At 45.5% G+C, this 70,649-nt stretch overlaps 3 protein-coding genes across 3 annotated transcripts; 2 read left to right on the top strand and 1 right to left on the bottom strand.

The window, feature by feature from the left end:
• The first annotated feature begins 16,033 nt into the window (after positions 1–16,033).
• On the top strand, positions 16,034–37,379 carry KEL (Kell metallo-endopeptidase (Kell blood group)). The gene is made up of 19 exons (XM_003270850.4): positions 16,034–16,256; positions 16,587–16,664; positions 16,971–17,112; positions 17,368–17,544; positions 20,042–20,166; positions 20,488–20,634; positions 23,953–24,015; positions 24,108–24,296; positions 24,524–24,672; positions 25,842–25,971; positions 32,167–32,277; positions 33,760–33,858; positions 34,100–34,177; positions 34,611–34,711; positions 34,898–35,008; positions 35,152–35,219; positions 35,451–35,620; positions 35,965–36,060; positions 37,080–37,379. The coding sequence occupies exons 1-19, from the start codon at positions 16,254–16,256 to the stop codon at positions 37,239–37,241; spliced, it is 2,199 nt and encodes a 732-aa protein (XP_003270898.2). The 5' UTR covers positions 16,034–16,253; the 3' UTR covers positions 37,242–37,379.
• Positions 37,380–37,627: 248 nt separating this feature from the next.
• LLCFC1 (LLLL and CFNLAS motif containing 1) lies at positions 37,628–38,927 on the bottom strand. The gene is made up of 2 exons (XM_003270849.3): positions 38,684–38,927; positions 37,628–38,141 (listed from the first exon to the last, which is right to left on the bottom strand). Exons 1-2 carry the CDS (start codon positions 38,889–38,891, stop codon positions 37,906–37,908), a joined length of 444 nt encoding a protein of 147 aa, XP_003270897.2. The 5' UTR covers positions 38,892–38,927; the 3' UTR covers positions 37,628–37,905.
• A 6,652-nt stretch (positions 38,928–45,579) lies between these two features.
• TRPV5 (transient receptor potential cation channel subfamily V member 5) lies at positions 45,580–70,238 on the top strand. Its single transcript, XM_003270847.3, has 15 exons — positions 45,580–45,709; positions 48,551–48,648; positions 48,817–48,939; positions 49,432–49,569; positions 49,877–49,975; positions 50,131–50,306; positions 50,765–50,911; positions 53,239–53,451; positions 63,180–63,266; positions 63,365–63,441; positions 63,702–63,867; positions 64,040–64,106; positions 65,976–66,244; positions 69,123–69,229; positions 69,912–70,238. Exons 1-15 carry the CDS (start codon positions 45,582–45,584, stop codon positions 70,204–70,206), a joined length of 2,190 nt encoding a protein of 729 aa, XP_003270895.1. The 5' UTR covers positions 45,580–45,581; the 3' UTR covers positions 70,207–70,238.
• Positions 70,239–70,649: the final 411 nt, after the last annotated feature.

Here is a 70,649-nt window from a genome sequence, read left to right as displayed (position 1 = left end):
AGTGAACAGAGAACCCACAGAATGGGAGAAAGTTTTTGCAAACTATGCATCTGACAAAGGTTTAATATCTAGCATTATCTACAGGAACTTGTAAACAAATTTACAAAAAAAAAAAAACCCATAAAAAAGTGGGCAAAGGACATGAACAGGCATTTTTCAAAAGAAGACATACATGCGGCCAAGAATCAAATGACAAAAAGCTTAATATCACTGATCATTAGAGAAATGCAAATTAAAACCACAGTGAGATACCATCTCCCATCAGTCAGAATGGCTACTAGTAAAAAGTGAAAAAATAGCAGGCTGGCAAGGTTGCAGAGAAAAAGGAATGCTTATACATTGTTGGTGGGAGTTTAAATTAGTTCATCCATTGTGGAAGACAGTAATTGGTAATTCCTTAAAGACCTAAGAACAGAAATGCCATTCACCCGGCAATCCCTTTCCTGATTATATACCCAAAGGAATATAAATCATTCTATTTTAAAGACACATGAACACAAATGTTCATTGCAACACTATGCACAATAGCAAAGTCATGGAATCAAACTAAATGCCAATCAATGATAAACTGGATAAAGAAAATGTGGTACATATACACCATGGAATACTATGCAGCCATGAAAAAGAATGATATCATGTCCTTTGCAGGAACATGTATGCACCTGGTGGCTATTATCCTTAGCAAGTTAATGCAGGAACAGAAAACCAAATAATGCACATTCTCACTTATAAGTGGTAGCTAAGTGATGAGAACACATGGACACATAGAGAGAACAACACACACTGGGGCCTATCAGAGGGTAGAGGGTGGGAGAAAGGAGAGGATTTGGAAAAATAATGAATGGGTACTAGGTTTAATACTTCAGTGATGAAATAATCTGTAGAACACACCTTCATGACACAAGTTTACCTATAGAACAAACCTGCGCATATACTCCTGAACTTAAAATAAAAGTTTAAAAAAAGTTTACTCCTTTTTACTGCTGAGTAATATTCCATGGTAAAAATTACTACAGTTTGTTTAACCATTCACTCACTGAAGGACATCAGAATGTGACTAGATTGTTTATTATGAATAAATTTACCATAAACATTTGCATACAGATTTTATGTGAATGAATATAACATTTTATGTCTCTACAAAACTATACCATTTTACTTACAGTTTCACCACCAATGTATGAGTGATCCAGTTTCTCCACATACTCTCTAGTATTTGCTTGTCATAATTTATTTTAGCCATTCTAATAGATATGCAGTGATATCTCACTGCCATTTAGAGTGCATTTTCCTAATGGTTAATAATTTTAAACATTTTTCAGTGTGCTTACTTGTCATATTTATATTATCTTTGATGAAATATCTCTTCATGTCTACTGCCCATTTCAAATTGAATTTTTTGTTTTTTTAATGTTGAGTTGTGGAACGTTTTTATATATTCTAGACGCCAGTCTTTTGTCAGATTCATGATTGCAAATATTTTCCCCCAGTCTGTAGCCTATCTTTTAATCCTCTTATCATGGTTGATTGCAGAGCAAAATTGCTAATTTTGATGAAGTCTTACTTATTCTTCTTTTTGTGGATTGTGCTTTTGGTGTCAAGTCTCAGAAATCTTTGTCTAGCCCTATGTTGCAAAGATTTTCTCCTGTGCTTTTTCCTGTCAATTTTATATTTTTATGTTTTACACTTAAGTCCATGATCTATTTGGGGTTATTTTCCGTATAAGATGGGAGACTGAGGTCAAGGCTCATTTATTTGCCGATGAATGTCCAGTTGTTTTAGCAACGTTTGTTGAAAAGGATTTCTTCCAATGAATTGCTTTTGCACTTCATCAAAAATCAGCTTGATATGTTCATGTGGGCCTATTTATGGGTTCTGTCTTCTGTTCTATTTCACTGATCTCTATGTCCCTCCAGCACTACCATTGTTAATTACTGTAACTATGTAATCACTCCTGATATCAGGTAAATGGATTTCTCCTACTTCCTTCTTACTTTTCAAAATTGTTTTATATGTTCTTTTTCCTTTTCATTTTCGTATAAATTATAGAATAACTGTATATACCAACAAAAAATCTTACATACATGTACAGTCATGCACCATACAATGACGTTTTGGTCAATGACAGATCACATATATAACAGTGTTCTCATAAGATTATAATGGAGCTGAAAAAATCCTTTTCCATGTTTAGATACATATATACTTACCATTGTGTTACAATTGCCTACACCATTCAGTACAGTAACATGCTGTACAGGTTTATAGCCGAGGAGCAATACGCCATACCACACAGCCTACGTGTATAGTAGGCTATAATATCTAGGTTTGTGTAAATGCATTCTATGATGTTTGCACGATGAGATTGCATAGTCATATTTCTCAGCATATCCCCATTGTTAGGCAATGCATGACTATATATATACACATCCTATTGGGTCTACTTCTTTGAAGAACCTTAACTATTACACACTTTGTTGGCTAAGTATTTTTTGAGTGACTGTAAACATCATTATATTTTTAATTTGAATATCTACGTGTTCATGGCTAGCAAATAAAACCACAACTGTTTTTTGTATGTTTATCTTGTATCCTGTGACCTTAATTAACTCACATTTGAGTTCTAAAATTTTTTTGTATATTCCTTGGAATTTTCTATGTAGGCAATCATGTTATCTTCAAATAGAAACCATTTTAATTCCTTTTTTTCTTATCTGTATTCCCTCTATTTCTTTTTCTTACTTTGTTGTAGTTATTACAGCTTCTAGCACTACATTTAATAAGAGTGATTGGAGCGGATTAGGCATGCTTACCTTGTTCCTGATCTTATGGGGAAACATTCAGTCCCTTATCACATATCGTGTTAGTTATGGGATTTTTTTTTTTTTTTTTTAGGGGGAGCCCAGGCTAGAGTGCAGTGGTGCAATCTTGGCTCACTGCAATCTCCACCTCCTGGGTTCAATCAATTCTCCTGTCTCAGCCTCTTGAGTAGCCGGGGCTACAGGCACATGCCACCATGCCAGGCTCATTTTTGTATTTTTAGTAGAGACAGAGTTTCACCATATTGGTCAGGCTGGTCTCAAACTCCTGACCTCAGGTGATCCACCTGCCTCAGCCTCCCAAAGTGCTGGGATTACATGCATGAGCCACTGTGCCTAGCCAGCTATGGGATTTTTGTAGATGCACTGTGTCAAATCTATTCCTATTTTTCTGAGAGTTGTTATCATGGATAGGTGTTGAATTTTGTCTAATGATTTTTTTCTGAATTAACTGATACGATTATATGATTTTTCTTCTTTACCCCATCAATATGGTGGATTACATTGATTGATTTTCAAATGTTAAACCTATGTTGCATCCCTAGAATAAATCCTACTTGGCCATGGAGAATAATATTTACATATTACTGAATTCTATTTGATAATATTTTATTACGAAATTTTCATCTATATGGTGATTATTGGTCTGCAGGGTTTTGTGTGTGATTTTTTGGTCTGGTTTTGGCATTAGGGTGAAAGTGGCTTCATAAAATGAATTGGAAAGTATTTCTTCCTCTCATATTTTCTGGAAGAGATTGTATATAGAATTGGTGTTAATTCTTCTGTAAATGTTTATTAGTTTTTCCCATAAAATCACTAGGGGCTGGCAATATCTCATTTGGGATCTCTTAAATTACAAGTTAAATTTCCTTTTAAGGCTATTCAAATTATCTACTTTATCTTAAATGCATTGTAAGAGTTTGTATTTTTTTAATAAATCATTTGATTTTTATCTAGGTTGTCAAATTATGCACGTAGAATTTTATGTTTGCAGGGACTATAGTGTTATCCCGTTTCATTTCTGATATTGATGATGTGGTAATTTGTGTCTTCTCTTTCTCACTCTCTCATTTTGTCAGTCTTGACAGAGATTTGTCAGTTTTAATCATTATCTTTTTAAAGATCCAGCTCTTTTTCATTAGTTTTCTGTTTTTTAATTGTATTGATTTCTATTCTTTATATTTATTATTTTATTATTTTCTTCTTTCTGATTGTTTTGGGTTTATTTCATTCCTTTCTGGCTGGGTTCAGTTCTTTTTTTTTTTTTTTTTTCTTTGAGACAGAGTCTCGCTCTGCGGCCCAGGCTGGAGCACAGTGGCATGATCTTGGCTCACGGGAACCTCCAACTCCTGGTTTCAAGTGATTCTCCTGCCTCAGCCTCCCAAGTCGCTAGGACTACAGGCATGTGCCACCTCACGCAACTAATTTTTCTATATTTTGTAGAGACAAGGTTTCGGCATCTTGGCCAGGCTGGTCTCAAACGCCTGACCTCAAGTGATCTGCCTACGTCAGCCCCATAAAGTACTGGGATTACAGGCGTGATCACTGCACCCAGCCTCTGACTCGGTTCTGAAAGTGGGAACTTACATTGTTGATCTGAGACTATTCTTCTTTTCTAATGTGTGCATTTGGCACTATAAGTTTCCCTCTCAATCCTTCTGTGTGGCACAAATTTTGATTGTTGTGTTTTCATTTTCGTTCAATTCACTGTATTGAAAAAAATCCCTTGAGACTTCCTTTTTGACCCACAGATTATTAAGAGGTCTGTTGCTTAGTTTACAAGTGTTCAGAAACTTTCCTGTTATCTTTCTGCTCTTTGATTTCCACAGACTGGAGAACACACTCTGTATGATTTCAATTCTCTTAAAATTTTTGAGTTTTAAAAAAAGATATCGTCTACTTTGGTACATGTTTTGTGGGCATGAAGAGAATGTCTATTCTGCTGTTAGGTGAAGTGTGCTATACGCGTTAATTAGAACATTGAGTTCTTTTATATCCTTGAGGATTTTTTGTCTACATAGTTTATAATTTCTTGAGAAGGGGTGTTAAAATCTCCAACTGTAAGTGTGACTTTATCTATTTCTCCTCCCATTCTATCAGTTTTTGTTTCACATATTTTTCGGTTCCGTTGTTTTGTGCACACAATTTTAGGATTGCTATGTCTTTTTGGTGGATTAATCTTATATAATATCTCTGTCTCTGATGATTTTCTTTGCTGTGAGGTCTATTACATATGGTATTAATAAAACTACTCCTTTCTTTCTTTCTTTTTTGAGACGGAGTCTTGCACTGTCACCCAGGCTGTGGTGCAGTGGCATGATCTCGGCTCACTGCAAGCTCTGCCTCCCAGGTTCACTCCATTCTCCTGCCTCAGCCTCCCGAGTAGCTGGGACTACAGGCGCCCACCACCACGCCCGGCTAATTTTTATTGTATTTTTAGTAGAGATGGGGTTTCACCCTGTTAGCCAGGATGGTCTCGATCTCCTGACCTCGTGATCTGCCTGCCTCAGCCTCCCAAAGTTCTGGGATTACAGGCATGAGCCACCGTGCCGGGTCCCCTCCTTTCTTTTGATTAATGTTTGCATGATGTACCATTTTCCAATACTTTACTTTTAAGCTGTCTATATCATTATATTTTAAGTGAATTTTTTGTAGAGAGCATATAAGCGGGGGATATAACCTACTCTGCCAGTCTCTGTCTTTAACTTGGTTTATCAGACTACTTACATTTAATGTAATTATTGGTGCATTAAAGTGTAACATTTATTTAATTTTTTGTTTTATGTTTATTCTTTCTTTTATTTCTGTATTTTTTCATGGCTTTCTGTGGGCTACTTGAACATTTTTCAAACTATTTTGATTTATTTATAGTCTTTTTGGGTGTATTTCTTGCATATATATGTATACACACATGCATATATACATATATACACACACACGTGCATATATACATGTATATATACACACACATGCATATATACATATATATACACACACACATGCATATATACATATATATATATAAAATATATATATATATATATATAAAATATATATATATATATATATATATTTTTTTTTTTGACACAGAGTCTTGCTGTGTCTCCCAGGCTGGAGTGTAGTGGCGTGATCTCAGCTCACTGCAACCTCTGCCTCCCGGGTTCATGCGATTCTCCTGCCTCAGCCTCCCAAGCAGCTGGAATTACAGGCACACACCACCACGCCTGGCTAATTTTGTATTTTTAGTAGAGACGGGGTTTCACCATGTTGGCCAGTATGGTCTCAAACTCTTGACCTCAAGTAATCCACCCTCCTTGGCCTCTCAAAGTGCTGGGATTACAGGTGTGAGCCCCATGCCTGGCCCTTGCTCTAATAAATTTAGTGGTTGCTTTAGTATTATGTTACATGTACATAATTAATCATAGTCATCTTATTTTCTCCCATATTTATAATGTAATGGTCTTTCTCTACATTTATATCAGATATAATATCATTTTTGCTTCAATCATCAAACATAATTTCAAAGTCTTCACAAAAAGGAAGGTCTATTGTATTTACCTATATACTGGCTTACTATGTTTTTTTCTGATGTTCCAAGTTTCCTTTTTTTTTTTTTTTTTTTTTGTCTTTTTTCCTTAAGACAGAGTTTCGCTCTTTTTGCCCAGACTGGGGTACAATGACACAATCTCAGCTCACTGCAATCTCTGCCTCCCGGGTTCAAGCGATTCTCCTGCCTCAGCCTCCCAAGTAGCTGGGATTTCAGGCGTGCAACACCACACCTGGCTAATTTTTGTATTTTTAGTAGAGATGGAGTTTCACCATGTTGGCCAGGGTGGTCTTGAACTCCTGACCTCAGGTCATCTGCCCATCCCAGCCTCTCAGAGTGCTGGGATTACAGGCGTGAGCCACTGTGCCCAGCCCCAAGTTTCCTTCTTTCTTTTGTAATTTCCTTCCTGTTTAGAGAAGTTTCTTCAGTCATTCATTTAGGGTGGTTCTGCTAATGGTAACTTCTCTTAGTTTTCCTTCATCTGAGATGTCTTGACTTCCTCTTCATTCCTGAAGTATATTTTTTCTAAGTATAGGATTCTGGGCTGCAGTCGTCTTTTCTCAGCACTTGGAAAATATTATGTCACTTCATTTTGGCCTCCATGGTTTCTGATGAGAAATCCACTGTCCCTTGAATTGTTTTTCCGATATAGACTTTATTTTTTTCTTGATGCTTTTAATATCTTTCTGTGTGTCTAGTTTTCAGAAGTTTAACTATGATGCGTCTCAGTGTGGATTTTTTTGGGTTGATCTTGTTTGGGATTTGCTCAGCTTCTTGAATCTGTAGGTGTTTGTGTCTTGCCAAATTTGGGAAGTTTTCAGTTATCATTTATTTGAGTACATTTTTAGCCCTGCTTTTTCTGATGAAATGTACGTTAGATCTTTATTTATCTATATATATTTTTTGAGACGGAGCCTCACTCTGTGGCCAGGATGGAGTGCAGTGGCCCAATCTTGGCTCACTGCAACCTCTGCTTCCCGGGTTCAAGCGATTCCCCCACCTCAGCCTCCCAAGTAGCTGGGACTACAAGTGTGTGCCACCACATCCGGCTAATTTTTTTTTTTATTTTAGTAGAGACGGGGGTTTCACCATGTTGACCAGGATGGTCTCGATCTCCTGACCTTGTGATCCACCCACCTCGGCCTCCCAAAGTGCTGGGATTACAGGTGCGAGCCACCATGCCCAGTCTAGATCTTTTATTATAGTCTCACAGATCTCTGAGGCTCTGTTCAAATTTTTCCCAGTCCATTTTCTCTCTGTTATTCAGACTGGGTAATTTATGTTGTTTTAGCTTCTAGTACATTGCTTTTTTTCCCCATCTGTTGCCTGTGGAGTCCATTCCCTGTTGAGTCCATCCACTGAGTTTTAAATTTGGGCTATTTATTTATTTTGGGGTTCTAATTTTGCATTTTTGAGTTCCAAAATTTGTTTGTCTCTTCTTTACATCCTCTATTTCTTTGCTGAAACTCCTTTTCTTTTATTTGTTTCAGCTTATTTAACCAATTGTATTATGATTGCTTTGAAATCATTATCAGATAATTCTAACATTTCTATCATCTCTATGCTAATATATATATATATATATATTTTTTTTTTTTTTTTGAGATGGAGTTTCTCTCTTGTTGCCCAGGCTGGAGTGCAATGGTGTGATCTCTGCTCACTGCAACCTCTACCTCCCAGGTTCAAGGGATTCTCCTGCCTCTACCTCCCGAGTAGCTGGGATTACAGGTGCACACCACCAAGACCGGCTAATTTTTATATTTTTAGTAGAGATGAGGTTTCACCATGTCGGCCAGGCTGGTCTCAAACTCCTGACCTCAGCTTATTCACCCACCTTGGCCTCCCAAAGTGCTGGGGTTACAGGCGTGAGCCACTGTGCTTGGCCTCTATGCTAATATCTATTGATTATCTTTTTCTTTTTCTTTCAGTTTCACATCTCCAGGGTTGTTGGTATAATGAGTGATTTTCATAGAAACCTGGGCATCTTTGTACTATGTTATGAGGACCTAGATCTTATTTAAATCTTCTATTTTAGCTGGCTTTTTCAGGCACTTCTCCAGCAGAGTGGTGGCAGTAGGGAGCACCATTCTGGTGAGAGTAGAAATTCGGTTTCCTCAATTGACCTCTGTTGACAACCCAGTTTAAGACTCCTCATTATTGTTGGGCAAGGTTAGGATTTCAAGCCCTCATTTGGTGTCTATTGATACCTTTCTGTGTGAAGGGGTAGGACTTTCTGTCTGGAGGGATAGGAGTGACTCCCCACACGGCCTCCAATGACACTATGGCTGGGGGGTGATTTGCTCTTCTTACTACTGACTGATGATGAAAGTCGTGACTCTCCCTCCACCAGCACCTCTGACAGGAGGGGATGGGGGCCTCTTTATTGTCCAGTGAGGATGTAATTTCTGGCTCCCTACTTGGCCTTCTCTGATAGCACGTTGTGTGTGTGTGTGCACGCGCGCATGTGTGTGTGCGTGTGTGTGTGTGTGGTGGGAGGTTGTTTGCATGCCTCACTATGCCTTTCAAAGGTGGAAATCTAGGCTTTCCTGTCAGCCTTTGCTGGCATGGATGGGAAAGGGGCCACCATTTTTTCTGTGGTAATTGGCTTGAATAGAGTGACTATTATAAGTTTTCTGTCTTGTTAGGCTGCCCTTTTCCTGCTTCTTTTGCTGGAGAGAGCAGGCTTTCCTTGGGGCTCTTATTGTCTGCATCCATTTCATTTCTGGGTTTCTGAATTATTCAACTCCATGACTGGGATATATGTGGCTAAATGAAAACCTAGGGGAAGTCATCTCATTCTGCAAGTCACAAAGTCACTGCTGTCATAGCTCACTGCAGCCTTGAACTCTTGTGCTCAAGTTATCCTCCCACCTCAGCCTCAGCCTTTTGAGTAGCTAGGACTAATTTTTTAAGTTTTTCATAGAGATGAGATCTCGTTATGTTGCCCAGGCTATAAAAATGACATTTTACAAAGAAAAGCCATAGACCAAGCTTGCTTATTAATACAGACTACACTCTTGAAGTAAATATTCATAGAATTCAAATGATGCCTGATCCATTCATCTGGGGATACACATGATGTCATATGAACATCAGCAACTCATATATCCTGTTCTTGCCTCTCCCAAAAAGTTCACTTCAAGTGTTTTTGGAATTCCCTGAGGGGTAGGTTTTCACAGGAAATAAATCATCCAGTCAGCTGTGGTTACTATGCAGCATCCACTGTGTTATTTTTCTTTTGCTCTTATTTCTCTGAGTTAATGTCTGTTATCTACAGAGGTATTTGAAGAAGGCTTACCTTTATTACTGCTGCTGCAGACCATCATAAGAATAGCAATGTCTATTTCAAGGATGCTGTTTCCAGATAATAAAAACATCTAATTTTCAAGATACGGAGGAGTTCTGCATAAAAGAAGCATTTTCTGCTCAGCTTTGAGCCACCCATGGTAACTTGGGCTATGAAGCAGTACTGCGTGTTCCCAGTGCCTTTACGCACAAATCAAATACTCCTACAAATACTCTGTGCCAGTCATTTGCCTGTTTGCAGGTCAGTTTCCTGGCTTCCTCTGTCCTGCTCTGTATCACAAGGAACTATGTTTCCCAAGGATCTTTTCTTTCTGACTTCTGCAAAGATTCAGCCAAGGGAAAGAGGGTGGAAGTAGAGATGAAACCAGGATGTTTCTCCTTTTCTCTCTCTGCTTCAGGGGGCACCTCCAAGGGCAGGCATATGTCCACAGTGGCTCCATCTCCCACCAAATAGTTCTTTCTTCTAAGATCCCAGCTTGCTGAGAAGGTCCAGAGTGGTCCATCTTCTGCAGGTGGTAAAACTCCCAGACTCTGGTAACACCCCTTCTCCTCTTTGTTCCTCTAAACTAAAGATTTGTGGTAGTTTTCTTCTGTTGATAATTTTAGGACTGCCTCATTTTCCCTCCCCCACCCATTTAACTTCTCAATTCTTCTATTACCTATGTATCTAGTTAGATGTATTAAGTTTTCTCTGAAATACCTAGAGCTGTTTCTATTTTCTTGGGAGGATTCCAACTGTTACAGACTTCTAAAAGCGGCCAGGTTCAGGGGCTTATACCTGTAATCTCAGCACTTTGCGAAGCCGAGGTAGGTGGATCACTTAAGCCAAGGGGTTCAAGATCAGCCTGGGCAACATAGTGAGACCTCATCTCTACAAAGTAAACAAAAATTTAGCTGGGTGTGGTGTTGTGTACCTGTAGTCTCAGCTGCTTGGTGGGGCTGAGATGGAAGGATTGCTTGAACCCGGGAGAGGATGCAGTGAGCTGTGATCATGCCACTGCACTGCAGCCTGAGTGACGGGGTGAGACCCCATCTCAAAAAGAGGTGTACAATTCAAGGTCACACAGCTGGGATGTTGAGGCTGCTGTGAGTCAAGATTGCACCACTGCACTCCACCCTGGGTGACAGAGCGAGACCCTGTGTATAAAAGAAAGAAAAAAGAAAAAACACAAGTTGAACAATGTGAGCAAGAATATTGAGGTCCCTGAGTGAACCAACAAGAAGTATAGGAACAACACATTAGTATGAGATCAACTTCCTCTTTCCACATCACACTAGTTGTTAGGTACAAGGTTGTTGTGTGGCTCAACCCTACAGAAAACCACGCACATTTTAGTTCATGTAATTGTCAATCCTTAAAATTGTGCAGTTCACGACATGGTCGTCTGTATCTAACAACACTGAATAAGTAGACATTGTCAAACCTGATTTATCTTAGGTATTAATATTTATCTATTAGTAGGATTAAAGTTAGTCTTAAGTAATAGAAAGAAACTACGGTAGCCTAAAGAAAATAGTAATTTTCTCACATGTAAAAGTTTGTAGAGATGCAGTCTAGAGCCGATATGGCCACTTTTCTCCACAACGTCCACAGCACCCAGATGCTGGGTTCCTTCTAGCTCAAGAGCTTAACAGTTCCCCCAAGTGTGAACCTCAGTCCTGTCATCCTTATCTTCCTAGAAGGAAACATCTTCCTTCTAGGCAGCAGAATGGAAGAAGGGACAAACAAAACAAAACAACAACAACAACAAATCATGCCAAGGCAATGGAAGAATACCAAGTATCTCCTAAGGAATAGTCCCAATAGCTGCTATATGACCCTCTGCTTAATCTCCTTGGCCAGCACTTTCAGGACTGGGTTAGTGGGTTTAGATAGCTCCTTCTTTCATCTATGGTAATCTTTAAGGGGGAGAGAATCAGTTACCATACATTGATCTAATGCTTTGACCTTAAACTTAAGAGACTTTAGAAGACTTGGGACCTTAAAGCCCCCTCAAAAGAAATAGAGACCAGACTAGAAACCTAGAAACATAGGTTTTCAGTGCTAGATTTTATTGAGGTGAAAAAAAGTAGGTAAAAATTACCCAGCTACTTTAAAACTGATGTAGGACTGAAAACCAAGTTTTCCAACTCCCTGGTTCAGTGATCTCTTCATGATAGGTTGCTTCACAGGAAAACTGTCTTCCTCCTGTGGCATATTAAACATGACTGCAAATTATTTGCAAATCCTCCCCTCAAGTGGTGGAGTTTATTTTAATCTCAGCTGGCCTTGAGACTTGAATTGACAAATAGAATATGGCAGAAGTGATATTGTATAACTTCCAAGCCTAGGTCTCCAGAGCCTTGCAGCATTTACTCTTGCTCTCTTAGAATCTAGTTGCCATGGGAACTAGCCCAAGCTAGCCTGCTAGAGGGGCCTCATGGAGGAGATCTGAGGCACCTTGACCAACATCCCCAGCCAACCAAGAACTATGTGCGTGAGACCATCCCGGACTAGGTAGCCCTGACATGGCCTGCTATGTGAAACCAAAGTTGCAAATGAGCACAGAGGATACTTCAGCTGTTCCTAATTTGCCAATCCATAGAATGGAGAGCGAATTATTTTTTTTAAGGCACCAAATAAGGGGTTGTTTATTATGGAGTAATAAGTAACTGGTACATTTGCTAAGAGGGAGACCACACAGCTTGTCCCATTCTTTTGTTTCTCATTGTTCCAAGTGAGACATTTAACCATAAGAATAAATGCTTGCCGGGCGCGGTGGCTCACGCCTGTAATCCCAGCACTTTGGGAGGCCGAGGCGGGCAGATCACCTGAGGTCAGGAGTTCGAGACCAGCCTGACCAACATGGAGAAACCCCGTCTCTACTAAAAGTACAAAATTAGCCGGATGTGGTGACACATGGCTGTAATCCCAGCTACTCGGGAGGCTGAGGCAGGAGAACCGCTTGAACCCGGGAGGCGGAGGTTGCAGTGAGCCGAGATCATGCCACTGCACTCCAGCCTGCCGACAGGGCGAGACTCAGTCTCAAAAACATATATATATAATATGTATATATATACATATTATATATACACACACACACACACACACACACACATATTGAAAGAGGTCCATCTACTTATCACTTAAATTATTTCAAAAGCCACTTTGTGGTATACTGAACTTATAAGCTACTCTTTCCCAAAGGAGCTCCCCAATTCTCAAGTATTGCTCCCTTTGAAAGAGCAATCAGAACACCCCAAAACCTGCCCCCTATGATCTGTTTCTCCATCATCTTCTGGGCAAAGTCCGCAACATTGCTTGTGACATCAAAGCTTACTTCAGTTCACTCAGAACTGGGTTTATTATTCTTTAGGGGGTAGCTTCTTAGTTGCTATCACTGCAATCAAGTGATCTTAGAAGCAAATTGCCAGTCATGTGCACACTTGAGAGTGTCACAATAGATAGATTAATGTCCTGTCCTTGATTTTGATACCATATCCACTGTAGATGGCAGCTGATTATGGATAGAATATTGTGGCAAAGGCCATGATCTTCAGAAGATGAAACTGGATGTTAGAGAGTTTGAGAATACCAGCCCCCAAAACTGTCACCTCACAAGGCCAAGCAGTGAAACATAGTTTAGATGAAGGAAGATGTTTACTATGAAGACACTTCCAAAAAACAGAAACTTAGTGACTGAGAGGCTCAATGGTTAAGGCTTTGGTTCAGTTCTCAGTTCTGCTAATTATTAATTTTGTAACTTTGAGTAAGTTCACTGTACTTTCATATCTCTCTGACCACTCATCTATAAAATGGGGAAAATAAAAGCTGTTATTTCCCTCACAAAGTTGCTGTGAAGACTGAAGGAAAACATACAAGCAAAACATTTAGCACATTCCTAGCACAAAGAAGGTGTTCCATAAAAGCTGGTTATTTTTATTATTACCAATATTTTATTTTGATACTATTATGGCATGAAACAAAAGCTCCTGGAATTAAAATAAACAGACAGGACAATTAAGGCAAGCAGAAGGCAGCGTCGGAAAAGACAAATGTCGTCCATATGCCACAGCTGTTAACGCACCTCTTCTCGGGGCTTAGATCTGAGTGAAGGCTGCTGCACACTCATGACTGGGTATGGCTGTGCTGGTGATGACTCACCATGGAGTAGGACATGGGTGATAAGAGGAAGTCCTGCTCCTGAGACAGCTCCCAGGACGGAGGTTGCTTGGCCTTCAGGAGGCAGCTGAATAGGAATGGTGGACCCGGCAGCTGTGCTGCCCTATCCCTGTGGCTGGCTCAGCTTCTCTGACAGGGAGAGAACCTAAGTCCAGGCTGCGGTGGCTGTCCATAGGGGAATGTCACAGAGCACACTCCTTCTTCAGCTTTCTCTTATCTAATCTAATTGGTCTCCATTATCATTTTCCTAGGGAAACATCAGCTCAGGGGCTTTGACTGATAGAAAAGGAGTGAGGAAGGGAATATGTGTGAAGGAAGCTAAAAGCCCATGGGGAGAGTATTGGACTTTCTGTGGAAGGGAAGTTTGAAGAGGAGGCACCATCAGGATGTACCCACACAGACCAAACACCTCTAGAATCCTGAGTCAGCTTTTTCCCCTCACTCTGATTCCTACTCCCACCCTTAACCAAAATTCCATTGTTCACTGGCATCACTGTTCCCTAGTCATGCAGAAATGCAACTTGGAGCTCCTCTGTGGCTCTATGATAAACCCCTCCTCCATTCAATCCATTACCATGACTTTATTCCATACAATTTTTCTTTCTACACACTTCCCTCCCCTCTGCCATCCCCCTGGACCAGGCCCTCCCTTCATCACTCCTGCAACACCAAACTAACCACTCTGTTTCTTGTCTTTTATCCAAACAGTCCAGATCCCCAATACCACACTGGCGTTTCTTAGATATTATTGTATCTTGCCACACCTTTCCTCAAAAGCCTTATTTTCCCCAATGCTTTCTTTTCTAATGTATGAAGTTCTGACTTTTCTTTATGACTTTCATGGTACCCCACCAGCTGGCCCCAGGGGGCACAATGGCTTTACTCCACTTCTCCACACCCACCCTCATCCTGGCAAGTGCACCATGGCCCTAGCACAGTGCTGATGGAATCTGGAAATATCGCCAGGGAATCATTTGCAAGACTAACCTAATAAATTACATTTTTTTTCCTGGGATGTGGAAACAAGGGACAGAGTTGAAATACCTTCCCCCAGAAGTGTGCTTGCCTCACTCAGACCACAGCTAAGGGCTTAATATGATGTGAGAAAGAGGATTTCTGGCTTGGAATGCAATTCATTTCTATTAACATTTAGAAAGCATCTTGGGTGGGCAGGAATGAAAACCAGACACTGTACCTGCTATGACATAGTTGTCAATCAATAAGGAGATGAAGAGGCAAGCTATCAGTGCAACAGAAAGCAGAATGAAAGAAAGACGGGCTCAGTAAAGCCTGATTCTTTTGTAGAAGGCATGAGATCCTATGCGGTAGGCATAGGCAAGTATTACCCTCATTTTCCAGATGACAAAACTTGCTTACCTGCCTCAGAGTTTAAGTGGCTTGTTTATTGTCACAGAGCTAATAATTAGCAGATTAGGGTCTCCTAGCTGGGTGATCTTTTGAATGCATGACTTTGCCAGCAGCCAGCAGAGCTATGAATCACCGAGAGAAACAATTAAGCATGCTTGGGAACAGTGTGAATGGGCATGGAGCTGGGAGGCCTCCTGGGAAAGGTGGCATTTGACCTGGGAATTGATGAATCCCAGAAAAGCCAATCAGAGAGGTATGAAAACAAAATTAAAATGGAGACTGGGCCTGAAAAATTCCCAGGCAAACAAAGCCAAAGACCTTAAAAATAGCCATATTCTTGCTAAAACTACAAACAGAAGTGAAACTTAATTTGGGTCAATTTCTGATAAATGCTTATGACAGAAATAAAACTTAACCCTAGCCAATGATAGGCAGCCAACTAACGTATGATTATGTGACTAGGGACTTTCCAAAAAGTTACCTAAAAAAGGCAATTATATAACTGCAAACTAAGCAAATAATGTTTTATTTTGCTTCTATAACTTCCCAATAAATGCTTGCCTCTGACATTTTGTCATCGCAACACTAAACCTTTGTCGGTCTGATGCTCCCCAATTCATGAATTGCTTCTTACTTAAATAAACTCTTTAAAATTTTACTGTGCCTCATATTTTTTTATACCGAAGAAAGGAGAGAAGGAAGAATATTTTAGAAATAAAGGAACTTCATGGGCAGAGTCACAGTGCAAGACCAGAGGAGCAGACCAAGGGCAAGATTGCTTGGGGAGTGAAGACTCCCTCCCTCTTCTCCCCTGAGAAGCTGAGATAAAGGGGGAGGAGAAGCCTGGGTGCCCCCCACTGATAAGCAGGCTCCACCCAGAGGCCAATCCTGTGTGTCTGGGGACAAGGGGGAAGAGCAGCAGAAGTGTCCCTTCTCCAGGATCAAGGAACTGGGGCGGGTCAGAAGGGGGACCATTTCCTGGACCCCAGTCCTCCGAATCAGCTCCTAGAGTGGAACCAGGAAGGATTCTGGAGCCACAGAGGGTAGACAGATGGCAAGTCCACTTTTGGAGTCAGAGGCCCAGGGTCGGGGGTGAGGGTGGCTGTGTGCAAATGTCCTGCCCCCACTGGAGGGGAGGGAATGTGAGGCTTACAGAGTAGAAAGCGGGGGAGAGAGGGAGGTAATGGGAGAGGGATTGAGAAATGTCACATTCAGGGGACGGGTTCATTCTGAAGCCCATCTGGGAACACTGCTCCGAGATAAAAATGTGTGTGTGGGGGCAGGGCAGGCAGCGAGGGTATCAAAATGGCCTGATAAAACTCTCTTCAATGCACCATTTCCTGAACCAGCTTCTCTCTCCTCCTTCTCCCTCCACTCACTTCAGGAAGATGGGGACCAAAGTGAGGAAGAGCCGAGGGAACGCAGCCAGGCAGGTGGAATGGGAACTCTCTGGAGCCAAGAGGTAAGTGACCTCCTCTCCCGGGGCTGGAATACACTGATGTTGTCACTCTGGGCTCTAAAATCCCACAAACGCTCATCTGCTAACTGTCTGCTTTGTCCTCACTCAAAACAGTTGACATTCCTTGTTTTCTCATCTCCCAGGAGTTAAAGTAGGGCTGGGTTTAGGAAGAATTGGGATAATTATTTCTGTATAAAGGGACTGTAGCACTAACAGATTTATTCTCTCTCTCCTCTCCTCCTCTTCTTCCCATCCCTGTCTCTCAACCCCCTCCACCTTGTATCTTTCACCTCTTGGTTCCTCCCACAGAGCACTCCAGAAGAGGGGCTGCCCGTGGAAGGGAGCAGGCCATGGGCAGTGGCCAGGCGGGTGCTGACAGCTATCCTGATTTTGAGCCTGCTCCTTTGTTTTTCTGTGCCTTTGTTCTACATCTTCCAGAACTGTGGCCCTCGTAAGCAACATCTCAGACCCCCTAACCTAGTCAGCCCTCCCCCTGCCCTGGGGCCCAGGCCCAATCCCTGCTCCTGGGGCTTCTGCCCACCCTGACCCTTGGGGTCCCAATGGGTCTTCTTCCTCCCTGCATCCTAATCATTTCTTTTTCATCAGCTCCCCACTTAGTTACTCACCTGATGTTCTTTGCCTAGCCCCTTGGGGGAGCCCTGGTCTTTTTGCCTCTTCTTTCCCAGCTCTGAGCTTTTTCCCACAGGCCCCTGTGAGACATCTGTGTGTTTGGATCTCCGGGATCATTACCTGGCCTCTGGGAACACAAGTGTGGCCCCCTGCACCGACTTCTTCGGCTTTGCCTGTGGAAGGGCCAAAGAAACCAATAATTCTTTTCAGGAGCTTGCCACAAAGAACAAAAACCGACTTCGGAGAATACTGGGTGAGGAAAGCAGGGTGGAAGATGCTCTGTGCAAGTGGGTGACTCTGTGCCTAGAACAACCATGACTGCTCCAAACCCTGTGTAGTTGTGGAACAACTGGTTTGTGCCATCCCAGGTGGGATTATACGGATGGATGATTGGAGATGATGGGGGAGTAAAAGAGGCAGGATGGCGGGAGCTGCCTGGGTTTGCTCCTCTCTCACTGTTTCCTGTTGCCTTGCCTTGGGTACCCTTCTTCCATTTCTCTTGGTCCCTTTCTGGATTTTTTTCTTTATCTAATTTCCATCTTATTTGCTTCTCCATGTATCCATAATTACTCCATTCTCTCCAACTTGTCCCTTTTAGCAAGCTCCATCTTTGTTGCTTCCTCCAAATGTTCAGTTTCTATCCTATGCATGGTGTCTTCTTCCACGAGCATCTCCTCAGCACCTCCTACGTTTCAATTCTTTTGTCTGTCACTCTCATTCTCTAACCTCCAAAACCTCTAGTCTCCCAATGCCTCCTTGTCAACATTACCGTCTCCCTCTCACCATGCCGGAGCTCCCCTCTCTCACAATGATCTCTTGCTTCTTGCTTCTCCATTGAAACCTTGGACCATGGCAAGCAAGTTGACCTGGAACAAGTGGGATGTTAGAGATGGATGATTGGAGATGATGGATGATGGTGGAATGAAAGGGGTAGGATGGTGGGGTGAGAAATGAGAGAGGGCTTCATCACTATGCATAAGAGAAAAAGTGGGTAAGTACAAAGGATATGCTGGAAGAAGAGGAGAGCTGAGTTAATTGGCAGTGGAAGTAAAGTTCCTGCAGATGGAGGCTGGAGAGGAAAACTGCCAGGACTGAGAGGAAAACCAGAAGGATGAACTGAAACTGAGGAGGAGGTTGGAAGTGCGTCCCAGGAAGTTGGTGGATGGTGGTGAGGATTTGGGAATAAGAACATATAAGATAGACATGCATTTCCAGTGCAAGGGAACCTAAAGAATGTGTTGACACTATCAATTAGAATCTGGGAAAAATAAATGCACCCCTCTGCCCTCCTTTTTTGATGGGGAAAGAGTGGGAAGGGGACTCTCTTTGGGTAAATGGATACTTTCAGGGAAGGCACAGATATAAAAAAAAATATGCTCAGGATAAATTCTGTTGCCTACAATGGGATGAATAGATATCAGGGCGACTGAAGGTGAAAAGAGTGTTAGATATTAGAGGGTGGATGATTCAGAGAGACTTGCATTTGATTATTGTAGTGTGTTTGTTTCTTGGGATCAATGGATGAGGAGTCTGGACTAGGAGAGGCCTCCCCTGTTTCTTCTCTTTGCTAAACCTTTCCTTATGAGTTTTCTTCTCTCCAAATCCTTAAAGTTCTCTTGTTCCCTGAGTTTGTCTAACTTCTTCAATCATTTCTTTTGTCTTTCGTTTCTCTCTTTTCTCCTTTGCCCATATCCCACTTATTGCTATCTTTCTCCTTTCTTCCCTGTCGTTTCCTTCTTGGTTTCTTCCCCACATTTCTTTTATTTTCCATATTGTCTTCTTCTCCTCATTCTCTTTCCCTGCTTTCATCATTTCATCAAGTTGATCCATTCCAAATTGGGCAATCCTCTCATCTTTCTTATTTTCCTTGTCTCTATTCCTCCCCCTCCTTCCATATTCTGTGGGAGTCTTTCTTTCCTGTAAGCTCCCTGTCTCCCACCCTCGCTCTTTGCCTCTATACCAGTTGCCACTCTTTTAATTCTCCTCCCGACAAAAAGAGTCAAACTCTGTAAAATATTTGAAAAGATTCATTTTGGGCCAAATATGAGTGACCATGGCCCGTGATACAGCCCACAGGAGATCCTGAGAGCATGTGCCCAAGGTGGCTGGGGCGCAGCTTGGTTTTATACATTTTAGAGAGTCATGAGACATCAATCAAATACATTTAAGAAATACATTGGTTTGGTCCAGAAAGGTGGAACAACTCAAAGGCGCGGGGGTGGCTTCCAGGCTACAGGTGAATTTAAACATTTCTGGGTTGACAGTTGGATGAGTTTGTCTAAAGATCTGGGATAGATAGAAAGGGAATGTTCAGGGTAAGATAAAGATTGTGGCGACCGGAAGTTCTTTTGAAGTCTTATAGTGGCTGCCCTTAGAGACAATAGGTGACAAATATTTCCTATTCAGATCTTAGTCAATCAAAAGATCTAGCTATGTTAATAGAGATATGTTAATAGCTAATAGAGATTCTTTACAGATGCAAATTTTCCTACACAAAGAACAGCTTTGTAGGGCCATTTCAAAATATGGCAAAGAAACATGTTTTGGGGTAAAATATTTTTGTTTTCTTCTTTGTCTCGTAATGTTATGCCAGAATCAGGTTAGAAAGTAAATCATGTTACATGGGTTAAATAAAACCATCTGGTGAGAACTTATGATATAGGGCATTACTCTCCAGACCCCTTTGATAGGAATTTGGGGCAAGATAAAAAAATCAGAGTTTAGTCCTCACTCCCATGCTTCCTTTCTAGAGGCCCAGAATTCCTGGCACCCAGGCTCTGGGGAGGAGAAAGCCTTCCAGTTCTACAACTCCTGCATGGATACACGTGCCATTGAAGCTGCAGGGACTGGTCCCCTCAGACAAGTTATTGAGGAGGTGAGAAAAGTTGGGATATTAACTTTTCTGGATACATAATATATGGGACCAATGCATGCTTAGGGCTGCCTTTTTTTTTCTAAAGGGTGGGTCTTCTTCCTAGGGCCCCCCAAGTTCTAGGAGGGAGATGGAGATGGAAATGGTTATGCCCTGTGAAAGTATCAGGACCTTGGGAGAAGGTCTTGATAGATGTGGCTCCCTAGGCGAATCAAAGGGCCCAGGGCAGAGGTCAGGCAGTAGCAGCTGTGTAAGAGCCGATCCAGACAATGGGGGATGGGCTCCACAGATCCTTATGTTCAGCCCCCTCTCTCTCCTTTAAAGCTTGGAGGCTGGCGCATCTCTGGTAAATGGACTTCCTTAAATTTTAACCGAACGCTGAGACTTCTGATGAGTCAGTATGGCCATTTCCCTTTCTTCAGAGCCTACCTAGGACCTCATCCTGCCTCTCCACACACACCAGTCATCCAGGTGAGGGATGCACTGGCGAAGACACAGTTGGACCTGGCCTGCCTCCATCTCTAGCCAATCATCCCTTAGAGGAAGGTTGCAGGTTGGGAAGAGAGGACACCTGTGTGATATAGGAAACAGCCCTACCTTAAGGGAAAATTATTGATGTGAAAGTCAGGGACATTAGCTGGGGGTGGGAAATGGAGCAGCAGAGCCAGTGCTGGGAAGACAGAAGTAGGCCTGGTCTTTCTTACTGTTAATCTAGATTAGTCTCAGAGCCCCTTAACCAGTCCTCCTATCTCTAGGATTGCCCTCATTTTATTTACTCTTTATTTTTACTAGAGGGAACTTTTCTAAACCAAAGGCTAACTAACTATGCTACTGTCTGTATTTAAATGCTTGTCAGTGACTCAGTGGCTTGCCAGGTCATCAGAATCTAGTCCCTAATCTTTAGTAAATCTTTGCAAGCACCTTGTGATCTGACCCCTACACACTTCTCCAGCCTTATCTCCTGTACATTCCTTCTCTCCCTTACCCCCAAGCCATGGTGACTCACTGCTGCTTCCAGGAATATTCCTCAGTTCTTTGCCTATGCTGCTCCCTATGCCTGCAACCATCCCCCACACTGAACCTGGAAAACTTACATGTTTTTCAAATGTTGGCTTTATTATCTCTTCCAGGAATTCTTCACTGACACCCTAGTTAGGAGTTAGGTGAAGCCCTTCTCTCCCTCCTTTCATTTCCTCATGCTCTTAGCATTTATCGCTCTGTGTTGAAGATTGTGAGCCTCCTTAGAACAGGACCATGCTTTATTCACCTTTGTTTCTCAGGACCTATCACAGGGCCAGGCAGCTAGAGGCTTTTGCCAGGTATTTGTTGAGTGAGTAACTAAATAAAAACACTGGAGCTATCACTATTGTGGTTAAACAATGTAATGCTATCTGCATATTTGGACCCTACTGTCAAAAGAGCCACAAAATTACCAGAGGGTAAGTACAAAAGAAGAATTGATTATCATAATGAGGTGTTCTAAAATTTAGTTCTAAACAGTCTGCTCAGGAGTTTAACTGATGTGGCCTTTGGGGGCCAGTTAAGATCTGGTTAAGGAGAGGCTTAGAGAGGAGAGCATCAGAGAAGTTGAGCTAAGCCAGCCTTGAAACATGGTTAATTCACACAAGTGGAGGTGAAGCTATGGGACGTTGGAAATTCTGAGCCAGGGGGAGGACCTGGAATGGTGTGATTCCTCCCTGGAGTCAGTGAGGAGGCTGATCTATTTAATTGAGGATTTGGGAGGCAAGGTGGGGTGCAGTGGGAGGTAAAAGTGAGACTGAAGACATAAAGTTGAGCTTGATTATTTCTACGAAGCCAGGCAGAGGTGAAACATTTGACATAATAGAAAAAAAAAAGAGCTACTGAGGCCATCCAACTGTTACGACAATTGTGCATAGAACAAATATTTTGATGGTTGTGCATGGAGTCAGCAGTTTTGAAGGTCAGTCTGGGGGTGTTGAGGAAACTAAATGAGCATTTTTGAGGCCCTGAGATAGAGGTAGAAATGGAAAGGAAGAGCCAGGCACAAGGATTTAGACAACTTCACTCTAGTGATGATAGTCCATGCTGTTTCTAGAGGATTTGGTGACTGATTGGATATAGAGAGTGGGGGATTACACAGTGATCCCATTGTTTTGATTTAGTGTGAATGGGAGGAGGGTGATTATCATCAGTGTGAGCCTGGATAGTCTCTTGGGTTAAAAGCAGATAGGAAGAATGGACTGCAGAAGGAGAAGTCCAAAGACTGAGAGCAGAAGGGAGCCAGGGAAGAGTGAGTACTGTTGGAGAGATGGGAGCTAGACCAGTATGGTGGGCCACAAAGGAAAGAAAAGAAGCTTCAGGAAGGAGGGGTCAGCTCAGAGAACAAGGAATGAGAAGACACCCTTGGATACCTAGAGATACCTTCCAAACAGTTATGGCAGTGGACACAGATTGTACGGAGCTTAGGAGGAAGATAAGAAAGTGGAAACAATGGGCATAGATGCTTTTTTGTTCTTTGAACTGCGGACATACAATGTAGCAAAAGGGTCAAGTGAAAGTTTTTTTTGAGACAGAAGGAAAAGTATATGGCTCAAGATAGGAGTGGGATATTGAAATTGGAGAAGAAAAGGGAAAGAGTAGAAGCAAAGATCTTCAGAATAGAATCAAGGGTTCATCAGGGCCAGACTAAGGTGAAATATACACGGTGCTTACCTGGGGTGCTAATTTAAGAAGGTCCCCAAAACTCAGTATCACGATAAATAGTATTTTAATAAATATTCCTAAAAAATCAAAATCAGTGCAACAATACATGATGAAACAAAATATCAAACTTTTCTTCATTATGAATTTTTTTGAAAAAAGATTATGCTTTTTTTCCCCAAAAATGAGACAAAATTCTATGTGAATCTTTTTGAAAGTACTAATGACTTTTTTTTCAAAAGGAATCAAAAATACATTGAGGACTTTTCTTGAACACATCATGATTCTTTTCAAAATTGACTAAAAGTATGTTTTTTGGGGGAAAAAAGTCCATGATAAGCAAAGTTTTGAGATTTTATTTATCATACATTTTTGGTAGTAATTTTGATTTTTTAAAATGTTATTTATCTTGATTACTGAGTTTTTTTTTTTTTTGAGACAGAGTCTCACTCTGTCACCTTAAAGAAGAGTTTATTTGAGCAAAGACTGATTTATGAATTGGGCAGCATCCTGAAGCAGTAGAGATTCAGAGAGCTCCACCCTACAATGTAGGCAGGCAGTATTTACAGAAAGAGGAAGTGACGCCCAGAAACATCTTGGTTGGTTACAGCTTAGCAATTGTCTTTAATGGGCATGGTCTGATCACTTGACAGCCTGTGGTTGCCTGAAGATCAGCTGGTATGGCTGGCTGAGATGGAGCTATCTGTTGCAAGAATATACTCCTAAGTTAGGTTGCAGTTTGATTACTGAGTTTTTGGCACCTCTTACATTTTGTACCTGGGACAGGTTCCTCACCTCACTCACCCTGGCCCTGTTCCTGAGACAAGGAATAGCTCCTTTTAGGATGCTGATTATTATGCTTCTGCCTTGCTGGGCACACCCACACTGGTTGTAATACTCACCATCTTCCCATTTTCACATCTGGACTCTTCTTCTCATGCCCCTCAACCCTTAATCCCTCCCTTTCTTTGTACTCTTGCTTCTCTTCTGTCCAATCTTTATGTCCATCTCCCAAGGCCATCTCCCATGGTATATTCCCCACCTCCCCACACCTGCCCTCTCCATCTGCCATGCTCCCTGCTTCTCTCCAGTCTCTCTTGTGTCCAGATAGACCAGCCAGAGTTTGATGTTCCCCTCAAGCAAGATCAAGAACAGAAGATCTATGCCCAGGTAAGATGGCATATGGACAAAGGCCCTGCCCTCTGAGGCCAGGAGAAAGGCAGGGACCTCTGACACCTGTGACTGACATTTCCTTCCTCCAGATCTTTCGGGAATACCTGACTTACCTGAATCAGCTGGGAACGTTGCTGGGAGGAGACCCAAGCAAGGTGCAAGAACACGCTTCCTTGTCAATCTCCATCACTTCAAGGCTGTTCCAGTTTCTGAGGCCCCTGGATCAGCGGCGGGCACAGGGCAAGCTCTTCCAGATGGTCACTATCAACCAGCTCAAGGTGCCTGGAACTGGGGGCCAGAAGACTGTGGGCATGGGGGCCTTCCTCCCAAACATTACCTCCTTTCCTTCTTCCTCCTAGTGCCCTTAATTCCTTTTCATTCTGTCTCTGGCTCCATCCCCTCCCCCAGTTAGCCTCTTCTCTTCTTTTTCTCACACCCAAAGGGAAGCCCTTTCCCCTTCCTTCTCTTTTCATTTTCCCCCTCAGCTTTGTGTCCCTCCTCTAAGGAAATGGCCCCTGCCATCGACTGGTTGTCCTGCTTGCAAGAGACATTCACACCGATGTCCCTGAGCCCCTCTCAGTCCCTCCTGGTCCATGATGTGGAATATTTGAAAAACATGTCACAACTGGTGGAGGAGATGCTGCTAAAGCAGAGGTTTGTCCCAGGTGGGATTGGGGAGATCATGGAAATGGAGGAGAGCCTGAGCACCATAGATCTTGGGGGCAAAGGAAACCTTGGGGAAGGCAGGCTGGTAAGGGCCTCCCAGGAGGATAAGAAGAACTTGCCACCTGTGGGGGCAGAGAAGCGTGGGTTGGGTGGCACAGAGAGGTTGGAGGGATCAAGAAGGATGTGTCTTGGGAGCACGAGTAAGGGAGGATACACACGACATGAAGAACGCAGGGTCAGCCAAGACACGGGGTCTCCTGAGAGTAGAACACCAGCTAGTCAAGAGCCTCTGAGCTGTAGAAGATGCTGGAAGACCCAGACACAGAGGACAGTTGAGTGCATGTATGTCTTTTTAGCAGCTGAGGACTGTGGGCAGGAGGAGGAGGCACATGAGATGAGGAGATGAAGATGGTGAAGGCTGGGGATGCTTAGGGGAAGAAAGGAAGAGGAGGGGCCATTCCTCAGATGCGGTGTGAAGATTCTGGAGCTCTTACGGGAAACAATGTCTAAGAGCATTTCTGCTGGTATCAGGAAATCAAGGGGGTGTTGTGGTTGGGGACATGAAAGAGTGGCTCTTTGTAGGGCTCTCTGCCTCCCCTGATCCCTGGGTGGCTACCACCTGAAAGCAGTGGCTTTCTTCCAGGGGCTTGGACCTAAGGGTCTTCTTCATGGTGGCAGCAGCATCCAGAAATCCTTTTTGAGGGAGGTAGCTGCCCGTTCCCATGGGAGTGAGCAGGCTTGCATAAGGGTGCGATGCAGCCCTGGCAGGAGCATTGCCAGTGGAGCAGAGAGCAGTCACAGAGACCAGCTTACTTATGCTTATGAGATGCATCTGAGGATAACCTGAGATATCTTGACTGTGGAAGCAGAATCTGTTTCATGACATGAGTCCAGGCTCCATCTAACCCAGAACTTTCTTTCCCTGTGACTTTGAAGGCTGCCTCTTCATCTAGTTTCTTTTACTAAGGAGCTAGATCCCACCCCAACCTACATCATGAAAAGCTCTTTTTGACTTGGGTGCATGTTAAAACAGTTATTAATACAGAGGAGAAGGGGCGGCCTTCAGGAGTATCAAGGTGACTTACACAAGGAGAGGCTCTTCTTGAAGCATCCCAAGATTCCTGGGGTATATATATGGGTCCCTTTTGTCTCCATAGGGACTTTCTGCAGAGCCACATGATCTTAGGGCTGGTGGTGACCCTTTCTCCAGCCCTGGACAGTCAATTCCAGGAGGCACGCAGAAAGCTCAGCCAGAAACTGCGGGAACTGACAGAGCAACCACCCATGGTAAGGAGAGGAGCGGGTGTATTTGCCCAGGTACTCGAAAGGAGTATCTACTCTTTTGAGGGGTGAATGTCGGCAACTCTCTCTCAGGGAGGGGGGCCATGATGCTAGATGCCCCTCCATGTCTTGGCTTTCCATAGAAGCAGGCAAATTGGACGACAAAGTGTAACTTGAAAACCAAGATACCACGTGCCAGACCTTCAGGCACACATCTCCCAGCCTGACTACCTCTCTGGCTTCTTGCTGGGTGTTTGAGCTCAAATATAAAACTCTGATATTATCAGGACTGCCCTTTCTTTGTCACGATGCTTACATTATTTGCTCAGGATAACTTGGACTTAGAGCTTACAATTTATTGGGATGAGAGAGAGATATGTTACGCAGTGGCCTTCCTTATGTCTAGTTGATTCCATGTTCAAACGTGCTTCACAAAGAGTTTATCTCTGACATCCAGTGGGATCCATTGGGCCACATGTAGACTTTGTGGCACAGATGTGGATATATCTGAGGAGGGGCCTGGGTCGAAAATGCACTTCACTAACCAGAGTCTACTTATTACATAAGATGCAGAGATGCTCCTTTGCTGAGAATCTTGAAATCCCAAGTTGGATATATCCAAATGCAAGCAGAAGAGTCTAGTACATTGGATACATCCCTACCTCAATGAAGGCCTCAGTTTAGTCTTAAAAATCACTAGATTTTTTTTCTTAGTAATTTGTGGGCCGTTTCCCTGCCTTGGAGAAACTCTCTGCTTTGGCAACCTAAAATTGCTGTGGAATTCAGAGAAGGAAAAGGTATTCACAGGGATTGGAATGTAGTTATTGCTTATCAAGAGCTAATGATGTGCTAGACACTCTTTGAAATCCTTTAGATCTATTAGCTGATTTAATCTTTACAATTCCATGAGGTACCATGGATGCCATTTGATTCCTATTTTAAAGAGGAGGAAACAGAGGCACGAAAGATAAGGAAGTTGCTCAGTTATGACAGTAAGTTAGTGGGGTGAGGATTTGAACCCTGGCAGTCTGGCTCCAGGGTCTGTGTTGTTTACTCATTGCGCTAAAAAAGCAGTCTTCCTGAGGAGCATCACTTGAGTTGGGGAGTCGCCAAGAAGCTTCTGCCCAGCTTTTCTCTTGATTCAGATGAAGCAGACCAGAGCCCCAAGTTATCTTAATTGGGGTTGCTACAAAATCCTGGCAACAAACTGCTACCTATAAATGCCAGCACCATGGCCCCATGGCACTTCTTGGAGGCTGTAAGAGTGCTAGTGTTGAGGCTCAGGCTTAAAGAATGCAGAAGACTTAGATGGCCTGATGCCATTATCTTTTCCATTAGGGCACATAATTGTCCTTGGGCTTAAAAGCTGAACTAATCTCTGCCAACAAATAGTTGTGTGACCTTGGGGAAGCCACAGCTATTAACTTTGACTTTCTGGAACAATAGTATAAAAGATGGCACTTAATAATAATGATAATAGCTGATATACATGGAGTAGTCACTGTCTGTCAGCACTTAGGACAGGTTATTCATTTAAATCTTCCAGAAACACTTGGAGGTTTTTAATCCCCATTTTGCAGATGCAAAAATAGGCTCAGAAAGGTCAAGAAGCTTTCCCAAGACCACACAGCTCACAAGTAAATGAACAGACTCCAAAACAGATGTTTTGGCTCATAAAGTCATGTTTTTAACCACACACTGTACAGGATTGAGAAACAAGTAGGTGCTACAAACAAAGGTTAGAAAACTTTTTTATAAAGGGCAAGATAGTAAATATTGACTTCATGATCCATAAGTGGTTGGTGTTACAAACTACTCAACTCTGTCCCTGTAGTGCAAAAACAACTGTACACTAAGTAAATGCTGTGTTCCCAGGGGATCCTGGTTTAGACAGCAGATATTCTTGCAGTTCCCAAGAAGGAGAGATCAGGGAGCATTTGAAGGATCAGTGGCATCTCTGTGCAGGAGGCGGAACTGACAAAATGTCTAGAGAGAGGAAGGAGTTTTCTGGTGAAGAAAAGGATATCATCTCATGGGGACAGGGCAGGAGGCAGGCTGGCTAAAACTTGGTGCAGGGTGAGAGATCCTCCTGGTGACTCTGGCTGAGAGGAGAAGACTAGGCTTTCTGTGTCCACTGATGCCCCTGGAGCATGCTCCAGGTGTTCGAGAATCAGCAAGGAAGCCAGGGCATCTGGATCAGGGTGACTAGGACAATAGTGGGGAGGGAATCAGAGCAGGAAGGAGAGAACCATACAAGGTCTGGTAGGTCACTGAAGGACTTTTGCTTCTCTCTGTATGAAATAGAGACATGCAGAGGGATTTATCTCATTTATGTTTTAAAACAACATATTTTAAGGTTAGCAATGGGATGTCCTGATGATGAGTGATGTGAGAGGGAGAATGGAATCAAAGACATTACCTAGAGTTTGGCCTTGATATGATCAAAATGTTTGGTTCTATTCGGTGGCCATTAATTACCGACTTCTGATCATATTCTTTTGAATGAATTATAATTTATAGTGCCCTTATACAGAAAGATTTCTAAATCTCATTATTGGACCATCTTTGGATGATTAGTTTTGAATAGAGTTATAGTCAATGAAAATGGCTGTTAAGTCAGCTTTTCTTTTATGAAACTTGGGAAGGTGGGTTTTGAGAAGTAAAAGCAGAACTTCACATTTGTGATGATTAAATGTGAATGATTTATATTCAGCCCTACATCTCAATTTATTCAGGTCTTCCAGCTTTGGATGATTTGCAGTTTTATTCAGTGTATCTTCATGCAGACTACTGTTAAGATCCTGAAGGGAGAAGGGCATCGGGTCAGGTTATTGAAGACCTAGCTATGGATTTATGCATTCATTTATGTAACAAACATTTATTGAGAACCTAGTGTACTTCAGGTACTTCTCCAGGCACTTGGAATGCAGCAATGAACAAAACAGACAAATAAATAATCCTGCCTTCAGCCACATATCCTGGTGAAGGAAGAAAGACAATAAACAAACTAATAAAATAATAAAATATGTTAGGGGGTGTTATGAAGAAAAGCAAAACAGGAAATGAGGAAAGGAAATGCTAAGTGAGTGGTAGTTAGGATTCTTAGTAGGAATGTCACTGGAGGTCAAGTTAACTTGAAATCATTCACCATTGATGTTTACTTTTGATTCAGCCAGATGAGACTCCACTCAAATTGCACTATCATTCAACATCAGTTTATCTATCTAATTCACTAGGACTCAATCTGTGTTTTTCAAGCCTGGCTAAATCAAGATAATGCCAACAGAGTGGGGTAGTGCCTTAGAGTACTTGAAAGGTATTATTTCACCTGATCCCCAAACCAGTGAGGAAGGTAGACTAGATATTGTTCTCGTTTTGACAACTGGTGTCACTGAACCACAGGGGTTTAAGTTAATAACTCAAACTTAGTAAGTGCTAATACTCTATTCAGTGGTAGGATGGTAGTGGTGCTTGAGGATGTATTTCGTCTATAGATGTGTTTTGTTAGCCTGGAGAATCTTTTGCAAACTTTGAATTAATCACCAACATTCAAAAACTAGGGTATGGTATGCCAGCATTCAGGTTTCCAGCGTGTGTGTGTGTGTGTGTGTGTGTGTGTCTGTGAAGCTTGGGAAACACTGGGCTAGCCTTCTCCTGTGGCGACAACTGACTGTTGCTACATGGCGCAGCTTGGGGCTGGGTGCGCTCTCTGTAGCCCCACCACGCCCTGTAGCTCTGATGTTGCACTGCTGTTCTCTGTTATGCCTCTGCATGGCCCCTATTGGAGTTTGCGGCTTCCAGTCTTTCATATGCCTCAGTTACGTAAGCCTTTTAGCCAGAGGAATTTTTATTATTTTGGCATTATTTTTCTTCAGTGATCCTATCATAGCCCTTAGTAGTTACACATTATTTTTGAGTGTTAAAAAACTGTTTAATGATTCGTTCTACAATTTTGTTTAGAAATTAACATTAAGGATTCCTGGTTGGCTTGTAATCCCTAAAATTTCCTTTCATCCTATAGAAGATTGGTCAAATTTTTGCTTCGCTCCGGACTCTTAGAATCTGTGCTGAGTTCTATCATTTCTCAAATACTATTTGTGGTTCTGAGGTTATACATGCAACTTTTTTGTTTTTGGTGCCCTCAAATTAGTCCACCGAGTTTCATTATCTTGGGTTTGAAGTATTTCTTCTATTGTTTATATTTTGGAGACTTTTTTTCTCTAATTCTATTTCTCTCCCTCTCTTTCTCTCTCTAACTCTCCCTTTGCAGTCAATGTGGTATACACTACCATTCCACATCTTGAGAGAGAGCTGTAGTAGTGGTCTGAGGTGGCGACTGTATTCTCCAGTAGTCAGGTCCCATGGCAAAGCATGTTGGAGAAATGATCAGGCTCCAGCAAAGGGCATCAAGAAACAAATCAAGAATGAGAAGGGGTGAGAAGGGTAGGCAGATCCACACTTCCAAGCTCAAGTGGGCTCCCTGCTGATGCTGGTTGCTGCTCCAGGTGTAGCAACTGTCTGATAAGAGGTATTCCTGGAGCCAAGCTTGTCCAGCAGAATGTGGCTGGCAGATTCTCAACTTGGCCTATAATTGCTTTCAGACTCGGACTTCCTTTTAGTTCCTGTTGTTTCAGAGCTCCAACTCATGCAGCATGAGAAGAATCTGAGCCTCTTTTCTTTATCAGAGATAAGGTTGGCCGGGTGCGGTGGCTCATGCCTGCAATCCCAGCACTTTGGGAGGCCAAGGCAGGTGGACCACTTGAGCCCAGGAGTTTGAGACCAGCCTGGCCAACATGGCAAAACTCCATCTCTGGTGGTAGCCACCTGTAATCCCAGCTACTTGGGAGACTAAAGCAGAAGACTCACTTGAACCCGGGAGGTGAAGGTTGCAGTGAGCCGAGATCGCACCACTGCACTCCACCTGGATCACAGAGTGAGACTCTGTTACAAAATAAAAATAAAAGTAAAAATAAAAATAAGAGACAAGGTTAGCAGACCTCAAGGTGCAATAGAACACAGATGTGGGCAGCCAGGCCTGCAGCAACCTCCAAAATGATAACCTCTTTAACCGGTGGATTCGGGAGTTTCTTCTTCATTGACTACCAGACTGGCCTCTTTGGTCTGTTTCCTCTAGTGGGATGCACATAAACCCCCTGCATTCCCAGGACCAGCCTAGCTCCTGCAGGGAGAGTATTCCTACCTTCCCTGTGGGCAGGTCTTTGGGAAGTAAAAAAGTCACAGGAATAAAGTTTTGAGGCTTCATCTTGCCTAACCCAAATTAGCATATTAGCTGGTATTTATCAGTTCCAGCTTAGCTTTCCCTCAGGCCAGCTACCTCTTCCTGTCCCTGGGTTCCTTGAGTGTGTGTCTCCATTTACCATGTCATCTCTGGGTTTATGCCTTGGTCAAGTTTTTAAAGCCATGCAAGCCCACCGCCAAGACCTTCTCTGTGTCTGTCTCTTCTGTTTCTCATTCTCGAGGTCCTCAGCTGGCACTGCCCTCTTGGATGTTTGTCCATGGCCTCCTGCCTCTGCAGTGAAAGCCCTCCACCTTCCTGTTCTATTCTCTCCTCTCTGACTTGGCTGGAAGGCTTCCGGCTCTATGAATTTATACGCTGAATCTTGTCTTGTGTCCTCTTTTCCTAGCAAACAATATGGCATCTAAAACCCAGTTCTACTCTGATAATTTTTTCTTTATAAGATGCTACAGTGTGATACACCATGCCCACCCGGAGAGAGGATAAGGGTGATGGTGGTAGGACAGAATTTCCATCCGCAATCTCCGTTTTGAGCAAAGAAGCATGGAGGATGGGAGTCATTGCTGGGACCCCGGAGTAGAGTGGTGGTGGGGGAACAAGGGGAACATCAGACAGCCGAGGTATGAGGTTTGGGTTCTCATCTTCTTCCCAGGAGCCTTTTGGTCCCCAGAATGATGCCTCCTAGAGGCCTTGCTGTCAAATTCAATAGGCAATAACATGAAGGATTTGCTCAGCCAGGCTCATGAGACCAGCTCTGAGGAAGATGTGCTTTTTTTGTACTGAGCGACGATGTGCGTCACCCTAAGGGATAGTAAACTGAGATGAAATCCAGAAAGTCCAGTCAAAAGAGCACCCTCTGGGAATGAAGGTCTAGTGAAGATTGGGGATACAGATGAGGAAAGAGTCCTGAACAGGAGCCACTCATTCCAGCTTTGTCTCCATAGCCCACCCACCCACGATGGATGAAGTGCGTGGAGGAGACAGGCACGTTCTTCGAGCCCACGCTGGCAGCTTTGTTTGTTCGTGAGGCCTTTGGCCCGAGCACCCGAAGTGCTGTATGTGAGAGGTCTTCCCAGCCCACATCCCTCCACCCCTTCCCACCCAACCCAGCCTTCCCTCATTCTATTAACTTTGACTTCCTCAGTGGTATGTGTGATTGGGGAATTGGGCAGTCAGAGAGAGAAGGGCCACTGAGAGAGGGAACCCAAAGGCCTGCTCCATCCCTGTGGTGGAAACAGTTCAGCTTCAGACCACAAAGTCTCCATGCATGACATGCTCTCACTTGGACAAGTCACCCAACTTTCCTGGTCTTGTGTTTCTTCAACCATCAAATGAGAAAATCGAGCCAGGCACGGTGGCTCATGCCTGTAATCCCAGCACTTTGGGAGGCTGAGGTGGGAGGATCACCTGAGGTCAGGAGTTCAAGACTAGCCTGACCAACATGGAGAAACCCCATCTCTACTGAAAATACAAAATTAGCTGGGCGTGGTGGTGCATGCCTGTAATCCCAGCTACTCGGGAGGCTAAGGCAGGAGAATCGCTTGAACCCGGGAGGCAGAGGTTGCAGTGAGCTGAGATCACACCATTGCACTCCAGCCTGGGCAACAAGAGTGAAACTCCATCTCGAGAAAAAAAAAAAAAACAGGAAAATTGAACGTTATCATCTCTAAGGCTCCTCCCTGTTATATCTAAGATTTTTTTTAACAACACATGACATGACGTCAGAACAGATGACATAATCTTGAAGAGGGCAAATAAATCAAATAAATCACCACTGAGTACTTTCTGAGTACCTACCACATGCCTGGGACTTCTTCAAGCACTTTGCATAAACTACATCATTTAGTTCCTATCATTATCCTGATTTTATAAAAGAGGGAACTGAAGCAAAGAGAGGTTAAGTGACTTGCCCAAGGTCACACAGTTACCAAAAAGCAGAGACAAGGTTTGAACTCAGGCATTCTGATGCCAGAGCCCAGGCTCTCGATATTGCCTTTCATTTTCCTCCAAGAAAGGATTTACATGACATGGCAGGTGGCTGGGGAAGCAGTGAGTACACACTGACGTTGTGAAGCCAGGGAGACTTATGGGGGACTTGCTGGGAAGCTGAAGAGCTCAGGAGGATGAGGACAGGGAGTGGACGCTTTGAAAAAGACAGTGTGAGAACAAGAGCCCTGAGCCAGAGGAGAAAATGACAGCCCTCTCTTCCCTCTGATTTCTGAGAGGTGTTCCTGCCCCCAGGAGTGAGGACACTGTCTTTCTCCCGCATCAGGCTATTTTCCCCATGGAAAGGAACTATATCTCCCTGATGGCCCTCACAGATGGCCAGGCCCCACCTTCCCTTTGTGGGCTTGGCACTGCCTTCCTTTCTCCACAGATCCTTTAGTTGCTTTAGTTGAGCTGCTGCTCTAGCAGCAGCTCCAGCCCAGGCAGCTCCTTGGGGCCAAGGCCTTTTCCAAGGGTCAGAAGCTGTGGGCAGGGCCAGGCTGAGGCCTCTCCTGATCCTGTCCCCCTGTCCCTGGACCTCACTCCCACAGGCCATGGAATTATTCACTGCGATCCGGGATGCCCTCATCACTCGCCTCAGAAACCTTCCCTGGATGAATGAGGAGACGCAGAACATGGCCCAGGACAAGGTCAGGCCAGGCGTCCTGGCTGGTGTGGGAACCTGTGCAGGGAATGGAGTATTGGACCAAGCGAGATGGGGACTGGAAGCAAGTGCCAAAGGCCCCCCAGGCACACGCTAAGTAGGGAAGCCACTGGGCTGCATACTCACACTGGGAACAATGTGAAAGGCTGGGATAGGGCAACGAGCGGGAGAAATTCCCTGTGGTAGACTCGGAGAGTGTTCCTAACCCCTTCTGTGTCTCTCTCCAGGTCGCTCAACTGCAGGTGGAGATGGGGGCTTCAGAATGGGCCCTGAAGCCAGAGCTGGCCCGACAAGAATACAACGATGTGGGTCCCTGTGTTTTCCAGCTCCTTCTCAGTCCTTGACTTCTGCTCACTTCTCTGACCCTCCTGAGTCTCTGTTGGACAATCAATTTTCCCTGGGTGACTCAGCCCTGTCCTTACCCTGGCTGGGGTTGATGGGGAAATATCCACACTGTACGTCTTGCTGGCAGAAGAACAGAATCTTTTCAGGTCCCAACGCGTGTGCCAACACACATGCATGCATCCTGTGACTTGTCTGGGTGTGTTCATCTGTGTGCTGATATGTGTAAAGCTTGTGTGTGCTGTGTAGTGATGCCATCGGGCTGCTCTCTCCTAATCCCTGGATGCCTGCCTGTCAGGGCTTGCCTGTTCGGGGTCAAATGGTCCCATTGGTGTTTGTCAGCATGCATCTATAGAAGTCTCTGTGTGCCCAAGTCACCTCCTGTCTCTTCCCCAGATACAACTTGGACCGAGCTTCCTGCAGTCCGTCCTGAGCTGTGTCCGGTCCCTCCGAGCTAGAATTGTCCAGAGCTTCTTGCAGCCTTGCCCCCAACACAGGTATGAGAGCAGGGGAGACACAGGCAGTCCATCCCAGAGAGACCCATCCATGATTCATAGGAAAGGAAGCCAGGGCTCAGGGAAGGCAGCATGAACAGTAACGGTAGTTGGGAGGGACTGTGAAGGTCTCGGGGTGGCAGGGCAATACGCGGTGGGGGCTGGAGTTCACATGTCCTCTTCCCACAGGTGGAAGGTGTCCCCTTGGGAGGTCAATGCTTACTATTCGATATCTGACCATGTGGTAGTCTTTCCAGCTGGACTCCTCCAACCCCCATTCTTCCACCCTGGCTACCCCAGGTATGGGTCACTCTCTGAGGGTAGGTAGGGAGTTTCCCAAGAGGGGCCGACAGGTGTTACGATGGATGGGACTTTCGGTTGGAGAATTGGGGTCACAAATGCTGAAAGATTCTGGGGGGTCAAACAAGCCCTTGTCTCCCCAGAGCCGTGAACTTTGGCGCTGCTGGCAGCATCATGGCCCACGAGCTGTTGCACATCTTCTACCAGCTCTGTGGGTAACAGGGGCCACTGGGAGGTGGGATTATAGGGAACCTAAGGGAAGGCCACAAGGGAGGCCTGGAGGGGAAAGGGAGGTTATTTGAGGGTTTGAGGTGGGGCAGTCCTGGGAACTTTGCCATGCTCCTGGGAGCTGGTTCAGTCTGCAGTACCACCCACATCCTCACTTCAGCAGCACCAACCCTATGTTCTCTTGCCGTACGTTCTCTTGCCCCGTTTTCAACAGTGCTGCCTGGGGGCTGCCCAGCCTGTGACACCCATGCCCTCCAGGAAGCTCGCCTGTGCCTGAAGCGCCATTATGCTGCCTTTCCATTACCCAATGGAACCTCCTTCAATGACTCGCTCACATTCTTGGAGAACGCTGCAGACGTTGGGGGGCTAGCCATCGCGCTGCAGGTATGCAGGTGTCAAGGGCCACAGTTTATGTGTACTGGCAGACTAGAAAACATGTACTCAAGCTTTCCTTCCACCATTCCTGATGCAAGTACAGTTGCATGGCTTTCTGCCCTTCGCATCCCCACTGAACAGACGGCAACTTGGGGATCCCCTCCTACCCCAGAGATCCTCAGTTTTAGGACATCTATAGGTCTTCTGGGAAGTACTCTTTCTTCTGGCTCAGATCAACTTGTCAGTGCAGAACCAGTGAGCAAGGGCCATCGGTTTTGGGTACTGTGTGGAGGGACTTTCAAATGGCCACAGGTCTAGAGCCTGAGGGCCCTTCTCCACTCACCCCTACCCAGGCATACAGCAAGAGGCTGTTATGGCACCGTGGGGAGACCGTCCTGCCCAGCCTGGACCTCAGCCCCCAGCAGATCTTCTTTCGCAGCTATGCCCAGGTAGGCAGTGGCCACCTCCCGCCACAGCTTGCTTTATGTCAGTTGAATGCCTTATTACTGAAGTTCATGGAACTCCCCTCCTCAGACACTCCCCCAAATACCCCAAACCCTCTGCTGCAGATGTCCTCTCTGTCATTTTTTCTCATCCCTCCCTACCCCTTGGAATCACCCCTCAGATGACTACATGTTCTTCTACCTAATTCAGCATCCCCACAACTCAAAAGGTAGAAAAAACACTATTCCCAGGTTCATCCAGGAGAGGAGACCATCTTTTTTCTCCTCTCATACCCCAAAAATACAGATGCCTTAAAAATGAGCATGTGGCTGGCCTCAGTGGCTCACACCTGTAATCCTGGCACTTTGGGAGGCCGAGGTGGGCAGATCACTTGGAATCAGGAGTTTAAGACCAGCCTGACCAATATGGTGGAACCCTGTCTCTACTAAAAATACAAAACTTAGCTGGGCTTGGTGGTGGGCGCCTGTAATCCCAGCTACTCGGGAGGCTGAGGCACGAGAATCGCTTGAACCTGGGAGGCGGAGGTTGCAGTGAGCCAAGATCATGCCACTGCACTCCAGGCTGGGTGGTAGAGCAAGACTCAGTCTCAAAAAAAAAAAGAAAAAAAAAAAAGCCTGCGACAGGCTGTGTGCCACATTCCTCTTCAGACACCTGCCCTTAGGTGTGGCGCCCACTTGACATCACCTCCTTAAGCACCCTGTGCTCCCTCAACGGACTCAGGTGCCAGGTCTTCAAGATGCTTAGATTAGACTTCACCCCAGAGCTCTTGTGCTAGACCCTGCCTCTCAGTCACTGATAAATGGTATCATTACACAGCCCAGGCCCTCCTCCTGGACTCCTATTGCCAGATTAAATGAACTATACATTTCAAATGCTCCATGTGGCCCTTGGAGCCCTTGATCCCCTGTTCCCCTCTTAGTCTGCTGTCCCTGATCACCCCTTGTCACCAGGTCAGCTTTGTCCTGTGGACCCTCCCCCTTCAATGACCTCTCTTCCTGCTCAGGTGATGTGTAGGGAGCCCAGCCCCCAGGACTCTCACGACACTCACAGCCCTCCACACCTCCGAGTCCACGGGCCCCTCAGCAGCACCCCAGCCTTTGCCAGATATTTCTACTGTGCACGTGGTGCTCTCTTGAACCCCTCCAGCCGCTGCCAGCTCTGGTAACTTGGCTACCAAAGATGCCACAGCACAGAAATATCGATCAACACCTCCCTGGTCACATCCACGGAATCAGAGCAAGATTTCCTTTCCGCTTCTGTTCCAAAAATAAAAGCTGGCACTTGGCTTCCGCTTGTCTCTTAATGACTTGTTCCTGCCATGTTCTATGCCTAGAAGTCATTAACTACACGGGAGAAAAATACCCTGAAGTCAGAAAAGATAAGAGGGAGAAATGCCAAAAACATTTCATGGACACAAGAAAAGGAAAGAATCAACAATTGGCGACCTGGTGGGTTTGAAGGCCACCCAGTGGACCAAAGATTGGACAATAAAGCAGTCTAGTTAGAGACGAGAAGGGCTTGGATTCAGTATCGGAAAGCTGCTCCCAATTGTTCTCAGGATTTTATCGTTATTTTATTGTCATTGCCTCCTGCCTCTAATCTGCTGTCCTGAACAAAACCAGGAGAGGTGTGGGAGAGAAGGATGTGGGTCTGCTGTCTCTGGCCCTGGGAGACGAAGCTCCGAACCCGGAGAGGCAGTCAGTTAGCACTGATGGCAACTGGTATCTCTGCTGCTGAACCCTGAGGTACAGTGATGGTGATCAGAGGCAGAGAGCCATGCCTGCATCTCTTTTGGGAGTTGTGACCTGGAGCCCATGAGGGAGGGAGGGTCAGTGAGTGAGCATGAAGCAGAGATGGATATTTAGGAATGTCCGCCTCAATGGCCCTCCTAAGAAAACCATGACGCTGGCCAGACTAAAGCAGAAGCTGAGGTGGAAAGAGTACTTGTGAACAGCTGCCGTCTTGGGTGACTGGTCTTCTTCTTGCTGGGCCATGTCCACCACCTGCCACATCTCACCCACTGAGGAGGCCACAAAGTGCTCTTCGAACTGTTCTTGATTCTGGTCTGGAACAGGGGAAAAGGACGAGGACTGAGCCCTGACCCTGGCCTGAACCAGAAAGGATAAGTTAGAATAGGAAAAACACGTTGAAGCCTAGGGCTGCAGTCCCAATTGCCCACGTCCTTGGCCTTGACCAGAGAGGGGATGCTCTTTCTAGAGGTTTTTTCTGATCTGTGTTCAACCATAGCCCCAACTCAAACACACACACACACACACACACACACACACACACACACACACACCATTCCTAAGGCTAGCTGCCTCCTCTAGGGTTTCAACATTGGGGGAGTCAGGGGCCACCTTGAAGCATGACAAAAGCCAGCCAAATGCACCATGCTTACACACACAGAAGTTGCATGCAAGCTCAGCTGGCCCATGGTGAGCCCTGACACTATTATTTCACATGATAACCATCAACGGCTGGAGTTACCCCCCATAAACCAGACCTCTGTCAGGTCTCACCCTAGCCTCATCAGTGACCTGAGGCCTGGCCTCACACAGACCTCACCCTGAGCCTCCAGACTCTCCTGCCTTTTTTTCCACCTACCTGCAGAGGGCATTTTCTCTGTCTGGCTCCCATCTTTGGGGCCTGGGCTCCCGTTCAGAGGCTTCACCTGCAGCAGCAGCAAGATGGGAACCAGGAACACTGCCCTGCAGAGCTGGGGGGCCAGGGGACGCATGGACCTGCCCACCCGCTGCCTTCGGCCACCCCCTACTCCCAGTGTCCAGCAGGATCTGTGCACCTCCTGCCCCATTCCTGTCCTGGCCCTCAACCCTTTCCAGGGGCATTTTCTCCCCTTCCTCTGACTTCACATGTTCTGTGACATCACAACCATGGGCCTGACCTTCATTCCGGCTCACTAGAGCATTCCATGGCGAGGCACCAGAATGGAGCACAGCCAGCAGGGATGGCAGAGGCTTCCAAGATGACCACAGTGGGTCATCCTGTATTTAGCAACAGAAATGACTTAAGAGCTTGCAATGTACATTCGTATCCATTATACCATTAGATCCACGTAGCAACCAGGACTGCAAAATCATAGTGTTCTCATATCTATTACATTCATAAGGAAACTGAGGCTCACAGAAAAAATGACTCTCTCACTCAAAATCACCCAAATATTAAGGGGCAGAAAAGGACTCTTGATTAACTTTTACTTTTTTTTTTTGGAGACGGAGTCTCGCTCTGTCACCCAGGCTGGAGTGCAGTGGCGCGATCTCGGCTCACTGCAAGCTCTGCCTCCCGGGTTCACGCCATTCTCCTGCCTCAGCCTCTCTGAGTAGCTGGGACTACAGGCGCCACGCCGGCTAATTTTTTGTATTTTTAGTAGAGACGGGGTTTCACCGTGGTCTCGATCTCCTGGCCTCGTGATCCGCCCACCTGGGCCTCCCAAAGTGCTGGGATTACAAGCATGAGCCACTGCGCCCGGCCTTAACTTTCACTTTTTTTTTTTTTTTTTTTTTGAGACGGAGTCTCGCTCTGTCGCCCAGGCTGGAGTGCAGTGGCGCAATCTCGGCTCACTGCAAGCTCCGCCTCCCGGGTTCACGCCATTCTCCTGCCTCAGCCTCTCCGAGTAGCTGGGACTACAGGTGCCCGCCACCACGCCTGGCTGATTTTTTGTATTTTTAGTAGAGACGGGGTTTCATCATGGTCTCGATCTCCTGACCTCGTGATCCGCCCGCCTCGGCCTCCCAAAGTGCTGGGATTACAAGCGTGAGCCACCGCGCCCGGCCAACTTTCACTTTTAAATATGATATCTTCCCACTATTCTGTGGCCTTTCTGTAACAAGAGTGGTTTCCATAGGATGAGGCCCAGAACAGATGTGCCAGCCAGGATTCTCAAGTCGTGGGCATGAACATGCTGCTCTACATGAAGCATGGGTCTGCCAGAAAATAAAGATGGGGAGGAGCATAGGGCAAGGATGGGTAAGAGCACATGCTGTGTGTGTGTATAAAAGACACAGAGACAGAGACAGGCAGAGACGGACAGAGACATAGAAAAAGAGAGAGAGAGACCGAGACAGGCAGAAACTGAGGGGTAGAGACAAAGAGAGAGATAGAGACGCAGAGACAGAGAGACAGATGAAGGGAGAGTGAACAGAGAGAGAGAGAGACAAAGAGCAGGGTGCCTTGCAGCCGGTAGAGCCCATTCACACCCTCTCTTCACCCTCCCCTGATTTTCCCACTTTTCTAGCCTTTGCCCTCTTGTACCACCAGGTTGAAACACCCTCTTCTTTCATTTTATACCTTTCTGTACTCTTAGACAGAAAGAAAAGGTTGTTAGAGGCTCATATCCAACCTCATTGCTTGGCGGAAGGATTTAGAGTCTGCAGAGAAGCCACAGTGCGGCAGGGAGTCTAGGATCCCAAAAAACAGATCTGGGAGAATCCTGCCTCAGTACTTGTTGCCCTATGCCTATGTCTCTGTGCCCATGAGCACAGATCTGTTGGCAGTAACCGGCTGTGGGTGACCACCCCCAACTGCTTCTTGGGCAGAGGTGGTTGGAGGGTTGTGAGTTAGGGAGACAGAATGAAGGCCTTTTTTCGAAAACCAGCAACAGAGACATAGGCCATTGGATGCAGGATGGCTGCTAAGACAGGTAAGAGAAGACTTTAGTCACTCCTGAACTCTCATAACCAGTTCACACCGCTCCTGCTCATCCATGCATACCAGACCTGAATGAAACACCACATGCAGGTCCAAGGACACTGCCGAGACAGGCACCCTTTCTGCAAGAGGGAACTGCAGACAGAGAAACACACAAGGAGATGCTTTCCCACAGAGGTTACTCATGTTAGCAGACATGCCCACATGGATGCTCTCTCGCATACAGCAGACACCATCTCTTACACACTTCCTGATGGTCCAAGCCAGATGACGAGGGACTAGGGAGTGGTACAGGAGGTCACTTGAAGGTGAGTAAGGAAAGATTCAAGTAGGCAGGTGACCCTGCTCACCCCTACCTTGAACCCATTGACGTGAGATCCAAACAATGACGCTTGAATGGAAAAAACCATCACTAATCTCCTCCCTCCTGGCTATTTTGGGGGAGGAGCCTCTTGGTTTCCTGGCAAAAAGAGAAGCCATCTCCAGCCATCTCTGTGGGAATGAATGGGGAGGGCGGTTGGGGTGAGAATTGCCTCCCGGGCAGGCTTGAGTGGAAATAACTGAGTTGTTTCCATTACTTCCATTTCCTTACCACCACCACCCGCCTGACCCCCGCAGTGTTAAAAGAGATAAATTCTTGCAGAAAACAGGGAATCCATTAAATATGTTTTCTTATTACAAAAGTATAAAATGTAGAAAAATACAAAACCCCAAAAAGGCTAATAATTCCACCATCCAGTGATAATCACTTTTTTTTTTTTTGAGATGGAGTCTCACTCTTGTTGCCCAGACTAGAGTGTAATGGCACGATCTCAGCTCACCCACAACCTCCGCCTCCTAGATTCAGGTGATTCTTCTGTCTCAGCCTCTCGAGTAGCTGGGATTACAGGCATGTGCCACCACACCCAGCTAATTTTGTATTTTTAATAGAGAAAGGGTTTCTTTCTGTTGGTCAGGCAGGTCTTGAACTCCCGACCTCAGGTGATCTGCCTGCCTCGGCCTCCCAAAGTGCTGGGATTACAGGTGTGAGCCACTGCGCCTGGCCACAATTAGTTTTAAGGTATGGTATTTGAATCCTTTTCTTTCTATTTCTTTTTTTTTTTTTTTTGAGACGGAGCCTCTCATATTGTCACCTGGGCTGGAGTGCAATGGCGTGATTTCGGCTCACTGCAACCTCCACCTCCTGAGTTCAAGTGATTCTCTTGCCTCAGCCTTCTGAGTAGCTGGGATTGCATGTGCCTGCCACCAGGCCCAGCTAATTTTTTTTGTAGAGACGGGGTTTCACTATGTTGGCCAGGCTGGTCTCGAACTCCTGAACTCGTGATGCGCCCGCCTCAGCCTCCCAAAGTGCTGGGATTACAGGCATGAGCCACCGCGCCCGGCCCTGAATCCTTTTCCTAGATGGCTGTGGCCACGTGGGGTGGGAGTGTAATTCTTAAAAATGGAAATCTAGGTATTATGTTTCCTCCTCCTCTTGATTATGTTAGAATAAAAGGTTAGGCTGCTTTGGCGTGAAGGGTTCTAGGACCTGACGGTGTAGTTTGGTGCCCCCAACCCAGTTCTCCCGGGTGCCTGGAGGCATTACTGACCGTGCACCAGTGGCAGGGAAGCTGCTCTCTGAAGGGGAGAGTTTGCAGGCGTCCTCACTTGCAGAAAGCTGAGAGAGGCATGAAAAGAAAGGAGAGAAAAGAAAAAATAGAATGGTCATGTTGAATATCACAAGAGGAAGAAATAGTAGGGAGAGAAGGCAAGGAGAGAACAGGAGAGACTCCAAATCTCTGGTCTACTAGCTGGGACTGCGGGGGGACACCATGGTCCTCACCCAGGCTACTTGTCCATGCCCTTCCCACTGGGGAGGACAAGGTAGGCAGAGAAGGGCAAGTGAGAGGGCGAAGGCCCAGGGATGGCGGTGGGGGGGCCTGAGTATTGGGCCTCCGCTTTCTCTTCCCCAGACCCCTGGACAATGCCCTTGGCGGCAAGTCCCTGTACACCTGCTCTGTGCAGCTCAGACTGGGCCAGCCTCCTCCCCTGCCGGCCCCCCATGTCCCAACCCCCCCGCCCCAGGACCAGCTTTATGGGTTGTAGTTTCCTTGGCAGGTGCTCCTTTCCTGACCTGCCTCGCTTATCAAGGCATCTACAACCCCCACCTCACCCTTATCACTCCCTCCATCTCCTTAGACTGGAAGTCACTCCACAAGGGCGTCACCCCCAGCGAGGCAGAAAAATGTCCCACAAGTTGAGCCCTCCCCACTCCCAGTGAGAACATAATTCCGCCGTATCTTTTTTTTTTTTTTTTGACTTTTCCTTTTGGCTTTTAATAAGAAAAAGATCCAGATTTTCCCCCTTTTGAAGCATCAATGAATAGTAGCTCCTCTTAGTTTCCTTATTTATTTTCCTTTCAATTCTTGTCCTTCTCTAAAGGTTATTTTGTCCATCCCTCAATCTTGGGAGCAGATCTCTCTTTCTTACAACAAAAGAAGGGGGCAGTCCCCACTCCTCAAGACCCCCAGAGGGAGGGTCCCAGCATATCCTCACACTGGTCTCTCACATCTTTACAGCCAAAAGATTCCCAAGAAGCAATAAGGTCTGGAGAGTGGTTTGGAGCTGAGATCCCAAGTTCATGGCCAGTTACAGTCTTGCCACTAGCCATGGGACTTGGGGCCAACACACCCAAGAATTCTCACAGACAGAATTCTTCCTTGTTCTCATTTACCTGATAGATCTATTGAGTGAATGCAATTCAATAATATTGATGTACCTCTTTGAAAACAATGAGAACAGAATTGAACAATGAGAACACTTGGACACAGGAAGGGGAACATCACACACCTGGGCCTGTCATGGGGTTGGGGTAGCGGGGAGGGATAGCATTAGGAGATATACCTAATGTAAATGATGAGTTAATGGGTGCAGCACACCAACATGGCACATGGATACATATGTAACAAACCTGCACGTTGTGCACATGTACCCTAGAACTTAAAGTATAATAATAAAAAAAAAGAGAACATAAATACAAGCTATCATATAGAGTAGTCACCTTTTATCCTCAGGGGATACATTCCAAGACGCCCCAGTGGATGCCAGGAACCTTAGATAGCACCAAACTCTGTATATACTATCTTTTTTTCCTATACGCATGTACATACATACATACATACATACATACGATGAAGTTTAATTTATAAATTAGGCACAGTGAAGAGTTTAGGCCGGGCATAGTGGCTCACGCCTGTAATCCCAGCATTTCAGGAGGCCGAGGCAAGCAGATCGCCTGAGGTCAGGTGTTTGAGACCAGCCTGGCCAACATGGTGAAACCCTGTCTCTACTAAAAATACAAAAATTAGCTGGATGTGGTGGTGGGTGGATTACAGAAGCACCTGTAATCCCAGCTACTAGGGAGGCTGCGGCAGGAGAATAGCTTGAACCTGGAAGGTGGAGGTTGCAGTGAGCCGAGATCACACCATTGCTCTCCAGCCTGGGCAACAGAAGTGAAACTTCGTCTCAAAAAAAAAAAAAAAGAGTTTAACAACAATAAAATGAAAATTATAGTAATATAAAGTTGTGTGAATGCTCTCTTTCTCTCTCTCTCTCAAAATATGTTATAGTACTGTACTCACCTATTTTCCAACTGTGGCTGACCTTAGGTAACTGAACTGTCAGAGAGTGAAACTGTGGATAAGGGAAACTACTTAATATATAAAATATAATATAAAATATATAAAATAACGCAATGTTACTCATTCCTCCTGGTGTTTCATTCCTGGAAAGAGTCCCAAACATGGAATCACGACTTATTTGTCGTCTACCTTTGCTCAGTTTCTGCTGTTCAACCTCCATAGTAACTCGAGGTCCCCGGGGGCTCCTCTGACCTGCCTCCCCAGGTACAAGAGAGCTTGCTCGGCGACGCTCCAGGAAGCTGCCCAGTCAGTCATGAGGACTTCTCACAGAGAGGGGTTGGCCTGGGAAGTGGGGGTCAGAAACCCTCCTTTGAGGTACACGGTTGAGGACAGAGATGACCACAAGACACATAAATGGGAAGCTCTGAGAAGCAGCCCGGGGGTCTCTTGAGCCCTTTTGTGGAAGGAGGATCAGCAGTGATTGAGTACTTGTGACACGTGCTTTACAGATGCTCCCGTGAGACAGCATAGCTGTTACCCCAATTTCACAGGTTAGGAACTGAGGCTCAGAAAGCTCACCTAACTGTAAGGGATAAGAGTCAGGATTTGAACCAGGCTCTGCCTGACTCTTGAGCTGGAGGTCTTTACTTCCTCCTCTCCCTCATCCAACTAACTCTGCACCTTGTTTGTGGACCCACCTTCCATCCCTTTTCTTTTTCCGAATTCCTCTGCCCCACCCCTCAGCTTCTCAGGGTCTCAGCCATCCCAGCCCACAGTTAGGAACCTTCCTTCCCCTCCTCCTTTTCTTCTCCAGGGTGGTTCTGTGGCCGTGGGGCTCAGCTCTGCAAAGAGCTCCTCCCCCTCAAGGAAAAGCACTTCTCCCCAGGCAGGGCGGTCAGTCCCCTCAGCGCACCTGCATGCACACACACCACCTCACAACCACACACTGCATGCAGACACACCACCTCAAAACCACACACTGCATGCACACACATACACCACAGCCACACACTGTGCATACACACACACCTCACAACCCACACACTGCATGCACACACACACACCCACAAGCTGCGTGGTGCGTACACAAGTCATACAGGAAATAAACTCAGAGTCCCAGCCCCAAACAGACCCCATCTCTTGCTCAGTTGCTGTCATCCTAGACCTGTTTCTTTCACCACATTTCTATAATCTGCTAGTGCCTGCAAGGAGAAGACATGGGGGGTTTTCTACCTAAGGCAGAAAGGCCCGGGAGCCAACTTCAGAAACTTCTGCCCTCCTTTCTGGTCAGACAAGAAGACTGGGACCAGCACCTGGACAAGCTTCATATGCTGCAGCAGAAGAGGTAGGCTTCCCACAAGGATCCGTGGCCCTACCGCCGTGATCCTCAGACCCTCTGACCCACCTGGGCCTGCTTTCCGAATGCAGCACCCTAGAATTCAGTGCCAGTCACTGGGACACACCCTTTCCTTCCAGCCCACCCAATTACAGAATCCCAGCTGGCCCCTTTTAGTGGTGGTGGAGGAAAATCTTTGAGGGTAGACCTAAGGGCAGAGGCAGAATGACAGCCAAGGGGGAGTGAGAGGACCAAAAAGGACCAGAGGGAAGAAGCCAGGGTGTGTGGGATGGGGAGGGCAGGCAGAAGCAAGCTGCTGGAGAAGGGATGCGCTCCTGTGGGTGGTGGAAGCATGATGAGGAAACACCATTTATTTGAATGAAAGTGGATTGTGTGGGAAAGGGGAGGAGAGCTTTGGTGTAACACTGGGTGCTGACCAGCGAAGGAGGGCAGCTCAGGTGACACTGGAGGGTTCTGAGTTCAGTCCATCTGCCTTTTATTGAGTCTACTGTGTGCAGAGGGGTGCTAGGTCCCAATGACATAAAGATTGAATGAGGCTTGTGCCTGCTCCTGGAGAGCGCTCAGTTCGGGTGGGGCTAGCACACCTGCAGGTAAATCATTTCATGGCTTAGCCCTGAGGTCCAGTCCCAGGAAGAGCAGCTGGGGCAGGGACGAATCCTGTGGGCTGCCTCTGCCTCCAAGTGTTTTGGGGCTTGTCTCCCGCCCAAGAGCTGCCTGAGGGGTGAGGTTGGTGAGCAGACATTAGCAGTCACAAAGGGCTCCCCTGTACTCCAGAAGATTCCTGTGCTTGGTTCAATGCCCTGCTGTCCTCGTCTTCAAATTCTTAATAATTTTGAACAAGGGGTCCTGCATTTGCAGTTTACATTGAGCCTGGTCCCAAGTACCTCTGAGCCCTCATACTGGCAAGCCCTCTGCTTCCTCATCTCCCCACCCAATACCTCCAGTGGAACCTTTCACCTTCCTGCTTTAGAGTGGGACCCCTGGGTCTCTGAGAAAGTGAGCTTCCAGCCCAAACTTGGACCCTCTGCAGAGGGGCAGTGGGGATAGAGGCCAGGGAGGCAAGGACTTTGTGCAGTGGCCTCAGGATGGGGGTGAATTTGCAATCTCAGCCCTGACCACTCTGGGCTGGTCAGGGACACTGGGCTCCCTGGGACTGATTCCCTGGGTGAGACGGGGCAGGGAACTGACACTTCACAAAGGCCCCTCCTAGGAGCACTGCCTTAACAGGTAAACCCAGGCCCCACCTTTAGATTAAAAGCTTCTTCTTTAAATGAAAACACTTTGTCTGTGCGTGGTGGCTCACACTTGTAATCCCAGCACTTTGGGAGGCCAAGGTGGGTGGATCACCTGAGGTCAGGAGTTCCAGAGCAGCCTGGCCAACATGCTGAAACCCTGTCTCTACCAAAAATAAAAAAATTAGTCAGGCATGGTGGCGGGCGCCTGTAGTCCCAGCCACTTGGGAGGCTGAGGCAGGAGAATCGCTTGAACCCAGGAGGCGGAAGTTGCAGTGAGCTGAGATCACACCGCTGCACTCCAGTCTGGGCAATAGAGTGAGACTCCGTCTCAAAAAAAATAAATAAATAAAATAAAAACACTTTTTCACCCTGGCTCCCGGGGCTATTCGAAGAGAGGGATTTGGAGGTGGGGACCTCAGAGGAGCCACTCATCAGCCTGTCCTTTCTGTTCTTCCCCCTACAGCATGTGCTTGCCTTTGGGGCCAATACACATATGTCTAGTCGGAGAGGCTCCAGCTTTATCTCTTGCTGGGTTCAAATCTGGGTATGGTAGAGGCAAAGATTAACAGAGGTTCTGTAGAATGAATATCTCAACCTGGTTTACCTTGAGACACCCAAATAAACAAGCTGTTTAGACCTTTGCATCTAAGGGTATAATGCAGAAGAAACAGACACCCCGTAATTCACCCCACAACTCTCCACCCCCTGCAGGGACCTGTATCTAAATAACCTGAGGATGCTGGGCGCAATGTAATCCCAGCACTTTGGGAGGCCGAGGCAGGCGGATTGCCTGAGCTCAGGAGTTCGAGATCAGCCTGGCCAACATGGCACAACCCCATGTCTACTACAAATACAAAAAATTAGCTGGGCGTGGTGGCGCGTGCCTGTAATCCCAGCTACTCAGGAGACTGAGGCACGAGAATTGCTTGAACCTGGGAGGCGGAGGCTGCGGTGAGCTGAGATCATACCACTGCACTCCAGCCTGGGCAACAGAGCAAGACTCTGTCTCAAAAAAAAAAAAAATAGCCTGAGGGAGTAGTCAGAACTTTAGTGCCTCACAAATTTCACAAATTTCAAAATGCCTAAGAAAGATCTAGCAGTCGGTCCATTCCTCCTCCCTCTCTGTTTTGGTCTCCCAAACTCCCCTTGGTTAAAGACAGTAGATTCAGCAGGCCCAGGAGCAGGGGGACCGCAGATGGAAGTGCCCTCTGTCCCGCTCTCCAACTATCCAGGATCTGAGACAGTTACTCAGGTTAGATGAATTCAGCCAAGCCTAGGGTCCTCTTCTTAGAGACTCTCAGACCACTCTTTCCAGACTACAGGTTCTCTTCCTATTAACTCTTCCCCTCCAGCAGCGCTTCAAGGGCCATCCTCACAGGAGAATCACCATGATGTGAATTGCAAGGAAGGCCCTGGGGCTGACCCTTGCCCAAGTCCACCCTCGGTCATTCGAGTCCAGTAGGCACTTCTTTCCAATTTGTCACTGCACACTGTGTGAGTCACGTTGGTCTTAAAGAATGTCTTAGATCGCCTTTGCTCTTGGCCTCATTCTGCTCTGACTGTCTCTTCCAAACTCACGTTCACTTTTCCCCAGGATTCTAGAGTCTCCACTGCTTCGAGCAGCCAAGGAAAATGACCTGTCTGTTCTTAGGCAACTTCTACTGGACCGCACCTGTGACATTCGACAAAGAGGTGGGATCCGGATTTAATGGGATGGAGGTGGGGGCAGAAGAACCTACTCCTCCTCCCCAAGCCTTCGAGTTTGTGAAATAGGGCCTTGGAGGGTGTCTCTGGAGCCTGAGGCCCCTTCCTCAAGGGAATCTGAAAAGCGTCTAACATTTCTGTCTTACTCCAATCCAGGAGCCCTGGGGGAGACGGCACTGCACATAGCAGCCCTCTATGACAACTTGGAGGCGGCCTTCGTGCTGATGGAGGCTGCCCCAGAGCTGGTCTTTGAGCCCACCACATGTGAGGCTTTTGCAGGTAAGGAGCCTACATGGTAATTCAAGGTGGAAACTTTGAGATGGAGGGTGTGCTGTTGTCTCTTAAAATTGGCCTCTGAAGGATGGGTTGGGGTGGGGTGATGGAGGGTCAGGAGGATGGGCTCCGTTGAGTTGGGAGAAATGCAAACGTCCTGGTCTTGGCTTTTACCAATCTGTGGCTTCATTTAGCATTTCCTTTCAAACCTCCCATAGTCCCTGTAGGACCTATCTCAATTTCTTTCTCTCATAGCAACACGAGAATGATTATATTCATGGCAATCCCTGGCTGGCTCCCAGTAACTGAAGGGTAGGGAAATGAGCAGGGCAGCCTGAGGAACGAATTGCTCTCACTCCCAGGCCACCCTGCCAAGCCCAGGGCAGAAGTCTAGCAAAGATCTATCAGGAACCTCCTGAGAGGGATGGTGGGGGATGCTGTGTCCCTGAGAGAACTGGGGACAGAGGCAGACCTGGATGATGGCTGTCTCTGGGCCAGGTCAGACTGCACTGCACATCGCTGTTGTGAACCAGAACGTGAACCTGGTGCGTGCCCTGCTCACCCACAGGGCCAGTGTCTCTGCCAGAGCCACAGGCACTGCCTTCCGCCGTAGTCCCCGCAACCTCATCTACTTTGGTGAGAGCAGGGTTGGGCTTGGAGGATGGTTGGCTGGAGAGGCGGGCAAGGCAGAGGGAGGCCAGGGCAGGAGGGTCCTGCCTTCAGCTCCATCTGTCAGGCAGTTGGGAGGGGCAGCCCTTCTAGGGCTTAATTAAGCCAGAGGCCCATTCCCCCGACGATTCCTTCGTCTGGTTCTGCTGGATGAATGTCCCTCAGCCTAGAGCTGAGACGTGGGGGATGAGGAGGAGGCCATTATTTGGGGGAGACTGCCCACCCCATCCTGCCATCCTGTGCTTTCCTGCCATGGATCTCTCTGTGTCCACAGGGGAGCACCCTTTGTCTTTTGCTGCCTGTGTGAACAACGAGGAGATCGTGCGGCTGCTCATTGAACATGGAGCCGACATCAGGGCCCAGGACTCCCTGGGTAAGAGCTGGGATGGGGAGGGGAGCTGGGATGCTGTGGGGAGCGAGGAGCAGGGTAAGGAGTGGAGCTGGGACCTTTAGGAAGACCCCTGAGTGGGGATGGGGATGTCAGGGACTTTAGGCCAGTGGCCACATGATACCCTGCGTCCTCCCCAGGAAACACAGTGTTACACATCCTCATCCTCCAGCCCAACAAAACCTTTGCCTGCCAGATGTACAACCTGCTGCTGTCCTACGATGGACATGGGGACCACCTGCAGCCCCTGGACCTTGTGCCCAATCACCAGGGTCTCACCCCCTTCAAGCTGGCTGGAGTGGAGGGTAACACTGTGGTGAGAGACGCTCCCCATCCCTGAGGTGTCTTTCTAATGACCCTCAACCTATCCCCGCTGGCCCTGGGAGAAACAGAGGTGAAGGGCCCACCTTTCTCTAAAATCCCTTTTCCCCCAAACTCCCCAAAGGGATGGTGGTCCCTTGCTTCCTATTCCATCACTGAAATCTTCAGCTTCATGTTCCTTGCTTCAAGAGGATTTGAGAACCTCACCGTAATGCATGTGCTATGGTAACCCAAAGCTCTAGCTTCCTTTGCCTATTTTCTTCTTTCTGCACTTTCTGGGGTTTTGGAGCAGGAAAGATGACAAAAAAGGGGAAGCTTGTAGATGCAGAGGTTTGCTGATTCTCACTGTCTGTCTGTCTCAAGGGGTGGGCAACTGGCTCCATCCAATGGAGTTGTTCTCCTCGACCACCTTCTCACGCGTTGGCCCCCTGACTCATCCTGGTGGTCTCTCAGATGTTCCAGCACCTGATGCAGAAACGGAGGCACATCCAGTGGACATATGGACCCCTGACCTCCATTCTCTACGACCTCACGGAGATCGACTCCTGGGGAGAGGAGCTGTCCTTCCTAGAGCTTGTGGTCTCCTCTGATAAACGAGAGGTATGGATGCCAAGGAGGATCAGGGCTGTCATGTGAGGGAATTTAGTGTTCGTGCAGAGTCTGTCCACTTACTAAGATCCTGGGCCTGAGACACTTCCCAGCCTTGTAATAGGTGGAGATGAGAATAGTCTCCTGGGACATGGGGAAAAGTCCAATGCACACTCCTCTCCTGAGTCCCCTGTCTGTCTGCTTAGCTCCAGTCCCTTCTGCCTACCTTTCACCTTTTAACATTTCAGATGAGAAACTCCAAATAAGAGCTGTTTCCTCATATTTATTCATTGGTTCAGCATTGATATGGTTTGCATTTGTGTCCAAATGCAAAAATTTCATGTCAAATTGTAATCCACAGTGTTGGAGAAGGGGCCTGGTGGGAGGTGATTGGATCATGGGGGCAGACTTCCCTCTTGATGTTCTCGTGATAGTGAGTTTTCACAAGATCCGGTTGTTTAAAAGTGTGTGGCACCTCCCCCTGCTCTCTCTTCCTCCTGCTCCGGCCATGTAGGATGTGCCTGCTTTCTCCTTGGCCTTTTGCCATGATTGTACATTTCCTCAGGCCTCTCCAGAACCATACAGCCTGCAGAACCATGAGCCGATTAAACCTTTTTATTTATAAATTACCCAGTGCCAGGTAGTTCTTTATAGTAATGCGAGAATGGACTAATACAAGCATATTGAATACCTGCTGTATGTCAGGCACTGCACAAGAAAAAACAGTACAGAAATAAATACAACACAGTTCCTGTTCATCAGCTTCCTCAATTCTCATTCCCTGTTCTGAATAATTGCAACAGAGTATGACATATGCCGTAATAGTTGTGTGTACCATGCACGCAGACAGCCACATTGAGGTAGAGTTAACTTGGCTTGGATAGACGAGAGAAGATGTCACAGAGGAAATGCTTGGGCTGGATCTTCAAGGAAGAATTGGGAGTCACCAGGAAGATGAGAGAAAAAAAACAACTTTTTAGAGAGGGAGCAACATATAGACCATTCAACAATGCTGGATTGAGTGATGTGAGGGAAAGGAAAGTTTGTTGAAGACTGCAGTAGAGAGGAGAAAAGAATTCCAGGTTTCAGACGCTCCATGAGAGTGCCAAGATATGGTTTCTGTTTTTTATCTGCCACATGACAATTTCCCAGGAACCCTTATAGAGCCAGAAAACATGAATGATTATTAATACTAACGAATAGAAGAAAAGTTGAGTGGCCAGTTTGTGAGATCTTCCTCAGAGAATATCCCTGGAAACAGATACACTTTGAGCAGGATTTCCTAGGTATTAAAAGCACAATCCCACTGTGTGGATTTCACCACCACATATCCTTGGTCTTTGATTTAAGCTATTCTCAATATTCTCCAGCAGGTTTCATATGTGTCTTGGGTCAGTTGCTTTTTTCCTCCATAAATCTTCCTTTCTAGCCCCCTTTCACATCCTTCACTACCTTCAGCTGCAGTTCAGAAGACCTAGACTCCTGACTTAGGACAAAAATAGAGGCTTTCTGGCTAGGGATCCTTCAGCTCCCTGCCCTACACTGCCAAGCATGTCTGGAAACTGCCCACTGTCTCTCTCCTCCCCTCCAGCTTCAATAGAAAAGATATTCGTGCTGTTAATGGCTAATCACTCTACTGTGCTTTGAATCTGCCTCTTTCTAATTTCTCAGATGCCTCCTCCCATCCATCATCCCCTCTCCTGTGTATCTTCAACGTCTCACTGGCTGCTTATATCAGAGCACCATCCCACCCTGCCACATCCTACTGCCTGTAACCTCCATTGCTTCTTTCCAGCCCAATAATACTTCTAGAGCAAATCTGACCACTTCTCTCCTTGAACTCCCCAGTTGCTTTCTGTTATATTTAGAAAAAACAAACAATGCAAACTTCCTACCTTGGCATTTATGATGCATGATGATCTGGCCCTGTTCTTCCTCAGTCATTATCATTTCTGACTACCACTCCCAATAGATTCTCCCCTCTCCCCAACCATATCTCAACTGCAAATGGGCAATGGCTTCTCAGACCTTCCTGACCTGGCAACTGCTGCTAGCTTATGGTATGATCTTTCCTAACTCTCCCTTTACTCATCTAACTACTACCCATCCTTTAAATCCTCTTTGGTGCTATGGTGCCTTGTGTTTACTGCTATAATCATTTACCTGTATCACTAGCACAAGGCCCAGCCATATGCAAGAATTATACTATTTGTCCGTCAAAGAAGTGACTGACGAGCTGAATGAGTGATGGTTGCTGCCCTGCCTCTTCTGGCCCCCAGTGGGATAAACAACATCCTTCTGTGTTGGTCACCCCAAGTTTCACTCTACTTCCATGCCAGGCTCGCCAAATTCTGGAACAGACCCCAGTGAAGGAGCTGGTGAGCTTCAAGTGGAACAAGTATGGCAGGCCGTACTTCTGTATCATGGCTGCCTTGTACCTGCTCTACATGATCTGCTTCACCATGTGCTGCGTCTACCGCCCCCTTAAGTTTCGTGGTGGCAACCGCACTCATTCTCGAGACATCACCATCCTCCAGCAAAAACTACTACAGGTGATTCTCCTCGGAAGGGGATGAGAGGGAATTGCGTCATGGGGTGATGGTGCTGGAAACGAAGCCATGCTACTCAGGGACGATGCCACGCTCTGGGTTCCAGCAGGTGTAGGCTCCTAAACACCCGGTAGAAATTAGACATGAGACCAGGATGCCAGAGATGGGGTTTAATGAGCACAAGAGCATTTGTCCAGGGAGCTGTGGATTTTCTCACACAAACTTTGAAAGAGTGCTTGGCATGAGTAAGCCTGTGCTTTTGTGAAACTTTTTGGTAATTTACAAAAAGTATCAAGGTTTTGTACTGGGATGTTCAAGGTAAACTCCATTGTTCAAAAGGAGGAAAATTGTGCTCCAAGTCCATTTCTGAGTCCATTTTTGTTGTGTTAGGGCAACACACACAGCCCTGCTGGCCTGCATCCTCTTCTGTGTGCTGTCTATATGGGCCCATGGGAATAATGTGTCAGCTGTCTGACTGCCTGTCAGACACTCTGCAGAAGGATGTCTGGATTGCGTATCAGGCTGAAGTAAATACTCTCTGAGGCTCCATTTACTATTGTGGGCCTGCCATTCTGTGTTGTGGTGGCCAAGGGAAAACTAGGGTGAGGAGGAGGACTGATTCGAGGTACAGAGTAAATATAGAAATCTGCTGTTGAAGAAAGTAAACCTTCCTTTTTGTGCAACAGAAAGGGTAGATTCTAATGAGCACTTCTGAATATATGTATTTATATATATATATATATATATATATATATATTTGAGGGGTTGACTCTTTGTGGATTACTAAAATTTTTGTCCTGGTGAGCTGAAAATACACAGAAGGTGATGTAGGTATGTGGCAGAAAGCAAAAGACCAGGAAAAATAATTTTGCAAAGCAAGTGAGAGCTGAGTGATTGGAGATTTATCTCAATGCAGGAGAGAGCAGCCATAGGTATAGCTCAGCCTGGACTAGGAAGCAGGGTAGTTTGGGTCAGAAAGAGAATATAAACTTTCTATAGCTAAGAAGCAAAAATCCTGAGTTGGTTTAGGCCAAAGACAGCGGTATGCACAGAGAAAGAACAGGGCAAAGAGCCCCAGTGAACCCCATGCTAGGTAGAGACACTCCATGTCTGCTGTTTCTAGAATTGCCTTTATATATATACACACACACAGTGCGTCATGTGTCCAGATCCACTGCCTCTCACCAAGTAGGTCTTGCTGCCTGGGGAAGACAAGCCTGAATGTGTTAGAGACATTGGAAGCAGCTGTGCTCCATGCATCTCAGTCTGGGCACAAAAGTTGTCCCTGGCATGGAGACATGAGGAAAAGAAGAACAGTTAGGAGGTGGCAAGTGGAGGGAGGAGTGATTAGAAATTGAGAAAACACAAACAAGGTGGGGATGGCTGGACTTTTCCGATGCTCCTGGCCCTATTTCCTCAGATATGTCTTCTCCAGCCTTCCTTTGTCTCAAACTTACTTGGAGATTTTCTGCATTTCGCATGTAGACAGGACTCTGGGTTAAAAGGTGGGCAATGCTGAGTCACTGATGACCAAAACTCTCTTTCCTGTGTGTCTCTTTCTCTTTGGGACAGGGCTAGTTATGTACAAACATGTTTCTTTGATCCAGACAGTCTATATTTAAAAGATCGCCTTCTTTGCTTCAGGACTCAGAAGCATAATCATAGCTGAACACCTGACCCATCCTTCTTTCTTTCTCTCTTCTGCTTTCCTTCTTGTTCCTTGACATTTTTACCCTTTTTGCCTTCTGCTTCAGTGAAAGCCACTTCAGCTCAAAGAGAAGACTTGGGACTTTCAGATATTCTTTTCTTGGTGGAGAAGTGGGTGGGTAAGAGGATTGAGAATGCTGCTGGAAGGGGTTAGATAACAAAGAACGCTAGTGAAAAGTCCCTATGCTTTAAGCCCTGGCCCTGATTTATGGGATGACTATGCTCTTATTCAGTAGTAAGCCCATTTGGATTAGATCAGGGGCTCCTAAACTTATCATCATGATTTGAAAGATTCTGTTTTCACAGTGCACCAGATTTGTTAAATAATAGGAAATTCCTTTTTTTCCTACTGTTTTCTTACTTGAAAGTCTTAGAAAAAATGAAAATGCACAAATACAGTGTCTTGATTTGACGCATGCAATTGTTGACATATTAGTTAGCTGGTGGAGCTTTTTCTTAGGTGAATGAATACTTTACTGTCCAATTATATTAATAACTCTGGGATCCCAGGGATCTCAGTCACTTCAGGACTTCCTCTGCAGATCTCTTGGGATCTGTGGAAATCACTGGGCTCCATGACCCCTAAGATCCTTTCTAGTTTAATATCTGGGATTTTATGAGAGTAGTGCAACAGCACCATCTCAGAACAGATGAGAGAAAACAAATTCCTCTGTATAAGGTAGCAAAAACTACACAAAAGCTGATGTTTGCAAAGCTGGAGTTAGTTTATTTCTATCCAATTTGGGGGCTATCTTAATGACTCTAAGACGCCCCATTGCTCAGCCATAAAAGTTCTGCTTTACTAGAGATTTCCCAGAACTCTGTTAATTTGAGTTAACTTCTTATCTCCATATATTTCTACTTGGTTTAGGCAGAGCAGCATGCACTATAGTACTAGTTCTCTTAGGTTTCCAGGTGAGTAAAAAGCTCAAAGTCCTGGAGTCCAGCAGCTCGGGTTTTAGCCCTAACTCTGAAATTTAATACTTGTTTGACCTTAGGAAAATCCAACTTCCTGCTAGATCTGTGATTTTTAACCCAGACCGCGCACTAGAAACCTAGGAAGCTAGTAAAATTACTAGCTCCTAGGCTACACCTTAGACTTAATAAGTTAGAATGTCTGAAGCTGAGGCTCTGGCCTTGGTATTTTTAGGAAACTCTTTGAGTGAGCCAAATGTTCTGCCAAGGTCGAGAACCCCTGGCTTCCATCTTTGAGGTCAGTGCAGCTCTGCCTTTCCAGTCTTAGGCCCACCACTCTGATCATTTAGATTCCCGGAGTACTGTTCAGCAGGGGGTTCAAATTTCTTGTCACATCTCCTTTTTGACTTTTGAAAAAGATTCTCTTGAGCCCTCCTTTGATTTTCTCTTTCCCAGAAATATTTTGCTAATCTATTCATTAAATAAATTATTATTGAGAGCCTCATACAGGCTAAACAACTGTTCCAGGTGTTGGAAATTCAACAACCATGGTCTGAGCAAAACACACATGAGGTCTGCTTTCTTGGAGTCTACAAGACTGGCTAATATTAATCAAACGATCATACAAATAGATACTTCATTATAATCTGTGACTGTTGGCATCAATGTTATTTTTTTCTTATGATGAGAAAAGCACAGAGTGGGGAAAAAAAATCTTATAACAAGGGCCTGGTCCCTCTGGGAGGCCAGAGCCTGCTTCTGAGAAAGATGACTGAGCTGAGATCTAGGTATGAATTCAACGTGAAAAGAGTTCTAGACAGAAAGAATGCATATTCAAAGGCCTCGAGGCAGGAATAACCTCACCAAAGTCTAGGAACTGAAAGAAGATTCACTAGAGCACAGAGAGCTGGGGTGGGTACCTCCAGGTGAGGTTGTCCAGACAGATCCTTCTCAAATTATATAGTCTTAAAGGATTTTATGCTTTATCCCCAGGGTAATGGGAAGTCAGAAGGATTTTAAACAGGGGGATGTACAGAGTAATTTTTGTTTTAGAAAAATTACTCTGCTTGCATGGTGAATAACAGATGTGGGGGGTGGTAGGAAGGACATTGGGAGACCAGTCAGGAGACTATTACAGTTTAGCAAGCAAAAGATAATGTTGGCTAGGCACGGTGGCTCAGGCTGTAATCCCAGCACTTTGGGAGGCTGAGGCGGCGGATCACGAGGTCAGGAGTTCGAGACCAGCCTGGCCAACATAGTGAAACACCATCCCTCCTAAAAACACAAAAAATTAGCCAGGCATGGTGGTGAGCACCTGTAATCCCAGCTATTCGGGAGGCTGAGACAGGAGAATTGCTTGAACCTGGGAGTCTGAAGTTGCAGTGAGCCGAGATCATGCCATTGCACTCCACCCCAGGTGACAGTGTGAGACTCCGTCTCAAAATAAATAAATTAATTAAAAAATGGTGGATTGGCCTAGGAATGTAGTGGGGAGATAGAGGGAAGGGATTGGCATCAGGAGACTTACTGAAGGCGAAATCATCCCGACTGTGTTTCCATCTTTTAAAAATCATCTTCTACCTATCACAGTCCGTGGGATCTATTTGTCCACACATCATCATCCCTCATAAGTTCTGAACAACCCAAAGCACCACTGCTATTTGAAAAGCAACTGATTGCCAACTCTATACAACTTTGTTCAGGGGTCCTAACCAACTCTTGGTGGAACAAGCACAGCACATTATAGACAGGGAAAGAGATGAGGAGAACCAGGGAGCCCGATAGGTAAAAATAACATCCACTGAGCACTGATCATGTGCCCTTCACATGCATTCATCAGTGTTTTTGAGGCCTTATTAAACTGTGGATTCTGACAGTAAGGCTGAGTGGGACCTGAGACTTGGCATTTCCAGCAAGCTTCCAGGGGAGGCCAATGTTGTGATTCTGTGCACGATGTTTTGAGTGACAAAGCATTATTCTTTCATTTAATCTTCGTAGAAATCCTAACAAGTAAATACAATCATCACCACTTTAAAGATGGTGAATCTGAGGTCAAGAGAGGTTGAATACTTTGGCAAAGACACTGAGCTAGCAAGGACAGCACTAGGATTGGCCTGCAAGTCTGCCTCCCTTCAGAATCCTCACCTTTAAACACCAGACAAGGCCATTTCTCCCTCCAGAGTGATGTGCTAGGTCCCAGTCTTCTCTATTGGCTAGCCAGGGCTTGCCACACTCACTTATATCTACACATCTCATCTTTCCCTGTCAAGATGAGAGGCACTTGAGAAGTGCTGTGGGAGAGGATCAGATATAGAAGGATTCACGCTCCCAGATACTGAGCTACTGGCTCCTCTCCAGTTTTGATAATTGGCACTATTTTTTGATGGGGTTAACCTACTGGCGTATAGGGCAAGTCATAATTCTGTGGGAATGGGTGAAGACTCTTCAGAAGAAAGGGGTAGTCTCCCAAGCCAATCCCCCTGAGAAAATGCAGAGACTGGGACATGAAATTAACCCTTGGAAGGCAGCTTGACTTACATGGGAACCAGATCTCTCTCTCTCTCTTTATGGCCCAGCGGTTCTCAACTTGGGGTACACGTCCAAAACACCTACAGAACTTTTCAAGAAAATGCCAGGTTCTTGATCCAAATTAACCCAGGGTTGGCCTGGACATGCGTGCTGTGACAAAGACTTACCACTTGATTCTGAGGGGCAGTCCTGGTTAGGAACTCATGCCCAGTTAGGGAATCAGAGAAGCTCTTCGTAAGAGCTAGCAGAGCTTTCTCTGAGAACTTCATTCCTTTGCAAGTCTGGGATCATGGGGAGGAAAAAGGTCTAGAGCTGGGCTTGACAACTGGTCCTGGGGCCTTCCCACTTCCCACTGGGGTGGCCTATGTTCCCCATCCTTTCCACGTAGTACATCCCTGGCCCTTACGATGCAGTAGTGCCCCAGGCACTGCTGTGCCCACTCCTTCTGGGCATTTCCTTCCAGGCAATGAACTCAGCTGGCTGGGAAGTGAGAGAAAATCTCATTAGGCCAATTCTCAGTGACGTATAAATGCCAGCCTGCATAGGGGATTTGGTTGTTGACAACTCGTTAAATTGCAAGCCATGTTATGGAGTAAAAATTTCCAGTCATTGTTAGATGATATTTATTTTTAAAGAGATGCATTGGAGTACTTTCTCTGTGCATTGTTAGCCAGGCCTGCTTAGATGACCTTGATCTAGGAATCTGAAAATTTCAGAAAAGCACAATTAGTTGTCATTCTTTTCCTCTTAGGCCTCCAGGTATGTCTCTGCATCCCTGCTTCCTGTCCTCCTTACCACCCTTCTGCATCTGTTAGGCAATGCTCAGTTTGCACCTGCTGTATCCTCTCTCCTTTTTCTCCTTCCTTCTTTCCTTTCTTACCAATTGATTGCCTACCACATCGTGTGCATTTGTGGATAAAAAGTAGGAGGGAGGCATCCCTGCCCTCAGGAAGCTCTAAGACTACTGGCGAGACATGGGGTACCCAGACACTTTCAGTGTGCTGGGAGAGGGCTGTCAATACACAGCAGCCCCACATGTCCCAGGAGAGACACATGACCTGGGCATGGAGGGGCAAGAAAGGAGGCCCAGGAGGAGTGTTGGCCTGACCTGAGTCTTGAGGCATCGGTGAGGATGAGCCAGGTCAACATGGTGGAGGAAGGCATTCTGACAAAGTGTCATAGCCTGTGCAGAGGCCCAACTTGGCAACCCAGAACCCCAATAGCTCAATGTGGCTGAAGCTCACACAGGGTATGAGGACACAAGGCAGGGGCCGTAGCAGCGAGGGTTTTGTACATCCCGTTTGGCACTCTGGTTTTGTGTTTTAAATTCTTATCTCACAGTGAGCTTTCCTAATTAAAAGAAAATGATGTACATCATGCTCATGACTTACAAATCAAGTGGCAGATCTGATAGAGAGCAACTGCGCCCTGGACAGCCCCTCCTTCTCACCCATGTCTTACTAACGGGGGACAACTAGCTTTTCTTTCTTTTAGCTCTTCCTTCCTGTCATCACCTCTGCATCCCTGGAATCAAATTCTTCTATCTCTACTTGCTAATCAAATTTAGACATTATCTAGTGAATTTCTGTGATGATAAAGATTAAAGAGCACCCTCCACTGCCACCTCTCCTGCATTTCTATTCTGAAGGCATTGAGGAGCTAGAAATGATGTTAAACAAAGAAGTCTCAGGATGATATCTGTGTTTTAGAAAGGTCAATTCAGCAGCATTGTGCGGGATGGGCTGAATGAGCGGAAATAGACGTAGGGTAAACTAGATGGTAGATGGCATGGGTTTGCCCTAAGGCATAAGTTCTGTTAACTGAGGAAAGGAGAACATGTCAGAGAGAATTGGGAACTGAACGAGTAGGACTGGAGAATGGGTGCCCTGATAATTTACTTTGCCAAACACAACCAGGCAACAATATTTTCATAAGGACCCTAAATCTAGAGAGTTGTGAATCAGCATCTCGATCTAGAAAAAAGATCTTGAATGCAATTCCCAAAGAATAAAATTTTAAAAATTAAAAGAAACATCCATTACCAGTTTGGGCTTAGGGTTTAATTCTAGGGTTGCAAGGGTGGTTAATTGGAAGCCTATTATCACTCCAATTTAATGCCCCTTTCCATTTCTGAAATACTGCAATCTTCCTTACCTTTGCAAAGAGTATCTATTCTAAAGCAGGAGCTAACATTATACATCAGTGTGAAACACTGGAGTTCCCCAGAAAATCTAAAGAAAATCAAAGTGCTTTAAGAGCCCAATATTATCATTACTTTTATTGCAACTTTTACACACATATATTATTTTTGTTTTCCAGAGAGATTAGTTTATAAAACAAAGCAAACAAAGTCCTACAGAAGGGTTTGTATTCTGGTCTTGTAGAGCAGCAAGGAAGGGGGCTCTCAGGAGTCTGTGGCACTTTGCAGCCTGGCTTAAGGGTAAGGACCCCGGGGACAGAGTGCTGGAGGCAGCTGCTCTAGGTTAGTCAGATCCCAGACAGTGCAGAGGCAAAAAAATTGGGGTTTCTGAACACCTCCGTTACTTACTAGTGAATTTGTGCAGAGTAATGCGTACGTGTAAAGAAATCTGTTGAAGTGGTGAGAGGAAGCCCCAGCAGGAGAATTTGGTGACCAAAACTGTCCCCAGCGTTAGAGGGGTTTCACATTTTCATCTCCTGAAGGAATGGCTGCTGTGACTCCCTGGCTGGATTCTAGGGGCACCCTGATCTTCACAGCTGTCCTCGCCAACTTACGTGTAGTCCTTTTCTTCCTGAGCCAAGAAAAGATTGGTAGCATTTTTTTCAGACATATTGAATCAAGACACAACATTTTTAAAATAAAATTTTTTTTATAGACACATATATGGCATAGATGCAGTTATTTCTATATTCAATGTTATTTTGTTTCTGAAATAATGTATTTGTTATTTATCCTCCTACTCACTACCTGACTCTGTGAAGGAGTTGGCATGTTTTACAATAAAAGACATGCTATAGAAACATTAAGATAAAGAAAAAGAAGACAGTCCATGAACTGAATTTCAGGAGAGAAGAGAAGGAATTCAAAGATAGTTGCTAGAGCTGAGGACAAAAAAAAAAACAAAAACAAAAACAAAAAAACTGAAATTCTTTGGAAGCAAGTAAAAAAAGAAATTTGCTATCATATGATAAAATAAAATTTACCAGTTTCTCAAGAGATATAAATGTCAGAAAAGTTTACAGAACATACTATTTTTTAAGCCAAAAAAAAAAAAAAAAGTGTTGACTGATGTCTGGTCACAGGTGGTTAGACCACAGAGTTCTCCAGACACACAGACAGAAGCTTCTCTCCTAGTCTCTCTTGGTTCCCTATGTTAAAAGCACTGCCTCTCACTGGGCAGGTGAGTGTGCTGCTGCAGTAGCGTCTGGAGAGATGCTTACAGGTTCCAGCTGATTAGCAGAGCAGGGATAATTGCCGTTCCTTATGCTAACGAGGGATCACATTCTCCCCGGCTCAAATCATCAGCTTTCCTGCTGGCCCCAGGGGACTCTCAACTCCTTTCTTGGGTGCACTATTTGGAGATGTGACCTTGGACAACAGAGCTCCCAAAAGTCAAAAGGTTGCTTGCATGTGTTGAAATTATTTGTGCAATATCATGGGGGAATTGTCTACATGTGAACACAGTTTTCTAGAAAGAAGATATACAGTTTTTATTATGTTTTCAAGTGAGCTCATAACTTCAAAAACATAAGGATAATTAATGTAGGATTCTAGCACTACATCTGTGATATTGCATACGTTTCACCGTGAAGTAACATGCATTGAAGTAGGGTGGTCTTCATTCCACCTTGACCCTTGTACTATACCTTCTACAACTACTGCTCAGGATAGGCAGGGACCCTTCCTCATAGTGTCTCTAGCCCCTTCTCTACTCTTTTCTGTAATGTCAAATCATAATAAACCACAGTGAATATATCTATAGTGCTTTATGATTTATAAAGTTCATGCAAATATATCATTAATGTAAGCTTCACAATGACTCTGGGAGGTAAGCACTGTAGCCTCCATTTTACAGATGAAAAACCTCAAGTTCAGAGATTTTCCATGAATGGTTCAAGGTCTCACTAGAGGTAGTAGATTCTGGGCCTGTGAGGGAACCTGAATTCTGTGATATGTTTACAGTGTATTCTTCCCACTAGGAGCCATGATGAGGTTGGAAAAGGTGGGCTTTCCACATAGCTGAAACCATCCCAAGCCACTAATAACTCTTCCTGTTGGCTCACTTGATGCTCTGAAATATGTTCTCAGCTGCTCAGTATATACATCATAAATTTCTGCTTACAGCATCTATAGAGAGGCGATTTTGCTAGAAGGTAGCTCAAGACATTAGCATATGTGACATCTATTAAACCTTGGATACATAGACTCCTGTCCTGGTCACAGAGTTACCCACAATGGCAAGTACAATGAGGGTGGGGTGATGCTGGTGGGAAGGGGAGCTTTCCTTTATTTTGGATGGACTTTAGCAGCTTTCGATCATTTGCACAAAAGGATTTGACTCTCTGCCCATCAGAAAGCACTTCTGAATTTCCCCACATAGGAGGCCTACGAGACACGTGAAGATATCATCAGGCTGGTGGGGGAGCTGGTGAGCATCGCTGGGGCTGTGATCATCCTGCTCCTAGAGGTAAGGTGCAGGCGGGGTCCAGGCTAAGCCCATCCCATCTAAGGCCCAGACTGAACCGCAGTCCACATTGTCTTTTTGCTTTGCCGTTGTCTCCCCAGATCCCAGACATCTTCAGGGTTGGTGTCTCTCGCTATTTTGGACAGACGATTCTTGGGGGGCCATTCCATGTCATCATGTGAGTATCTCCTCATTCCAGCCCCCTGCCTTTCCTTACCAGAATCTTTTCCTGTCTCCAGTTCACTCTCTGAGTTCTAGGCCTCGGGTCACTCTTAATCCAAGGACTTCTCTCCAGTGGGCTTGTAGGTGTAACCGTATGTGTGTTTTAGGTGTAAAGACTAAGCCTGAGTGTCTGGGTACCACCCCGGTCACCACTGTGCTGTAGGGACCTAGAATAGTTCCAGCTTGTCTCTCACTCTCTGCTTTCTGCTCCACCAGCATCACCTATGCCTGCCTGGTGCTGGTGACCATGGTGATGCGGATCACCAACACCAATGGGGAGGTGGTGCCCATGTCCTTTGCCCTGGTGCTGGGCTGGTGCAGTGTCATGTATTTCGCTCGAGGATTCCAGATGCTGGGTCCCTTCACCATCATGATCCAGAAGGTCAGTGCTTTCCCGAAGCTTCCTCCGCCTCAGGCACAAGACCTTCCCAGAGGGATGGAGGTAGAGTGGAGCTGGTGGAACTAGGGGGGCCTCCTGATCTGTTAGCATTAGGTATTCAAAGGCAGTGGAAAAGGAATCATCCCACCCTTTCTCCCTTCTCTGTTTCCTGCAGATGATTTTTGGAGACCTAATGCGTTTCTGCTGGCTGATGGCTGTGGTCATCTTGGGATTTGCTTCTGGTAAGGCACCATTCCCTCCTCTACTAGATCAGCAGATCCAGTTCTCCAGAAAGTTCACTCTCATTCTTGCTCTCAGTTCTCATTTGCACTTCATTTTGCTTTTTTTTGTTTTTTGTTTTTTGGTTTTTTTTCCTGTTGGAAGGTAAGTCTAAAAGCACACCCATATTTATAGGACCAGGGGCCACTCAGGTTGGCCTAGAAGGTAAAGCCATGTGTTCAGGGCCAATAACATTTATGTTCACTAACTGCCTTGCAAGATCTTTAAAGGAGAGACAGAAAAAGACTTTTGGTGAGAACAGGGCATTAAACAGGAAAGACTGGCCAGTCGTGGATCTCAGAAAACCATGTGGACAAACAGAGATAGTGCCATGCTTAACTATCCTATGTTTACAATTCAGAAAAGGAAACATAAAGCACTCAACAACATATAACTTGCTTTTTTTCTATATGTGGTCATTTAAAGCTGAGAAGAATATGAAAGAATTAGAAAAAGGAGGTGCAGAAAAACAGCTTGGACAACTTGAAGATGACAGAGAAAACAAAAAAGAAGAGTTGTGAAAAGAGACTGGGGGAACAGGGACACCCAGGCACCCAGTCAAGGCACAGCCAGTGAAAGTGCCAGGAAGCAAAAGAAAGGAACAGCACAGCAGGAAAACACAGGCAGGTGGAGAGAGCTAGAGGGAAAGAGAGGATGGGTGGAGGACCAGAAGAGAGTCCTTAGGGAGGGGCAGAAAGAGGAAGGCCCAGGTCTGAAAAGCAAAAGGCCAGTAGCTCAAATTCAGTCCTCAGTGTCTGCAACTGATCATCCATTAGACAAGAAGAGGCACTAGATAAACTTTAAGGATCCCCCCCATCTCTAAAAAGCAATGACTCAGTGCAGAGGACTTTATTACTGTCCTCAGGGATTTCCCGTTCAATGGGGATTCCCACAAAACAACAGACCAAAACAAAAACAAAACAAAACAACAATAACAACAACAAAACCCCCACCAAAATCTGAAATGTGAAAGAGTAAAACCATGGCGTTCTGCCTGTTTGGAGTTTTCCACCCCAAGCCCTTATGTACCCTTTGCTCCCATTCCCTGACCATCTACATCTATATATAACACAGATTACAAAATGAGGTGATGGTCGCAGAGTGGCTTTCTGTAGATGTCCTCTGTCCAGAACTCTCTAAATATTCACTTCTTGGCCATTGCACTTGCTTTTCTCTTAAATAAACAAGGAGGCAATGCTTTGTCATAGACCCTGTTTCTGCTGTCAGAGTGCTTCAGCTCCCCATGCAGAGAGGAGGCTTTCAAGCAGCCTAGCGCTGTCCTGAAGTTCCATTACGCTCACTGCTAGCCAGTAGGCTCCACCCCGAGCAAGAATCCGTTTCCTATGTTGGTTCAGGTTCACTCAGGGAAGGTCAGAGTGATGGAGGGTTATCTAGAGGCCATCAAGATTAAAAAGGGGCTCTTCTTTTAGCCTGTTCATGTGTTCTGTTCTTTAAAAATTGTTGAGGATTCCATGCATTCTTGTAATAACTTGCCTTTTAAGTACTTGGTTTTCTAAAATGTAAAAACCAGTTAGGTGACCTATTATCCATTATCCATACAAACGCACACACTGCACACACATACAATTTTGTTGTTGTTAAATGACTGTTGCCATGACCATTACCCAGAGTGGTGAACGTAATCATAGGACATCTTAGGGTTAGACAGTTCCACAGGAAACTACATTTATTAGTATGTAATTATCTGTGCATGCGTGCAAGTGTATTTATATATATATATATATCAGAGATAGAATAAGTGCTAACCATGTCCATGCTTATTGTGATAACTCCATTATCCCATCTCCATGTCCTCTTCCTGGGCGGAGCAGCGTTCTATATCATTTTCCAGACAGAGGACCCAACCAGTCTGGGGCATTTCTATGACTACCCCATGGCACTGTTCAGCACCTTCGAGCTTTTTCTCACGGTTATTGATGCACCTGCCAACTACGATGTGGACTTGCCCTTCATGTTCAGCATTGTCAACTTCGCCTTCGCCATCATTGCCACACTGCTCATGCTCAACCTGTTCATTGCCATGATGGGTGACACCCACTGGAGGGTGGCCCAGGAGCGGGATGAGCTCTGGAGGGCCCAGGTGAGTTTATTTGTGTTAGTCTTGCTGAGAGGCAGGGGATGGAGAGAAAAATCAAAGTGGAAAATGTTATGGTGGATTATTCTTAAAAGAGTCACAGAAAAACCCAGTGAGGCTGTCACCTCAGCAGAGGTTTGTGTAAACCTGAGGTACATGTGGATAAATGGAAGGGACAGAAGGAGGATTAAATGGACGATAGTGGCAAGAGGTAGGGTTGTTGCTCACAGGGGAAAAGTAGACCTAGGAGTGATCCTTGAGTCCAGTGGGAACTAGAAGTGACCTTGCTCTGGTATATTCCAGTTTTCAATTTGGATCTTATCTTTTATTTGCTTCTGTAAATCCCTGTTTCTATATGATCTTTTCTTTACATCACCATAGACTGACAAATATGAGAATTAGAAGTGACCCTCAATGGCCCTCAAGTTGACCTCCTACTTAACATAATAATCATTTATTGGTCAGAAGGTCATTCAATATCATCTTTAATGCTGATTAGGACCTTATTATCTTGCAAATTCAGGTAGAGGTTGGGAGGAAGGGAGTTTTCCCATATTTTTAAAGATGGTGTTATTAGACATTCATGTTGCATTGAGCTAAAACCTATCTTCTTAAAATTTCATTCTTTGGCGCCAGTCTTTCCCTCTCATATAACACAGAACACATTCTTCCATATAAGCACCATTCAAATATTTGAATATAGCCATCATTTTTCCCTTAGACTTTTCATTCATTTAATGATGATCATTTAGACCCTGCTATGTGTTGGCAAATGCCTAGGAGCTAGGGACATGAGCATAAACACAACAGACACCATATGTGCCCTCATGGAGCTGACGGTTTAGTTGGAAAGACAGGCATAAAGTGAATGACTTCACAAAAAGCTGTAAAATTACAGCAGCAAAAGTGTCATAGAGAATGTAAGGTGCTAGGAAGAGGATACAACAGAGGAATCAGACTGGGAAGTGAAGACATGCTTTCCTGAGGGAGCAACATTTAAGATGAGAACCCAAAGGTGAGCAAGAACTAGGTAGTTAAGAGGAAGGAGGGAAAAGGATGAAGGTCAAGGTTAGTAGCAATTAGGACTTGGCTACAGGGACAGAAAACCAAACTCAAACAGACGTGTAGATTTTTAAACAGGGGGAAGAGGATGTGTTAGTCCTCGTAAATGGGAAGTTTAGAGAATTAAACTAACTTTAGAGGTATCTGGCTAGAATGCAGATCCACATCTTATACATTACATCCATTCCTCTGTTCGGCTCCCTTTTGACCTCTCTTCTAAGGCAAGCTCTCCTATCGTGTTTGTGAGATCACTTCTAGAAGCTCCAAACTCCAGAAAGAATGAGGATGTGCAATGCAACACGCAGCTCCAAGGGCCCCACTCACGTTGTATTCTGTGAGGCTCCTGGTGCCAGGCAAAACTGCAGGCTTTAAAAGAACATCTTTCCCCCTGCCAATTCTTCCATGTTCCATCTCATGGGAACACATTTGGGTCATAGGCACATCGCTGAATCTAAGGAAAGACCAAGGACTAGATAGTGGAGGTGTTGGTGATGGTGGTGGAGGGGAGGTTTGGGGAAAAATAGATTAATTAAGCAGAACTGTGTGAAGCCCAGTCCACTCAAACCAATGCACTGAAAGTGATGAGGGAGCAATTCCCTAAATGAAAAATGGGTGCTGTTACCCGGGGAAGGATGGGGCTGCATGATGGCTCAGGAGGAACAATAGACATTTCTTTCAAGGCAAAGAAGAACAGCTCTCCAGGGTAAGAGCACAGAATGACTGGAAGTCCTGAGCTAGGAGGGAACTTGGCGCAATTAAGAAACTGAAAGAAGTGTGGAGTAATGAGGAAAACAGGGAGTAGAAAAACATGAGGTGAAGAATTTGCTATTTTGAAGATTGCCACTCCTTCAATTAGGAAGCCTTCCTGGTTCTGATCTATTCTGATTGCACCCTTTTGTCCATGCTCTAATAGATCATGGTTCCTTTGAAACTAGAATAGTCCCCAGTATGATTGGAGCAATGCAGTACAAAGCGAGACCATGCCTTTCCTTACTTGGACATAATGCTAAGGGTACATAAAGCAGAGTCAGCTCTTTTAGCAAATATACAAATGACCCTTATTAAGCTTGTGATCAGCTAGCACTCCCACATCTTTGTTCTATGACTCACTTATCTAAGCTTCCTAAATGTAAATGCAGGACCTTAGATTTGGTTTACTTAAATTTCTTGTTAATGATTTTACACCAGCATTCCAATCTAGTGAGATAATTTTATATTGCTTCTGTTGCCCCACATATTACATATCCCTCCCAGTTTTGTGTCACAGGCATATTTGATAAGCTTGTTTTCCACGTTTCATCTAAGTAATTAATGAGGGCTGAGCAAAGGACAGAACGTGTGGTGGACTTGCTACCAGAAATTTCCCTGCCAACTTTGCAGTCATTAATCAGCCCTTTTCCTTCTTAAGATATGGATATTTAATTTGCTGAAAATTCCCTGAACAGTAACAGTATCAATTCATCCCCAAGATCACAGAGATTCTCTTTAATCATTTTATTTAAATCAAGATAATTGGTCTGTGGCTTTTATATGAAAAAGAAATTGAGATTAGTTTGGAGTGACTCATTTTCCATGAGTGAATAGTAATGCGACTATTTTATTCAAAACACTCACAAAAAATCCTCTCTCGTTTCTTGATGAGTGAAGCTGGTTGCATGGTGCCTGACACAGGCTGTGGGGTGAATAGGTGGCTGTTCTCACCACTGACCTCTAGTGTCCTATCTCACAGATTGCCTTTGGTTCCCTTTATCAGTGGCCTCAGTGCCTCTTTGAACCTCATGGCTCTTTCAGAGTTCTTCCCGTATCTCTTGCCTCCTTCCAGGTTGTGGCCACCACAGTGATGCTGGAGCGGAAGCTGCCTCGCTGCCTGTGGCCTCGCTCCGGGATCTGTGGGTGCGAGTACGGGCTGGGGGACCGCTGGTTCCTGCGGTGAGTGACGGTGTGCACATGCAAAGCTGCAGATGTGTATAAGGCCACGGAAGCAAGGGTGACTGACAGGCGTCCCGGAGCCTGCATTAACCTGTCTAGGGGAGGGGGCTGGAGCTGAAGTGGAGGGGTACAAAGAATGCTGCGTGTACCTCAGGGCAGCCACGTGTAAAAGGTTGTGTGCATGTGTCCATGCTCAGACGTCCGCATGGGTTACCAGACTTGCTGTAACCTTGTTCTGAGCTGACCTTCATTTCCAGTGTACTTTTGGCTTGGATCTAACTTCCTCCTTCATATTCTGCCCTCATCTCCTGGCGTGACTCTCCTCGGTCCTCAAATTTACTTCCTGAATTGCATCTCGTCATCCTTGTGACACGCTTATCTATTAGTTGGCTCTGTTTTCTCTTTCACATTCCTACGTATTAGTAACGCACAAACACACACACACCTGTGTGCACCCTACCACCCTGCAAGCCCTGGTTGCTCAGCCTCGATTATCTCTATCCCAGGTGAGCCTGCCCTCCAATCACCTCCCTTCACTTGATCCCAGATACTCTTCCTGTTTCAACTCTGCTCCCTTATTTCTGCTTCCCTCTTGACCCTGCTTTCTAAATGTTCACCTCTACTTCTCCCCTGCCCATCTCTCCCCACCTGGACTGAGTCCTTTCCCCTTTCCCCTCATCAGGGTTGAGAACCACAATGATCAGAATCCTCTGCGAGTGCTTCGCTATGTGGAAGTGTTCAAGAACTCAGACAAGGAGGATGGCCAGGAGCATCCATCTGAGAAACAGCCCTCTGGGGCTGAGAGTGGGACTCTAGCCAGAGCCTCCTTGGCTCTTCCAACTTCCTCCCTGTCCCGGACCGTGTCCCAGAGCAGCAGTCACCGAGGCTGGGAGATCCTTCGTCAAAACACCCTGGGGCACTTGAATCTTGGACTGAACCTTAGTGACGGGGATGGAGAGGAGGTCTACCATTTTTGATTAGCATTGCTGTCACTCTTGACCTTACTCCCGGGTGGCCTGGGGGCGGGGACAGAGACGGAGACCTCTGCCTATGCAAGTGTCTAACTTCTTTGCCTGTTAATCATGGGAGGGTGAGACAGAACAATCCCTAAAGGGTCATGCCTCACACTTCACATCAGAATTTCTGGCAATGGGCAGTGGTCATCGATTGTCTCACATATTTTCTGGGCTCTTGCAAGTCCCACATCTCAGGAAAAAGGAGGTTGGCAACTAAAGACATGAGGTAGGGATGCTAGATTAATGTCAGGACCATTTCTCTTCTGCCGCACACAGACCCTAGAAAGCAGTAAGCTGTGAGGCTTTTCTGGCTCCCCAGGGCTTATGTGGGAAGAGCTAGGCATGGCATAGAGGTTGTGGCCCTTCTTTTTTTCCCAACCTCCTGTAGGTCTTTCTCCCACTTA

The sequence above is a fragment of the Nomascus leucogenys genome, chromosome 13, assembly GCF_006542625.1.
Source record: "Nomascus leucogenys isolate Asia chromosome 13, Asia_NLE_v1, whole genome shotgun sequence".
NCBI lineage: Eukaryota > Metazoa > Chordata > Mammalia > Primates > Hylobatidae > Nomascus > Nomascus leucogenys.
This window is presented reverse-complemented; position numbering and strand designations above follow the sequence as displayed.

Excerpts from the sequence above, each read along its gene's own strand:
- TRPV5 (XM_003270847.3), top strand. The coding sequence starts at position 45,582 with ATGGGGGGTTTTCTACCTAAGGCAGAAAGGCCCGGGAGCCAACTTCAG. Across the intron at positions 48,940-49,431 it reads CACATGTGAGGCTTTTGCAG|GTCAGACTGCACTGCACATC; the intron begins GTAAGGAGCCTA and ends TCTCTGGGCCAG. Across the intron at positions 63,868-64,039 it reads TCACCATCATGATCCAGAAG|ATGATTTTTGGAGACCTAAT; the intron begins GTCAGTGCTTTC and ends TGTTTCCTGCAG.
- KEL (XM_003270850.4), top strand. Across the intron at positions 20,635-23,952 it reads CACACACACCAGTCATCCAG|ATAGACCAGCCAGAGTTTGA; the intron begins GTGAGGGATGCA and ends TCTTGTGTCCAG. Across the intron at positions 34,178-34,610 it reads CCCGACAAGAATACAACGAT|ATACAACTTGGACCGAGCTT; the intron begins GTGGGTCCCTGT and ends TCTCTTCCCCAG.
- LLCFC1 (XM_003270849.3), bottom strand. The coding sequence starts at position 38,891 with ATGGGGCAGGAGGTGCACAGATCCTGCTGGACACTGGGAGTAGGGGGT. Across the intron at positions 38,142-38,683 it reads AGAGAAAATGCCCTCTGCAG|ACCAGAATCAAGAACAGTTC; the intron begins GTAGGTGGAAAA and ends CCCCTGTTCCAG.